This window comes from Pinus tabuliformis, chromosome 1_2 (assembly GCF_031772625.1).
Source record: "Pinus tabuliformis cultivar Carrire ecotype Pingquan chromosome 1_2, CPIR1, whole genome shotgun sequence".
In the NCBI taxonomy this organism is placed as follows: domain Eukaryota; kingdom Viridiplantae; phylum Streptophyta; class Pinopsida; order Pinales; family Pinaceae; genus Pinus; species Pinus tabuliformis.
In genome coordinates this window covers 1,268,773,034-1,268,845,122 of record NC_142298.1, presented here as the reverse complement: position 1 = coordinate 1,268,845,122, position 72,089 = coordinate 1,268,773,034, and the positions used below count along the sequence as shown (strand labels likewise).

The window sequence follows — 72,089 nt, the reverse complement described above, 5'->3', positions numbered from 1 at the left end:
GGAACCTGCGTGCATACGCTTCTGTGTTTGAATCAACCTGCGTATACGTTGTTTTTACTCACATAACCTGCGTGTATACGCGCCTTCGCCTCACTGAACCTGCGTACAGATCTATAAAGGATAATTCACACTTTCAAATATTCAGACATTAATTAACCCAAATTACCAGATTTATAGATCAAGCATGCGCCACATATAACGGATCGAAATCATACAAAGATACTATTATTCAGGCTTTAATATTATGACCCATCAATAGAACTTATCCTTCTCTTTACGCTTAGGTTCCTCCTTCATTCAGATCCAGATCTGCACCATAACCCAATCACCAATATTTCAGATCTAGCACTTTATCAGATATTCAATAATTCAGATCATGCTTTTCCAAATGATCTCCTTCCTCTTTTATAGTCTTAGGCCTTTCACAATACCACGGTCCAAAACCATAACAAAACAATACCATGGACCCAATACTTGGGATCAACACTTCTGACGAAATACCATGGCCCAAAACCATAGGTTCAATTACCAAGGACTAAATACCACAGACCAAAGTAAGTTTTCCAACATGTACGTGCTTTTCCTTGCATGAAAGTGCGTGTATACGCATACGCGTCTTTGAAACGTCTAACCCACGTATATACGCGTCTTCATCTAGATGAACCTGCGTATATATCTTTTCCTTCATTCTGAGAGCCTGAACTGAGATCTATCACCAAAGTGAGTTGCCATCAAGGACAACACCTGTGCCATAGCTCTAAACCTGTGCCATAATGCCAACGATCTCCCCCTTTGGACTTGATGGCAACCCCAAGATCTCAAAGTCATTCTCCCCCTTTGGCATCAAGGGCAAAGGGTTGTGCTACCCCTGAGTACATGCTGAAATCTCTGCTCTGTTGTGTTGACCATGCGCCCCCTGACTGTAAGCAAGATCTGCAAAAAGATGTTCTTCAAGAAGAACCATGACTTATACATCATAAAATACCTTCCTATCACCAAAAGACTCTATACATACATCCATCACCCAATCAAGTGGGGATCATCAACCCAACCAAGTGGGGATACATCATAAATTTACATATGACAACCAAGTACATTACATCATTCATCCCAAGCATAGTGGGGAACCCAAAATAGGCCGTTACATGACCTTGACACCATAAAAGAGATACATGACATAGAGACGAAATATTTAGAGCAAGACTTATGAAAGTTACCAATAACTGATATCAGCAGCATCTGTCAATCACTATTCAGATTAGCAACCATGTTTTCCTTATGTTCTCCATATGCATTTGTTCCACCTGAGATCAACAGCTGTGTACTAGAACCAAAAGCTTCTAAGATAATGCCAACAATGCATTATTAGAAGATTATCTGCTCCCCCTAAACCTGTGCCAGATGGTCTCTGTCAGACCCATATCAGACTCTCTTCAATCAGAGTCTGTCCCTACTGATTTCTTTCAAACTACCATATACGCGACTGTCTCTGCATAAACCGGCGTATGTACGCATATCCTCCTCAGGCAACTCGCGTACACCCACTTTTCTCTGAAACAGACAAGTTTCAACAGAAAGATGATGCATCAACCACTCCCAGCTTCTGTCTGAGGTATTCAAAAGTTTCCCTTGGCAGTGGTTTGGTGAGAATATCAGCAACTTGTTCCTTAGAGGGAACATATTCCAATTTGACCTTTTGTTCCAACACTTGTTCCCAGAGAAAATGATACTTGATCGGTATGTGCTTAGTCTTTTAATGCATGACAGGATTCTTTGAGATACTGATAGCACTTGTATTATCACATAAGATGTAGATAGGTGGAGTACAAGTGATTTGAAAATCCTACAAAGTTTGCATCATCCAAAGGAGTTGTGTGCAACAAGATGTGGCAGCCACATATTCTGCTTCAGCTGTGGATAAAGCAATTGAACTCTGTCTCTTGCTGAACCAAGATACTAATCTGGAACCCATAAAGAATGCACCACCACTAGTGCTTTTCCTGTCATCCACACTTCCAGCCCAATCTGCATTTGTATAAGCATGAAGAGTGAGATTTGTATCTCTAGGATACCAAAGGCCATAGTTTTGAGTTCCTTGAAGATACTTGAAAATTCTCTTTACTGCCTGAAGATGAGTTTCCTTAGGATTTTCCTGAAATCTTCCAACCATTCCCACTGCATGCATGATGTCTGGTCGGGTACCTGTTAAATAGAGCAGACTTCCAATCATGGATCTATAAGTTGGTTGATGCACTGCTGCTGATTCATCATTTTCACTGAGGCTGCATCCTATAACCATAGGGGTACATACTGGTTTTGAATCTTCCATGCCATACTTCTTCAAAATCTGCTTGAGGTACTTGGTTTGAGATAGAAAGATACCACCTTCATTTTGTTGGATTTGTAATCCAAGAAAATATGTCAGTTCTCCAAGCAAGGACATTTCAAATTCTTTCTGCATCACCAAGGCAAAGTTTTGACTATTAGCTTCTTCATTGCTGCCAAATATGATATCATCAACATACACAACAAGTATTAGAAATTTGTTATTTTCAATTTTTATATAAAGATTGCTATCTGCTGATCCTTTTGAGAAACCTTGTTGATGAAGATATTTGTCCAGACGATAGTACCAAGCCCTTGGAGCTTGTTTAAGACCATAGAGAGCCTTCTTAAGTCTGCATACAAGTTTTGGATCATTTCCAAAGATGAATCCATCTGGTTGTTCAATATACACTTATTCTTCTAAGTCTCCATTCAGAAAAGTTGATTTCACGTCCATTTGAAATACTTTGAATTTCTGAAAGCTTGAGAGAGCAAGGAACATTCGGATGGCCTCAAGTCTAGCAACGGGAGCAAAAGTTTCTTCAAAGTCTATTCCTTCTTGTTGAGCATACCCTTTACAAACAAGTCTGGCCTTGTTTCTAATAACTTGCCCATTTTCATTCATCTTGTTTTTGAATATCCATTTTGTCCCTATGACATTCTTATCTTTTGGTCTAGGAACCAACTCCCAAGTGTTATTCTTTCCAATCTGCTCAAGTTCTTCATCCATTGCCTTGACCCAGCATTCATCTTTGCATGCCTATTTTACATTTTGTGGTTCAGTGGATGAGAGCAATGCCAAATAGCTTGAGGCTTCTGCAATTGTTCTTCTTGTTTGTATACCTGCCTCTTTCTGCCCCAAGATTTGAGATTCTGGATGATTCTTTTGAACGTACCTGGATGGAGTCTTTTCTTCTATCCTTATCTGTTCTTCTGGTGTCCCATGGGTTTCTTCTTCATCATGAATCTGATTTGATGTTGATGGATAGTCCTCATCATCTTCGAAATATTCAGATCTTACCTGCCTAGGAGTGTTTTCTTCTTCATCAACCACTACATCAATACTTTCAACAATTTTTCCAAGCCTTTTATTGTAACACTTGTAAGCTTTGTTGTGGGGAGAGTAACCAAGAAGAATGCCTTCATCTGCTCTAGGTTCAAACTTGCCAAGATTTTCATCAGTATTTTTGATATAGCATTTGCTTCCAAAAATTTTGAAATATTTTACCGAAGGAGTCTCACCATACCAGAGCTCATGAGGAGTTTGAGTGATGTTCACTCGGACATTTGTCTTGTTGAGAATAACAACTGCAGCAAATGAGGCTTCACCCCAGAAGGTTGCGGGAGTTCCAGACTCATCAAACATAGCACAAGCCATTTGTTGAACCGTTCTGTTCATCCTTTCCACTACTCCATTTTGCTTAGGAGTCATGGCTGTAGAGAATTCCCTTCTTATTCCATGTTCTTCACAAAAATCAAAAAATTCATTAGAGGTAAATTCTCCTCCTCGATCAGACCTAAGGCATTTGATTCTGTGATCTGATTCGTTCTCCACCAAGGCTTTGAATGATTTGAACTTTTCAAAGGCTTCGTCTTTGTGCTTCATAAGTCCTATCCAACACATCCTGGAATAGTCATCAATGAATAATATAAAGTATTCTTCTCCTCGAGGTGACCTTTTCCTAGATGGACCACATATATCAGTACGGACAAGTTCAAGCGGCCTGCTAGCTGATCCTTCCTTCTCAGGGAAGTTAGTTCTGGTTTGCTTACCAAACTGACATGATTTGCATATTGTATTGTCTGGAATTTTGATGTCTAGAAGACCACGAACTGCCTAGTATTTGCATGCTTTCCTTATCTGTGAGAAGCTAAGATTCCCCAATCTTCTGTGCCATAGCCAGTGTTCATCATTCTTGCTTAGATAGCATTGATGTTGTCCTTCTTTGAATATGTATAAATTATTTGGGTTTCTTATGCCTTTGATCACTGTTTTTCCTATATCAAGATCACGAACACTACATCCATTTGATCGAAATATTACCTCAGTTCCTTGATCGCACATTTGACTGACACTCAGAAGATTATGCTTTAAGCCATCAACATACATAACATTTCCAGCTTTGACCCTTTCTTTCAACTGAACAGAACCTTTACCTTTTATGAACGCAGGGGTGTCATTTCCAAATGATACCTTCTTCTCCTTCTCTAAGGCACAAGATGACTAAAATTTTTCTTTATCACCCGTCATATGTTTTGAACATCCATTGTCGATGTACCATTGATTTTCCTGCCCTTCCGCATATAAAGCTATACCACATCTCTCTAGTTGTGGTTCCTTCATTCTCCATGTTTTGGCACTTGAGGCTTGCTCCTTCTAAGTTGTCTGTCGAAACCTGCTCCTGCATTCAGAATCTTCATGACCAAAATTGTTACAAATAGAACATTCCATCTCATTTTCAAGAGCTGAAAAGTTATTATAGGTTCTTTTCATGATCCCAGTCATACTCCTCTGTTTTTGAGCTTCTCTAGTCATGATTGTCTTATAGGCAACACATTGAGCTGCTTTGTGACCAAAGTTATGACAAGAGAAACATTGGCCATTGAAGAAACTCCTGTGATTATCAAATCTACCAGCCAAACGATTGTAGTTTCTATTGACATCCATTCTTGAGGCAAATTTAGAAGGTTTTCCCTGTGGCTGGTTGTAGCTTCTGTTTGTCCTTAAATTAGATTGCCCCCGATTTACCTGGTAATATTTGTTCATTCTTGAGGTAAATTGTCCCTTATTTACCTGGTGATTTCCATTGGGTCTTTGTTCACTTCTCCTTGCTGCATCAAGATAACTTTTGGAGGTAGATGGTTTCTGCGCTTGACTTGTTTCTTCATTATATCCCAAACCTGTCTTGATTAGTGGAGAACGCTGCACTTTGATAATCTCATCTAAAGTGTCAGATCCTTTAACAAATCTAAGATTAAGAGCTTTTGTTTTCTCAATCTCTTTTCTAAGTCCCACAATTTCACATTCTAACTTTTCATGATGTTTTTCCTTTTCAGCAAGTTGGAATTGAAGAGTATCTATGATCACATTCTTTTCTTCTAAACAAATTTTGAGTCTAGAAATCTCTTCATAAAGACCTTCTTCATCTATAGCATCCACAAAATCATCATCTTCAAAAACCATTAAAAGTTTATAATTATAACCTTGTTCATCTTCATCACTATTTGAAAGTCCATCACTATCTTCATGAGTGTAATAACTTTTCTTATTTACATTCTGTTTCTTGTTCCATCTAACAGGTTCCTTACCTTTGTCAAGCTTATCTTTATGAGGACACTTGGCAGCATAGTGACCGACTCTTCCACAAGCAAAGCATTTGAAAGGTAACTTACCTCTGAATCTTCCAGCACCCCGTTGAAGATTCTTGACAAAATTTGATTCTTCCTCTTCTTCTGACATATGTCCTGACTCATAGTAGTCTCCTTTGCCTGAAGCCTTGAATGCAGCTTCTCTCCTGTCTGATGGTCCTCCTTTCCTCATTTCGTAAGCAGTTAGAATTCCATGCAGCTGTGACATGGTAAGGTTCCGTAGATTCTCCTTTTCTTCTATTGCAGAAACTTTTGATTCAAACTTAGGGGACAAAGATCTTAGAACTTTTTCAACCACAACAGCCTCTTTTATTTCTTCACCCAAGTTTTTCATACAATTAACAATCTCATCTATACGTAGGAAATAGTTAGCCACACTCTCATCATTGTGCATTCTGAGATTTTCATACTGAATTCTGAGGGTTTGAAGTTTTGCTCGTTTTACCTGTTCATCTCCTTCATAGCTCAGAACAATCTTGTCCCATATTTCTTTTGCAGATTTATACTACATAACCTTGACGAATTCGGATTGAGATAGACATCCCAATAGAGTATTGACAGCTTTTGCATTTGTTTCATATTGCTTCTTACCAGCCGAATATGTAGGAGTTGTGGATGGAAAAGTGTACCCTGTATCTATGATATCCCAAACTTCTGTACCAAGAGATTGAAGATAGGTTGTGACTCTTACCTTCCAATAAACGAAGTTGGTCCCATCAAAAATTGGTGGCTTGATCGATGCTTCTCTCTCGTAGTTGCTCATGATGATGGATCTTCCTTCAAGCGATCAAGCTTCTTCAGAAGGACCCTGCTCTGATACCAATTGTTGGAAATAATACTGGGGGGTGAATCAGTATTATCAAGTCAATTATTTCCTTTTTCAAATCCAGATCATATACACTACTTCAGTTAGTGAAAACCGCGTATATACGCAACTACGTATAAGGAAACCCACGTATACAATGCAAACTTATAATTTACTTTATCTTACAGATGTTGATCATTAATCTGTGTATCAGAATCAAATAAACAGTAACCAGAAATAGCGAAACAGAGCAGAAGACAATCACACACAAGAACACAAGATATAAGGTGGAAACCCAATGTGGGTGAAAACCACCTGCTGCAATTCGTCTTTATCTTCTTTTTAATTAGAAACTTCATTTTACAATGATTTTGTACTGGTGCAGTCCTTTACCAGTACGCAGGCTGCAACCTGCAAAGAGCTACAACCCTCTCTCGTTCTCCAGCTTCTCCTGGAAGGGAGCTACAACCCCCTTAGCTCTTGCACTAGTCAATATACTAGTACGTAGGTGCTGGCCTACAGAAGGCTACAACCTTCTCTTTCTTCCAGGGACCACGTTTCATAAATTTTCAGACTGGATCCATGAACATCAATCAATCATCAAGAATTTCTGCATCAAACAATCTCCTTTTCACCAATTAGAACTGAATCAAGTAAACACTTCTCTGATAGTTGTACCCAAAACACAGTAACAGTAACCACACACCAAATTCTGAACCCAGAACACTGCAGCAATAAACAGAAGCAGCTAGAACACAACTCAAGAGATGTACGCTACTTCAATAATCAAGAACCTACGTGCATACGCTTATGTGTTTGAATCAACCTACGTATACGTTGTTTTTATTCACACAACCTGCGTGTATACGCGCCTTCGCCTCACTTAACCTGCGTACAGATCTATAAAGGATAATTCACACTTTCAAATATTCAGACATTAATTAACCCATATTACCAAATATAGATCAAGCATGCGCCACATATAGCGGATCGAAATCATACAAACATACTATTATTCAGGCTTTAAGATTATGACCCATCAATAGAACTTATCCTTCTCTTTGCGCTTAGGTTCCTCCTTCATTCAGATCCAGATCTACACCATAACCCAATCACCAATATTTCAGATCTAGCATTTTATCAGATATTCAATAATTCAAATCATGCTTTGCCAAATGATCTCCTTCCTCTTTTATAGTCTTAGGCCTTTCACAATACCACGGTCCAAAACCATAACAAAACAATACCATGGACCCAATACTTGGGATCAACACTTCTGACGAGATACCATGGCCCAAAACCATAGGTTCAATTACCAAGGACTAAATACCACGGACCAAAAGTAAGTTTTCCAACATGTACGCGCTTTTCCTTGCATGAAAGTGCGTGTATACGCATACGCGTCTTTGAAACGTCTAACCCGCGTATATACGCGTCTTCATCTAGATGAACCTGCGTATATATCTTTTCCTTCATTCTGAGAGCCTGAACTGAGATCTGTCACCAAAGTGAGTTGCCATCAAGGACAACACCTGTGCCATAGCTCCAAACCTGTGCCATAATGCCAACAGCGACCTGTTTGCACGCCATGAACTTGTTGGAAAAATTTCTCGACTTTGTTTGCCATAAATGCAAGCTTCACATTTTGCATTTTCCCTTTTGAAAGTAGGAAGTCCTTTAACCATTCCTTGTTTCTGCAATTGAGAAAGACTCTCAAAATTTAAACGTCCATATACTACATGCCATAGTCTTACAGGTGAAATACATGTAGTCACTGCCCCTGCAAAATCAGAATGCCTTGGAATAATTGTCCCTTTCATCCGTAATAGTTTTCCATCTTCATAACCTGTCATAACAGTTTTCAAGTTCTGTTTGACTGAATTAATCTTGACTAAACCATCTTCCATAATCACCTGATGTCCTGCTTGTCGAATCGTGACTAAAGAGAGCAAATTTTTCTTAAAATTTGGTACATACCATACATTGGAAATCATTTTTTCTCCAATGAGTTAAGTTGGCAATCTTGAAAATTCCAAAAAAAATCATGTCGACAAGTCATGTGCTGAGTTTCCTCGGAATCCAAGATCCAGGCATCTTCATAATCACTTCTAAGATGGGATGAAAGTTGTGATGTTGGCGAGGAAGTAAAAACATATTCTGAGTTATCATCATCTTGATCATTTGCAAATTGTGCTGAGTGTTGCTGAAACTTGGGAATTTTATTAAGAGAAGTGTGATAATCTTCAGCATAATGTCCAACTTTATTACATCTTCGACACACAATTTGACTTAAGTCTCTTCCTCTTCCTGAAGATTGTCCTCTGCCTCTGCTTTGACTTGATTGTCCTCTACCTTGATTATTATTTCCTTGTCCCTGAAAATTGCCTCTTCCTTGGTTGTTTCCTCTACCTTGAAAATTTCTCCTTCCTGAACGGTTGCCTCTATTAAAGTTGTTTCCTTTGCTTTGGCTTCGACCTCGACTTTGTGCTGCTTGATTCTGATTGCCTCTGCCTCTGCCTCTGCCTCGAGAACTGTCTACTGATGATTTACTAGTGCTGGCCTCTGTGAGAAAAACATCTTCAGCAAATTTCTTCTTCTTCCCAAAGGTTTTATCATGTTGGGTCAACATTTCACAGAGCTCATCAAACTTTAATTTCTCTAATTTCCCAGTTAATTGTAAAGTCTCCAAAAAATGCATGTAGGAAAAAGGAAGTCTAGCAATTACAAATGTTACCATAAAACTATCATCTATTGCTGGAAAACCAGCATTAATGATTTCCTACCTAATATTCTTAAGTCTTGAGATATATTCAAGATCATCACCTCATGCAGTCAATTTTTGTTGTAACAATTTTAATTGTAGATCAAATTTCTTTGATTCAGGCTAAGTATCAAAGAGGTATTTAAAAGTTTTCAAAGCAAACCATGCATCTGTAGCATTTTCTATATGGACATACATTTCATCATTCACAGAATATTTAATAAGAGCTAAGGCTTTAGCATTCTTAACTTTCCATTTTGCTAGTGCAGCTGCATCTGTGGGTTTATTCAGATTAATATCTCCATCACATATTCCCTGCCATAATTCATTATAAATGAGAGTGCTTTCAATGAGATGGGCAACACAACACACCACACAAAAAAACACGATCTATCGGGGTTTGGCCTTGACCTTCGTATAGTCGTTGAAGCAGGAGAAAAATGACTGAGCTTTGCACTTGGCTCTAGCCAATTTCTCAAAAATTACAAGGTAACTTTCAAAATTTGATTTTTACAACCATGCTCTTGCAAGACTTTGGAAGAAAAAAGTTACCCCCCTCAAAGTAAAATTACTTTGAATTACAATGTCACACTTATCTCTCGAGAAACAAATTACAAATTACAAGCTATATATAAAAAAATCTTATCTCTCCAAATTACAAACTATAAAAAAACCTTATTTCTCCAAATTACAAACTATAAAAAAAAAAAACTTTATGATTCACCTTATCCCTCCATCTTTTCTTTAAAACTCCCATTAAAAAAACATAAATGAATTTTTACGTGAACTTCAAAGCATATATCATGCTTTTTCTTAAAAAACCACATCCTTTTTTTTTTAAACTACATCAACATCATTTTGCTGAAATGCTTTGCTTTGACACTTCTCTCTGGCCGACTGTCTTTTTGTTTATCCACGCAAGTAATCTTCACTAATTCAACTTTAAACTTCCAAATAAAAAAATTTAAGCCGCTGAATATTTTTAGGTTGTCCTCCATGCTGGTAATACAGAGTGTTGGATGGTTTCTCTGATCTCTTTGCTTGAGGCAGCGAATTTCAATTTCGAAAAATAATCCATCATATCATGAATCTGTGTACGATTGAGAGAACCGTGATAGATTGTTGACAAATATGTTGACAGATATGTAGTCGCGGGACTTTGACAGATAAATTCAAGCCTTCTACTCACGCGAAATCCTTCTAGAAATGAAGTCTGTAGAGTCGGGATTCTTGCCAGAAATGAATTATATTAGAGAAAATAACAATATACAATTGTTCCCAATTCCTTTTTGACAAATCGTAATATGGCTACCATTTCTTTGGATGTATTGACATTTGCTAAGGAAAGAATAGACAACTCAGAAAAAAAAAAAAAAAAAAGGCAGCAAAACAATAGTCAGTCATGCCAACATAAGGCGTGAATATGTTGAAGAATTGAAACCTATGCAACATACACAGCATACGCAGCTAATTTCTTGTCGGTCAACTAACTAAATGGCACAGGGAATGTTTCATGGAATTTGCCCTGCGAAATTTGCTTGTTTGGCAAGCCATCTGAACTCAAAACTCTTCCAATTATAAACCGAAATGATTAGAAAGACCTCAAATGCATTGGATCCTTGATTTGATAGGCTTGTTTTTGTTGGGTTCTCAAGATACTAAGCAAGCCCATAGCCACAAGGCTCAAAACACAAGCCGCTCACCATCCTCAGCTCCGGACTCTGATCATCAATATGGCTTAGACTAATCATAAATTCAGTACACATTTGCAAAGGCGTATATATGGACATGCCACTAATGTAGCGATCCTCCCGTTAGATGAGGAGAAAGTTGTTCAAGCTTTTACAGATCTTCTTGGAGAGGTTTTTATATTTTTTGTTCGGGGATGAATGTGGATAAAGGTTTGAGCTATATTATGGATTGTCAGTCATATGATGTTGGCTTTGGGTTGACCCTTGGTGTAGAAGCTCAATGCAAATGGGAGACGTTTTTAGATGAAATGGCGGTAATGATGAATGAGTATAGGATGGCAGGTGAGTAATACGATGGCTTTGTTGTCCAAAATAGCCAGGCACGGCCTCGTCCTCTCAAATATTACATATTTAGCTAGCTACACAATAATACAAATCCAGGACACAATAATTCAAAAAATTGATTTTCCGATTTAGAAAATCTAAAATCAATAAAATAATAAAATTTCTTGTCTTTTGAACAAAAACTTGAAAATTTTCATACCAATCATTCGCTGATCAATTCAATGGAGTTTTCCAAAAACTTGTAGAGTTGGAATCTCCTCCTCACATCCACTGCAATATTACTGGAGCTCTGATACCACAATAATGGCAGAAGTGTTCTCCGACACGTAATTTTATTAAAAATAAATAAATAAATTAAAATATATATATATATATATATATATATATAATTAGATAATTGATTTTGCAAGAGTTTACACCCGAACAACCAAATACTCTTGCAATGAGCTATTTATAAGCTCAATTTCCTAACTACCTCTAATTATGGATCACTTATTAAATAACAAGTGTCCATTTACAATAAATGCTATTCAAACCATCTAGCTAACAAATCTCCTAAAATAGAGCCTAAGATACGACACATTTGGAGAGTCATATTTTGTTACAACAATATACTAATTCTAAATGTCTCCATAAAATAATTAAACATTCTGGAATAATAATTATTAATTTAATATCTTAAATTAATAATTATTTTATTCTAATTTTAAAACCTATGATAAGATTGTATTTTTGGATCATCTAACATAAGTAAAACAGTTGCACAGCTGCAAAGGTTCTGTTATTGACCAAAAACGCATGAAACAGTTTCTAGATATATTAAAGGGTGTACCATGTGTGCTAAAAGCAAGCCAAGCAATAGAAAATTAGGCTTGTACACTCCACTTCCAGTTCCTTCTCATCCTTGGGAAAGTGTTTCCATGGACTTTGTTGGGGGATTGCCAAAATCTGGAAAAGGTCGTGACTATTTATATGTTGTTGTGGACAGGTTCAGCAAATTGTGTATTTTAATACCTTGTAACAAGAAGAGTATAGCTGAACAAATAGCGAAGTTGTTCTTTCAGCATGTCTGGGTGCATTTTGGGTTACCCACTTCCATTGTATCTTATCGAGATTCCCGATTTGTTGGGAAGTTTTGGTCAAGTATATGGGAGTTAATAGACACCAGACTAAAGAAGAGCACATCCTTTCATCCACACACAGATGGCCAAACAGAGGTGGTCAACAGGACAGTGATCCAGTTGCTTAGAGGCTATTGTAACAAACATCCCAAGCTTTGGGATGAACATTTGTATTATATGCAACATGCTTATAACCATGCTAAACATTCTTCTACACAAAGATCTCCTTTTGTGACTTGTTTTGGTTTTACACGAAAGTCTCCCTTGGATTTTGTCTTTAGTAAAGACATAGCAGTTGATGGACACAGTGATGTAGACAAAGCAACCAAGTTCATTGAACATATCCAAGAAATTCACCAGGCAGTGCAAGAACAGTTGGAACAGAGCCAAGCCAAGTACAAGGCAAGGCATGATAAGCATCAAATTGAACATAGCTTGCAAGTTGGTGATCAAGTCTTGTTGTACATCAGCAAAGACAAAATGCAAGGTGAGGGAAAGAAGCTGAAGTCAATAAGGTATGGGCCTTTCAGGATACTTGAGAAAATTGGTGAGAACGCTTTTCGCCTTGATTTGTCAGCTTACATGCACATCTATTCAGTGGTTAATGCAGAAAATTTGAGATTGTTTGAACTTTCATTAATTGAAGATCCCGAAGAGAAAAGTCAATTGCCTTCTATTGATGATCTGTTACCTAAATATCTCAATGAGTTGCAGGAAGATACAGTTCTGGACAGGAAGGTGAGAACTACGCGTAGAGGGGATATTGAGTACCTCAGAATTGGACTCAAAGGTTCAAAACCCAGCAGTGCACGATGGATGGAAATTCGATAAGTGAGGAAGTTGTATCCTCACTTTATCAATGCTTGAAAACCAACTTTTGGTGGTCCAAAAGCTTTTTCAGTGGGAAGGCGTGATCCAAAAAACCCTCTAAGTCTTCAAAATCCTCAAAAAAAATCAAAACAATCGCAAAAGAAGAAGTTTTAGAAATATCGGATTACACTATCTGAAGGTAAAAATATGAAGAAATAGTGAAAAAACAGGGTTATCGGCGGACAAAGGAGCAATGCACAGGAGCCATCAGATCTAGCCGATCAACGGCCCAGATTCAATCGGCATATCTCAAATCGGTGGAGACTATCGGAGGCGGTCACATAAATGTTGCGATAGCGATCAACGGGGTCAACGAGGACCGTCAATCAAGCACGCAGATCGATGGCCCACGTTAACCCGCCATATTGCGTCGGCAAATTTCAACAGAAGCACTTACAATGGTCCGGGGCTCATGCCACATGCGATTGCGACAAGTCGCATTGCAAAATCGCATCGGAGCTACACAGAGGAGCGGGGCTATATACATATATATATATATATATATATATATATATATATATATATGCGCGACGCGATAGCCAGACCTGATAAGAACTATAAACGATATTCCATAAAATTTCAGATCCGTCAAACGACAATTTCTATGTGTTTTCGCATATTTTGTTTATTAAACAAAATACGAAGGGAAGTGCCAATGCAATGAAAACCGGACCCGAAAGCGTTTGCGAATGAAAATATATAATATTCGAAATCCGCATAAAGCCATTCTTGCGATATTTTAAGTATTTTAACATATTTTCCAAATACAAAGGGGAAACCATGAGACATGGGCAGTTGCAATATGCGATAGCGATTAAGGGCAGACCCGATAGGAATATAGTGCGGATTTACAAATATTTGAAGTCCGATGAACAGTGTTTTGGTGGATTTTTTTCTGTGTTTGAATGTATTTCTCTGTGTAAACAGAGAATGGCTATGTCAAGGATTTCAAAGCCCAGATGGACTCTTTCGTTGCGGAACATGTGGCCACCTCCCCTAAAGACGTTATGTTATGATTACTAAAGCTCAAAAGGGGGATTTGAGCAAACAGAGGTCGGGAAGCCAAAGAGCCCGAGAAGAGGAAACGAACAGACAATGTAGATTGGCTTTAAAGCCACAGACTGCCAGAAACATAGACAAGTAGTACTGAGACAATGAGCAAGCAGAGACAGAGAATCAGTGAGGAGAGTCTGTGTACTCATGGAGACTTGGGGGATCCAAGTAAAGCCTTATTGTTTTGTATCTGTTATGTGAGGCTCAAATTGAGCTCACTGTTGTAAAACTCTGTTTTTGAAGACATAATAGAGAGGTCACCACCGAAGGCTGGACCAGGAGACGTAGCCCAGGGGTGTTGGGTGAACTCCTTATTAAACTTCTTGTGTTAATGTGTGTTGTTTATTATGATATTTAACTGCTTCATTGTCTATGTATTTCACAATCTTATCAATCCATTACACAAAGTAACATAGGCATATCCATGCACAAGTCTATAATACCTTAATAATTGTCTAAGATCTTATTCTCATATTAATGGGGGTCATATTCTTACCATGTAATGTCGTTCGGGTTGAAGAACGCACCTGTTGTCTTCTCAATGATTGTTATAGTTGCATTCTGAGACTATATTCATAGGCCCCTAAAAGTGTACATGGATGACTGGACAGTATACAGTCTGTTGAAGAAACACACAAGCTTACTAAGGGTCATGTTTGAAAGATGTCGACAGTTGCAAATTTCCTTGAATCTAAAGAAGTGAATTTTTGCGATTCCATTTGGAATGTTGTTGGGCCACATTGTTTGCAAAGACAGAGTGTGTGTAGACCCCGCAAAGGTTGCAGAAATCGTTAACATGGAACCACCACACAATGTAAAGCAACTGCAGTCCACTCTGGGCCACACAGGGTATTACCAGTGGTTCATCAGAAACTATGCATCAATTACAGCCCCGATGGAGAAGTTACTGAAAAGGACAGAAGCATTCACTTGGTCGGAGGACTGTCAAGCAGCATTGAATAAGTTGAAAGAGAAACTGGTAAGTGCTCCTATCCTTGTGTACCCATATTGGAACAAGACATTTCATGTACATATTGATGCATCAGGGATCACGCTAGGAGCAGTATTGGCGCAACTAGGCGAAAGAAATATGGATCACCCAGTGTACTATGCTAGCAGGAAACTATCAACTGCAGAAAGGAACTATACGACAATAGAGAGGGAGGCACTGGCCATGGTTTACTCTCTGCAAAAATTCAGGCATTACTTGTTGGGAGCGCCATTTAAATTTTTCACAGATCATTCAGCACTAAAGTATTTAGTGAACAAACTAGTGTTAGAAGGCAGAATATGTCGTTGGTTATTACTCTTCCAAGAATTCACTTTCGAGGTAGTCATCAAACCCAGAAGGCTGAATGTGGGGCCGGATCATCTATCACGACTAGAGACTGGAGAGAATGAAGGGTCATTAGATGATCAGCTACTTGATGCCGACTTATTTAGAATAGAGGAAGTTCCGGACTACTTAGAAGAAATTTTTGGTCTATTAACAACAGGGCACTGCTCAGAGGGGTGTACACCAACGCAGAAGCGGCATCTAATAGTGAGGGCAGTAGACTATCAATAATCATAGGACATCTCTATATGATGGGCCTATATCAAGTCTTGATACATTGCATACATCAACACGAAAGAGAATATTTTCTTTGGGAATGTCACACTAGGGTCACGGGAGGCCATGTAAGAGGAAAAGCCACCGCAAGGAAGATACTGTGTGCAGGATTATGGTGGCTAACCATTCACAAATATTCTAAGGAATATGATTTCTGTCAAAGGGTTGGAAAGCCTTCCATCAATATGAACTCCCTTTAAACCCAGTTCATACAGGGCAGATCTTTGAGAAATGGGCAATAGACTTCATCGGACCCATAACACCACTAGTGCGACATTCAACATAAGATACATAATAATGGCTACATAATATCTCACCCGATGGGCAGAAGCAACACTATTCAAGGACTGTACAGCTGACACTGCCACAAGATTCATTTTTTAAAATATAATTTCAAGATTTGGATGCCCAGAAAGCCTGACAAGTGATCAAGGAACACATTTCATTAATGAAATTGTTGAGTCTCTTCTCAATAACTTTATGATTCATCATCATAAAAGTATCCCATATCATCCACAGGCCAACAGGAATCACAAAAATTGTATCAGCTAACAGGGACGACTGGGACGAACGTGTACCAACAACTTTATGGGCATACAGAACAATAGTGAAAAGACTTCATAAACAAACACCATTTCAGCTGGTATATGGAAAAGAAGTAGTAGTCCCAGTGGAGTTCATAGTGCCCAACATGTTTATTTCTCAAGCAACAAAAATGACAGATGATGTAGCATTAAAAGAAAGATTGAATCAACTGATGGAACTTGATGAATCCAAATTCTTGGCCAAATTTCACCAGTCAGTAGAGAAAAGAAGGAAAAAATTTGACATGACAGGCATATCAAAAAGAAGACATTCCAAGTTGGAGATCATGCATTATTATACGACAACAAGTTCCAAAAGTTCCCGGGTAAGTTGCAGATGCACTAGCTGGGCCCGTTTATAGTTGCGGAAATCAAAGATTCTAGAGCGGTAAGGTTGGCGCAACTGGACGGAGAAATGCTACACGGATGGGTAAATGGCGCACACCTGAAACCCTTCCACATGCCAAAAGCCACACGATCAAGTTAAGGGGGTCTCGAAAACGAGCCCGCAAGTAGGTAGTAGTCAATAAAAGTTAGCCAAGTCATTCCAATGTTCATTTGAAGTTTATGTCTTTTGTAGTCTTTTAGCAATAATAAGCAAAAGTGTCAATAAGGTTGCGGCGAAAATGTCATGATACCGCAACCCATTTGTGGTCGGGGGGGAATAGGTAGACTTAATAGTCACACATAGGCAGACGTTTTTTCAGTCTTTAGTCGCATGTAGGCAGACGCTTTTTTAGTCTTAATAGTTGCACGCTTTGTCCGTCATTTCTGCCGTACGAGTAGTCATTTCCATAATAAATAACTAATAATGCAACTATCAAGTGGAAGCCATAAAATATTTTCCCGTTAGGAACAAATTTAGCTAATAAATACCCTCCATTACGGCAAAATTATTAGCCATGCGATTCACTCTATCCTTCCCCAATCGACGTCAGAGATGTCAGGGTCAGGTCAGCCGATGGCGGCAAAGCACGGTTAGGATACATGGGGAAAGTTGTCGTAGTAATTAGTTTCCAAAGTCCAGTCAGGAAATGTCGTGTCAAGTCTGGCTACTTAGTTTGCATGACAATGCAAGAAGCTACAGAAATTCAAGTGCAGGTAGCAGAGAAGCTCTAACTCCGCTCTGAAGAACAGCAACAGCAAAAGTGCAGAATTTTGAAGCCTCCAGTGACGATTGTCTATCAGAGATGAAGAGAAATGGAAAAGGGAATTCTTTCAGTCCCATAAGACAAACTTGATGAGAGGATTGTCCTGCTAGAAAATCCATATGGAAAATATGACAAATCTACCTTGGTTGACAACGATCTTACCGATTATTTCCAGTTTCCAATACTGAAGAGGGAGGTCTATACAGAGGAAATTCAGAAGGAATATGGCACAAGAACAACCAAAGTCAAAGAATATTTCATAGGTTTACAGAGGTCTACACTGATCAATTTGAGAAGTTTACCGGTCTTCGGCACTCAACTGGCTACAATGCAGTGTACAAAGCTACTAGCCAGCAGAATGCATGGGGGATCCCTGTGGCTCGACAAGGAGTATCCAATTCACGTAGACGATATCCATCGTCTCACAGGGCTATCAACAGGAGGAAATGCAGTGAACATAGCATTCCAAGCAGGAACGAAAAGAGAAAAGAAGCAGGGAGAAGATGATTATTATGGAAAATATGGAATGAAGCGCGGGGGAAGGGGAGCCAAGATTGACCTGATTAGCAAAATTGAGATAAGGTTCGCCTGCTACATCATAGTAGGAAAAACAATGAGACACTTCGCAAGAAATGAGTGCACTCTAGACACAATTTCGGTTGTGGAGCACTGCTGTAATGGAGAAGTGCTCAACTGGTCCTCTTTCGTACTAAATGAGCTCTTCGAGGCCTATGAAGATATCTACAAGCGGAGTACCAATTTCTTGTTTGGATACATATTGATGACTCTGGAAATGTGGAAGTGGCAGCCACCAAGGGGGAGGGAGATGATGCAGATTACTGAAGGACAACCGTTAGCGCTCCAGTATGAGCCATGGAGAGCTTCGGGAGACCCAAGCAGCAAAGAAATTAATGAGGTAGCTTTCACCGAATGGTATGAGCTGATGCTGGATACAATCAGGTTGATAAAGAGAATACCCAAACCACTTCTAGATGAGTTCTCCGAGGAAATCTGGTTTGGAGCCTCACATGGGCACACTTATCTTAGACCCCGATGTGTCCACCCTAACACCTTCAAGATGAGGCCACAAAAATTTGTTTTAACTGAAGCAGCACTCCATAGCAAGATTGGGTCATGGTTGGGGGTCACATGTGAGATTACAGAGGGAAAGTACTGATATCTATTTGGCGGATTAAAGCCACAGTCGCAAGCAGGAAAAGCAGCAGAAAGAGGCCAGCTGAGGAAGATATACACCCAATGGTGCTGCAAATGGAACAACAAATGTTTGCGATAAGGAAAACAATCGCAAGCTTTGATGAACACTCAGGTGAGGCTAATCAGCCCATGCATTTTCAAGGTTCTACTATGTTTACGCCTATAATTACAACTCCGTTGGTTGTGGCAATTCCTACTGGTGGCACTGGAACCCAATCTCAGCCAACAGTCCCGAAACCCAGAAAGAAAAGAGTAGTTAGGAACCCGGCAGCTAAGAAGCCCAGGAATACCCCAATGATTCACATTGTCAACCTTACTGATGAGGTCAGACAATCAGTATCCACATCCCTGATTATTGAATAAATTCCCCCAAATCCCTCTACCATTCCACCTTAGTCGCGGGAACCTTCTCCCCACATGGCCTCCACCTCCGCAACCCTGTCGAAAACCATCCCCTCTGGCACACGACTAGCGACTGAAGACATGGAGGTCGATTCAACAAAGCAGCCTAGAGGGGCCACCTCTAGTAGTGGCACCCAACGGCCCTCGCTAGTATCTTTACTTTTTGAGTTGGGCCCACTCCAGGAGAAAAAACAAATCACAACGCTTCCAAAGTTAGGGGGGAGTGAACCGTACCAGCAATTATTCCCTATAAGTTTCCTGGTGGTCCCCAACCCTAATATCATTCCTTCCACTCCCCAGTTCACCCCACAATCATATCCAATTCATTCTCCCACCTCCCATTCTGAAAAATCCATTTCCAGCAACCTACCAATTCATAAAAAATTTCTAGAGCCAAGCACAATGCAGACTGACACACTACAGCACTGGTCATCAATACAACTATTTGCATTTATCCAGCAAGCTGCACAAAGAGCCGAAAGAATACACGCTGACTTGGTCCGGGAGCATGAGCAACAAAAGAAGCAGATACAAGAATTGATAGAGGAAAGAGATCATCATTCAAGCAGCATGTTCAAATATTGTGGCAACAAACGCTGATATGAAGAAGAAGTTGGAAACAGGAAGATCAGCGTTGCCAGACCTGGTCGAAATATATGCTAGAACAATAGATGGAAAGATTAGCGAAGTGGCAGCCAAGAAACAAGCACTTGTTGAAGCACTAGAAGACAGGTACGCCCTAATGGATAGAGTTCACGACTGGTCGGGAAGCCTCGCGCTAAAGAATCAGTCAGTGTATCCTATGAGAGAGCAACTACAAATATTGTTTGCCAGCAGCAGAGAATGCATGGACTCCAACCAACTCCAGAAGATTGACGAGCAGATCGTCGCCATTCAAGCACAGGTTGATCAGATCAAAGAAGAATCGGTGAAAACCAAAAAGTTGATAAGAGACTTGCATCCACCAATCCGACTACAGGTTTTGGCTCTAAAGGAATTTTGTAACAACAATGAAGAACAGTGATATTGTCTACAAAGTAAAAGGCTAACCAAACTAAAGTCCAACACAGCCAAAGACTTCACCCAATAGGTTGACTCAATCATTGTTGCATGGAAAGTTTCCCTCCAAAAATACAATGAAATCCGGTAGAGAACAACCATTGTTGTTCTCAAGTTGGGACCTTCGTTTGGAAAAGAAGGACAGCAAGCGGAAGAAGGAACGATGGGAGCAGAAACCACCTAGCAAATGACAGAGGAGACAACAGGAGCATTAGATTATCAGCTGGCAGAACCAGCGCAGCCACCAACAGGAGTATCTATAGAGACACCAACAGGACCCACAGAGCTCGAAATAAATTGACTCAGGGACGAGTCAAAGAACTGTGGTCGGGGCCTGTTGGGGCCTTCGTTTCGATTTTGAAAGATTCTGAAGATACAAAGAGAGGAAACGAGTGGCGTCAGCAACGGTCAGGTTGCAGACAAGACAGTGGAGGAGGAAGACAGGGACAGGCAGTTGCGGGATGGTCACGACAAGATGTCAGCAAAAAGCAAGGGCAGCCAAGCGAAAAAGGTAGACGAGAGGCAGCCAAGGAAAGAAACAGTCGAGTGAGAACTAGCAGTGCAAGCGGAAGAAGGAATACAAAAGGAGAAAGTCTTAAGGAGAAAGGGTTTGGTTGTGGTTTGATGTGGGCTGGTTGAAGAGTTCTATTCACAGACGAGCAGCGAAGAGGATACGAGCTCTAAAAGCATCCAACCTGAAGACTAGACCAGTCACTGGGAAGCAGGGTAAGTCTGTTGTAGTTATTCGGGTCATGTAATCGGGTATTTCATACAGCTATTTGTGGTTGAGGCCAATGTATCATGTAATGTTATCCTGTTGAATTAAGATGAATGAAGAGTTAGACTAGTTTCTTGGTATGATGTGTGTATTTGATTATGTTATATGGACCCACTAAAAATTTGAATGCGTTGCAAGTCTATGCTCATGGTAGATTGATCTTAATGGTTGATATAATGTTAGTCTAAGTATATGCACAGGGCCACTCATAGAATAATGGTTAATATATCCCTAACCATATATTGAACCCTTCTTACTTCCGGTCGCGGAACGCCTCGAGTGAGACTCCTTATCCCTTGGGGTAAGATGAAAATGTCAGTGTTGTCATAGACTTCAACGAACCATTGTTGACCCTCCATGCCTGAACCCATGGTCTTTCCTTGATGACACTTTTGTGCCAATAGAAGTTGAGGTCACTTTGTTTTCTCCTTGAAACATGACTCTTAGATTATGTTTCCGCAACATGCACCCTCCATACACATCGAGGAGTTTGTTGATTTTTAATGTACCTTGGACAAGTGGTTTCCCATGGGTTAGTCTCTACCTAAGGAAAAGTGTCCAAAATGATTCTTTTCCTAAGTGTGAATTTATAAAATGAAAGTGACTTGATACTTGGTAAATTCAATGTTAAATTATAAAATGAAAAGTGACTTTAGACATAAAGTACAATGTGGGTACTTTATTTAATGGGTGAGTTAAAAAATAGAAAGTGAGAATTAAATACACATTTATTCTCATCCCTTGATCTAAATGAATCTAAGCCATTAGATCTTAGGGTTGCCCAAAAGTCATTTAGAGAAACAAAAGGGGTAAAAGAAAAGAAACATTGTTTTCATTCTTCATAAGCATATTGGAAAAAGGAGGTTGAGAGTTGGAGAAAAGTTCTGAAGGAGAAATTTGTTGCAGCAAGCTGAAGGAGTGATTTTTGAGCAAAGCTGGGCACAAAAATCAAGGCATAGAAGACATCAGAAGGTACAGTATGAACAACATTTAATGTTGTGAACCGCATGTTGTTCGAAAGAAGTTTTTGAAAAAAAATGAAAAATCCATGCAGTCTGTATCTGTACAGTACATATTTTCAGCTTCAAATGGGCATGGAAATCAAGGCAAAGTGGGCATGTTTTCAAGGAGTTTTGGGTTCAACATATAAGTTGTATATTGTTGTTTTTTTTTGTCTGCAAATGTATTTTTCCTGAACTTGGAAGATAAATAAATTTGAAGTGCTATCTAACAGGTTTTCCTCGGAGAGGATTCAAGGGGTTTTTCCTAGGTCTAAATTGACCAAAAATCTGTGTTTTTATTTGTGTTTTTGGTCTGTTTATGTCCATATTTATTTTCAACATGTGTTAATAGTCCCATGTGTTTTAATCTAAAAATTTTATTTCCAGAATTCTATATGTTGAATGTATGTTTATGGGAAAGGGCATTTAACTGAATGGGAGTGATAAGGTGAAATTAGAACCGGGTTGGGATTGCAAGAAAAATTTTAGTCGTCAAATTTCAACATGGTATCAGACGTACAGGCTGAAAATTGCAATTTGAACAAAAGACAGTGGTTTAGGACAACAAACAGTGGTTTACACAACAAACCGAATTTTTTGACAGAAAACTGATATTTTGGGACAACAAAGTGAAATTTCACACAGTCTAAACTTTTGGGATAGCAAGGTGAAATTTCACATAGACTGAACTTTTGAGATAGCAAGGTCTGCTGGAAATTTCATTTCTCCATTTTCTTGGTTTTGTAAATTTCGGACAGCAATCATGTCCATGTTCTTAAGGATAGAGGACAGACTAGATGGGATATCCAACTATGTCGTTTGGAAGGACAGAATTCAAACAGTGTTTGAGGAGGCAGAAGTTTGGGACATAGTGCGACAAGTGGTTGTATCTCCTACTGTTGCAGATGAACTTGTTGAATGCACAAAAAATAATGCAAAGGAGAAAAAGATTTTGATGGACAATCTGAAGGATCATGTGGTTCCTCAGGTGAGAGGAAACACATATGCATATTAGATGTGGACAACTCTAACCACTCTCTATCAGAGTACTAATGAGAGCGAGAAGATGGTACTCAAAAAACAAATGAAGAACATCAGGATGACAAAGGTTAAAAGTGTAGTTCATTATCTTGGCAAGGTCAAATAGGTACGTGATGATTTGATTGTTATTGGTGAGGCAGTTGCACCCACAAAGTTAGTCAAGATAGTTGTAGCAGGACTTCCTAAGTCTTGGGAGGTCTTTGGAGATGTTACCTCTAGGGAGAATCTTCCCAATTGCGACACGTTTTGGGATGATTGTGTGTAGTGTGAGCTATGGAAGACTGGCAGTGGTGGGGTGAAGATAGCAGATGAGGAGAATGTAGCATTGGCAGTCAAGGAGAAGAACAAAGGGAAGGCCAAGAAAGGGACCTCATCAAATGGGGCTAAGGGAAATGAGAAGAAGAATAAGAAAGCTACGGATATGTCCAAAGTCAAATGTTGGGCATGTCATAATATGGGACACTATGCTGCTACGTGTCCTCGGAAAAAGAACAAGGGGAAGAAGGACATTGCAGCTTCAGCAGAGGTGGAGTAGTTTGCTTCACAGTTTGACAAAGACTTTGCATTTATTACTTTTATATCGAGTAGGAGTACATCATTTGATGTGTGGTACATAGATAGCGAAGCTTCCCACCATATGACAGGTGCACGAAAATTCTTTTCAGAGCTTGCAGAGGGGGCACTTAATATTAAGATTGTAGTAGGAGATGATCGTATTGTGAGAGTTGTTGGTGTGGGCACTGTGACTTTTGAGAGGGATTCTTTGCCTCCTTTGAAGGTCATGGATGTTTTGTATGTTCCAAGGATGAAGAAGAACTTGATTTCAGTGTCTGCTATGGAGGAGAAGGGATTTGACGTCACTTTCTCAGGAGGGCGAGTATTGATGCATCATATGGGATCTTCCATTGCTTCGGCCAAAGTGATTGGAGTCTGCTTTGGGAAACTATACAACTTCAGTTTTCAGTCGGCAGGAGCATTGATGAGTAGCACTCACACTAGTACCACCAGCAGTAGAGACTTGTGCGACTGATGGCACCGGAGGATGGCGCATATGCATCATGGAGCTTGAGAGTACTGAGGGAGATAACTACTGGAGTTCCTGATTTCAGTGTCGAGCGAGCAATAGCGGATCTACAGGTATACTAGATTTGATTCATATTGATGTTAGTGGTCGTATGGCTCATGTGTCTTTGGGTGGTTATGAGTATTTTGTTATATTCATTGATGACTACTCTAGGAGGACTTGGATATATTTCCTGAAGACCAAGGATGAGGTCTTCAATCGCTTTAAAGAGTTCAAAGCTCTTGTGGAAAAGCAGACAAGTAGGAAGATTTGGGTCTTGAAGTCAGACAATGGTGGTGAGTACACCGATGGTGGGTTTTCTAACTTCATTGCACAGGAGGGCATTAAGAGAGTTCATGGTTCCTTACAACCCCAAGGAGAATGGGGTGTCTGAAAGGAAGAACAAAAATATTGTTGGGGTTGCTAGAGCAACGATTCATGATTAGGGGTTGCCTTTGTTTTTGCAAGCTGAGGCATGCAATACTGTTGTTTATCTTCAAAACAGGATTCCTCACAGAGTATTGGGGAATATGACTCCAGAGGAGGCTTTCACTAGAGAGAAGCCTCATGTGGGACATATTTGTATCTTTGGATGTCTCACATATTCTTATATCCCCAAGGAGCAGAGGATGAAGCTGAAACCCATGGAAAAAAATGGTATCTTTATGGGTTACAGCGAGACTTTGAAGGCCTATCAAATCTTCATTCCTTCTAAACAGAGAGTGGTGATTAGGAGGGATGTGAAGTTCGAGGAGGAAAGGTCCTATCGGAGATCACGGGAGTATGATGAGAGATAGTCACATACTTCTCATCAACAAGGAGGTTAGGTACAGGGAGCAAGACCTCAGGGTTCTAGATCGACTGGTACAAGAGGTACTTCAGTGTCAGTGACATCTGAGGTATCAATGGTGAGTTCATTGAGCACTTCTTTAGGGAGTCCACTGGTGCAGAGTTCACATAGCACTTCAGCTGACACAGGCACAGGTGTCGGTATAGGTTCTTCGAGGACAGGTGTCACGCCCCTACCCCTGAGGTAGTCTTTCAACCGCTTATAGCGAGGTGCGGCACCACCGAACACTTTCTTTTCACCAATACTTATGTTCGTGGACTACGCCTAACATTCACTTTCTTCTACTTAGTTTGTGTTTCGCAACCAAGTATTATTATGTTTATCCTTTATACCAATGAACACCCATACTCATTCATTATCAACAGCAATTATAAACGAAGAAGACAATTGCACAATATAAAGGGAGGGGCAACTCCCTGCAATATGACTCTGCCCGAATCAATATATAATATAAACTTCACTTTTACAATGTACAAGCTAAATCTTGGGAAACCCCAAATTTACACTTAGTCAATTTTCACAACTTCGGCAAACTCGGTTGCCCAGCTTATCGGCACCTTCGCACGGTCGTCGCACAACTCACGAACCCGTCGTTCGCCTCATCGCACATCTTCGCCGGTTCGCTCTTCATTTGGTCGCAAATGCCCAAACCGTGTATACCTACCCACACGCAGTCCCGCTTGCCAACTCTTGACAAACGCCCAAATCGTATGAACAACACGTAGTACCGTCTGCCCAACTCTACGACCTCCGGTTCCAACCTTCGTTCACCTTCGTGCACACTTGCACGATGGGCGGGCGCTCACCCGAGTCGCCAAGACACCCACACCAAGTCGTCGCACAATCCGGGCGCCACACGTTCACCGTGCACGTCTCACCCGGTCACCGGGCGCACCTTGCCCGCACCTTCACCCAACACCGAGTTCAACGCTTTCCCCTTGTGCGACTAGCCCAAGAATGGGCGCATGTGTATCTGCGCCTTTCCTCCTTGCCTTTGCGCACTTTAGAACTGCGCACTACTCCTTTGTAGCGAAGATGTATGATGATCGAATGATGTTGGAATGCTCCAACGCCTTCACATATATATAGCCATCGTAGGTGGGGTGGGGCTCGCCCAGCGGACCACCCAACGCCCACACGCTATCATAAAAATCCACTTTAACTTGTCGGCTTTCCTTCCCATCGTAGGTCGGCCTCCTCATATTGTTCCATGCTCCAACCGTGCGTATAAACATATGCCAAGCTCTTATTATCGTCGCACTATGTCGCATAACCAAGAGACTTCGCATATCTCTTTCGTTGCATATGTGTCGCACATCGGTCGGTCGCTCCTCCGTTTGGTCGTGCACGCCTTTCCCGTCGCACCTCCAACATGCGCCCGTCGTGCGCACGCCCCCGCTCGCCTAGCGCTCAACCGTCGCACAACTCGAAGGCCTTACAACAGGTGTCGGTACAGGTTCTTCGAGGACAGGTGCTGGTACAGGCACACCAAGGTCAGTTGGCAGACCTTCAAGTTCACCAGAATGGGGGGCAGAGGATGAGGTTCTCGATGGGGAATCTTCTTCGGGGAAGAGGAGGCCCAAGTGGCTTCAAGACACCTTGAAGGAAACAGAGTCCGTTGGTCCTCCGAAGAGAGTGAATAGGGAGAGTGTGCCACCTAAGCGGATTTACATTTATGTAGCCAAGGCTACCAGCGTTATTGACCTAAGCCTACTAGCTATGAGGAGGCTACCAGCCAGGAGGTATGGAGAGAGGCTATGGTGGAGGAGTATGCCTCTATTAAGAACAATGTCTAGGAAGTGGTGCCTATACCTGAGGACAAGTAAGTGGTGACTTCCAGGTGGCTCTACAAGATTAAGCATGTTGCGGATGGCAGCATTGAGAAGTTCAAGGAGAGGTTTGTGGCTAGAGGTTTCTCACAGATAGAGGGAGTTGACTATGATGAGACCTTCGCTCCAGTAGCTCGGTACACTTCTATCTAGTCCCTTATTTCTATTGCTGCAGAAATGGGTTGGCAGATCCATCAGATGGATGTGAAGGCCGCATTTCTGAACAGAGTTATAGAGGAGGTGTATGTCGAGCAGCCACAGGGCTTTGAGGTACTTGGGCGGGAGACCCATGTATGTTGGTTGAGGCGAGCACTCTACGGACTTAAGCAAGCTCCGAGAGCTTGGTATTCAAGGATTGATACTTGCAGCAGATGGGTTTCACGAAGAGTGACGTAGATCTGAACATATACTACATTGTTGTAAGGGATGATCCGCTCATTCTTGTGTTGTATGGTTGATGACTTGTTCATTAATGGGGCAGAGAGACTAATTAATGGTTGCAAGGAGGATCTTGCTATGGAGTTCAAAATGAAGGACATTGCGTGATGCATTACTTGTTGGAGCTTGAGGTGTGGCAGGAGGAGGGGCATATCTTTCTGGGGCAGGAGCAGTATGATGTGGATGTGTTGAGCAGATTTCACATGGTAGACTGTAGACCCATTTCTACACCTATGATCACCAACTAGAAGAAGCTTCATGCTTCATATTCTAGTTTAGTGGATCCCACATTGTATAGACGACTTATTGGGTCCTTGATGTATTTGGTCAACACTAGGCCAGATATATGCTTTGCAATGAACACACTTAGCCAGTTCATGGTTGAGCCCAAGAGGGTGCACTGGGTAGCTATAAAGCACATTCTTTGCTACTTGCAAGGGGGTTGTTGATTATGGTCTGGACTATAAGCGAGGAGATGGAGTGAGGTTGGCAGGTTACACAAATTCAGATTGGAAATGGTGTGCTTCTAACAGGAAAAGCACTTCAGGGTGTTGCTTCGGATTGGGTTCGGCAGTTGTGCCGTGGTTCAATCGAAAGCAAAAGTCAGTTGCTTTGAGCTCTTCTAACGCTGAATATATGGTGGATAGCCAGGCTAGTTGTGAGGTCATTTGGCTTCGCAAGTTGTTGTATGGCCTATTTGATCAGAAGTTGAGACCGACGATTATTCATTGCGATAACCAAAGTTGCATTAAACTCACGGAGAATCCAGTGTTTCATGACAGGTCAAAACACATTGAAATCAAATATCATTTCATCAGGGACTATGTTTAGAAGGGGGCAGTTAAGCTGGAGTATATATTGACAGACAAGCATGTGGCCTATGTTCTCATGAAGTCCTTGCCAAGAGGCAAACATGTCCATTTCAAGGACATGATGGGTGTGGTGAAAAACATTTCCCTCGGTAAGAGGGAGTGTTGATTTTTAATGTACCTTGGATAAATGGTTTCCCATGGGTTATACTCTCCTTAGGAAAAAGTGTCCAAAATAATTATTTTCCTAAGTGTGACTTTATAAAGTGAAAGTGACTTTATAAATGGTAAAGTCAATGCTAAATTATAAAGTGAAAAGTGACTTTAAACATAAAGTACAATGTGGGTACTTTATTTAATGGTTGAGTTAAAAAATAGAAAGTGAGAATTAAATGCACATTTATTCTCATCCCTTGATCTAAATGAATCTGAGTCATTAGACCTTAGGGTTGCCCAAAAGTCATTGAGGGAAACAAAAGGGGAAAAAGAAAAGAGAAACTGCGTTCATTCTTCATGAACAGATTGGAAAAAAGAGGCTGAGCGCTGAAAAAAAACAAAAAAAAAAACAAACAAACTTTGAAGGAGAAATTTGTTGCAGCGAGTTGAAGGAGTGATTTCTGGGCAAAGTTGGGCACGAAAATCAAGGCATAGAAAACAAAGGAAGGTACAATACGCACAACATTTAATGCTATGAGTTGCACGTCATTCAAAAGAAATTTTTGAAAAAAAATGAAAAATTTGTACAATTCATACAACAGTACGGAAATCCGTGCAATATAGTGCGTAATACATATTTTCAGCTTCAAGTGGACATAGAAATCGAGGCAAAGTGGGCACGGTTTTCAAGGAATTTTGGGCTGAAGAGATAAGTTGTATTTTGTTGTTTTGTTTTGTCTGCAAATGTATTTTCCCTGAACTTGAAAAATAAATAAATTTGAAGAGGTCTCTAATAGGTTTTCCCCGGAGAAATTGAAGGGGTTTTGCCTGAGTCTAAGTTGACTAAAAATCTGTGTATTTTTATGTGTGTTGTTGGTCTGTTTATGTTCATATTTATTTTCAGAATGTGTTAATAATCACATGTGTTTTAATCTGAAAATTTCATTTCCAAAATTCTATATGTTGAATGTATGTTTATAGGAAAGGGCATTTAATTGAATGGGAGCGATAAAGTGAAATTAAAGCCGGATTAAGATAGCATGAAACTTTTTAGTCATCAAATCTCAACATAGTTCAATCTATGGAAGGTCATTAATGATATGTAATTAACTCATGTCATAAACATCCAAAGAGCTTTGTAAAATTGGTATGCCCTAGACTTGAAGCCATGGCGTGATGGTGCCATTGACATTCACTACCATAATAGTGAATTCATTTTATGTTGGGGGAGGAGTCTTTTGTAGTGTATAGATATGCTTTCATTCATCACAATATTTTGTGACAACCACCTTAAACCATTGTTCATATCCTTTGCAATGGGTCATTCTCCAACAAAAATACCACATTTTTATTCGCAAGTATGATGTGGTGAGATAGAAAGAAGATTTGGTTCAATTGCTCATATCCTTTGCAATAGGGCATCAATCCAACAAAAAATCCACCAAAATTCCAACAAAATTTTTACCACTGTGTGTCATGTAGTAAGAGAAGATTTGGTAAAATTCCTTGATGGAGGATATCTTCAAAATTCAATGTATGATGTGGTAAGATAGAAAGAATATTTGTTATAAATTAACTGGTTAAACAAAACACAAGCATGTTCGAACTTAATGGTTGTTCCCCTTTTGGAAGAAATTTTTATGCTCGAAGGCTCTTTTAATAGTGTCTCATGTTCTCACATATACAATCAGAGGAATCAACTAGCCAATCAACTATCAAAAGCTATTTTGGAGATGGCCCAAGGCTTATGGCAAATAGAAGAATAGAGGGGAGGCAACACTTGTGTCTTTTTATCACGAGCCCTATATAGATCAAAATATCTAAGAAGAAAATCATTAATTTTCCATTGAAAAGTTTTCTTTTAATAGTTTGCTTTCTAAGATATTAATCTACTAAATAGGATAACACTACAAGGTGAAAACAACTATTTTTTTCACCAATTTTTTGATATAATATTTACAAATCTATGTATATGACTCCTACGGAGGAAAAGTTAGAAAATATGCACCTATCAAAGCACATTGAAGACAAGTCTAAAACAATATGGAATACACACAAGGTGTGTATATGCAAAATGTGTTTTTAAATCATTTTTACAAATTAAATAAAATTTACTTTCTTTTTCTAGTGGATTAAAAAAAGAAAAAGATCGAAGATTGGGTTCACTTGCTCATATCCTTCGCAATAGACCGTCAATCCAACAAAAATTCCACGTTTTTATTCGTGTGCATAATCTAGTAAGATAGAAAATTTGGTTTGATTCCTTCATTGAGAACATCTCCAAATTTCACTCTCTATAACAATTTGAAATTGGTAAAAGGTTGAGTTATCATTGGATTCAAAATAGGAAAAAAACGCTCAATAATCCTGAAAACTAATCTATTATATAAAATGAAATTAGGTATAACAAATGTATAGCTTCCTATACGATGTCGGATTTTGATGACACAAAAAGAATGTCTATTCCAAATGTTAGGCTTTGAGGAAAAAGGATTTAACCCAAATTGACAAAATTTGACTATCCCATATTGAGGTGAATAGTGGCAGCCATTGTCATTTGATCTTGGGTCATAATATCCAAAACAGTTCTCTGAAGTTACCATAAAAATAGAAAATGTTTTAAATTTAAACAAATTTGATATGAAAAATTATAAGGTATCAAAAGCATAATATAGGGCTTAGTCATAATAACAAAAGATTTTTCAATTTAAGATGTTAAAATGTTGTTTAATGAAAATTTAAAATATGTCCCCTAATCATCTTGTCAAAATGGAATTTAATTGTCATATTTTAAGAATGGAAATATTTTTAATCACATTGTAAATTGTAAGATCAAGATTCAAAAAGTATGTTTTATAATGATAATCACTATTAAATTATTAATTGTAATATTTAAGAATAATTTTTCAGTTTTTAGTAAATTTATTTTATAAATAAATTAACTATATATATTTATTTCTTTATCAATATATTAATTAAAAAAGTTTATATGATATAAAAAACACCTTCACAATAAATGCAATACATATTTATAACTTCAATATATTAATTAATTAAAAAATTATATGATATAAAAAACACTTCCACAATATAAATGATACAAGGAAAGATGATCTCTCTATCAAATACTCTCTTATAATGAAAAAAATCTAAAGGCTTCTCTCTTATAATGAAAAAAATCTAAATTCCAACGCCTTTAGCATCCAATTTTCCAAACTTCGTTCTATAGTTGTCTTAGTGAGTATTTTGACTTTTTTTATTGTTGTCTTAGTGAGTATTTTGACTTTTTTTAGTATGCAATTTTCCAAACTTTTAATCATGTTCTATTGCTACCTTGGTGAGTTTTAACGTTGTCCACACTCAGTTATACTATATTGCTATTATTAACATGGCCAGTTCTCGAGTGCAATTTCCAAAACTTTAACTAATGCTATATTGCCACTACGACCATGGGTTGCTATTATTAACATGGCCAGTTCTCGAGTGCAATTTCCAAAACTTTAACTAATGCTATATTGCCACTACGACCATGGGGGTGTTTTTAGAATGCAAGTTTCTAGAACTTTTAACTCCTTTTAATACATATGCTCAGAGACATACAATCGAGTGCAATTTCAAAAGCTTTTACTCATGCTATATTACCACTCTTGCCATGGGGCTTTTTGAATGCAAGTTCTAGAACTTTTAACATGATATAATGGTAAATCAATGTGAGCAGCCATACCTTGGTGAATGCAAGGGGCTCTCCTCACCAAACGATATTTTGGTGAATGCAGGGGGGCCTCCTCAAGAAACGATATTTTTGTGAAACAAATGTTGTGACTTGTTCCGACCCTCTCCCGTCGTTCATTGTTTTAACGAAAAGTGGAAAGTAGAGTTGGTTCGAGAAAAGAGACCTGCAAATTCTTTTATACAATGGAAAGTAGCTTTGGATGGAGGAAAGAAACCCGAAGGTTATTTTGCAAATTCTTTTATACAATGGAAAGTAGATTTGGATGGAGGAAAGAGACCCGAAGATTATTTTGCAGAGATCTCAGCACGGGCCTTTGTGTGTCCATGATTCTAGTTTTCCCGATGCTCGGTGGCAACATTTTGCAATGCGATTTAGGATCAGGTTGGTTGGTGGAAGTGTCTAGAGTTTTCATTTTAGAGACAGACAACACTGTCTCGTTGTTAATTCTGTTGTACGCTGGAGCTTTCCACTCTTTTTTTTTTACCAGAAAGGAAAAAACCGATTTTTCTATTAATATAGAACAGAACAGTCAAAATACATGTTTAACTTTATATCAAAATTGTCTACACGTCACAGTGTTGAAGGATTGCAGCACATGGTTGGCAGCATAAACATCAGAATTTCTACAGCCCATCATTACAGTGAAATAATTTGACTGTGGTATTATTTGTTCCAAAAAAGATGCAGAAAAAAGTTGTTGGGCACGTAACATCACTAAACTATGAGACTACAGGAAACTATCTGGCTGCAGCATATGATGGACACAAATGGACAGCCAAAGTGTTTACAGCTGAGCAAACAAAGGGAACATATAGTTGTCTGTGATCCAAATGCCAGCGACAATGCCCAGATGAGAAGCATGAGAACACCAGAAAGTTGAAGCCCGGTCAATAGAGAGATGTCCACTGTTTATAATCTGTGAATTTCTGATCTCTTCAAAAAAGATGAAGCCCTCTTCAACCCCCAGGGCCCTTTTTGAGAGCAGGTCTGCCTTATGGTTCCACGTCATATGAATGTGCTGGAATTTGAGGACAAGGAATTTAGCTTTTCAAGATGAAATCCTGTCTATCCAGTGACTTAAACACATACCTTGTAGATGTGATTTGCCCAAGATCAAGTCTGTGATGCACTTTGAATCTCCAAAAACCCGCAGGGAGGGAAGAGGCAAAAAATAAAAGCACCCAGACAACACAGATTTCAGCTTTTGTATTGGAGCCAATCCCAAAGTTGACCCAAATATGAAAGGAGGAGGACCCAATGATATGTACAAGTGCCCCAGCTCCACACTGAGAGTTTTGGCCTGCTCCATCAAAGAATCTGAAGTGTAGCGCTGGACAGGGAAGGGAAACCGAAAGGTCTAATGGGTTTGGGCAGAGGCGGCCTCCAAAAGTCCCTGAAAAAACCAATGATCTGAAGCAGAATGTAGGAAGAAGAGATAGGGCAGTTTTCAAAAATGAACTTGTTTCTGACCTTCCATATGCCCCAGGCTATGAAGACAGGCAAGGATTTAAAGAGGCCCGTCGTTTGGGGATCAAACGAAGGTTCAGATAGGGAGGAAGAGGGACTCGGCTCCAGCAAATGGAAAAAGGATAGCACCTCAGACCATAACAGCTTGGAGAAAGAGCACTGGAAAAATAGATGATTGACGGTCTCAGAGCCATGGGAACAGAGGCAACATATGTTGGGCCCACAGAAACCTCTGCGTAAGAGATTGTCCCAGGTGAGAACTCTGTTCTCCAGGGAAGCCAAACAAAACACTTGAGCTTGAAGGGAATTGGCCAGTGCCAAAGTTTTGTGTTCCACCAATTTGAATGGGTGAGGGTGTTCTGCTGAAGATGTAATCATATGCCAATTTTGCTGAAGGATGATTTGAAGATCTGTTTCCACACCACACGATGGAGTCATCAGCATCAAATAAAAAAATTCCGTTGGAAATGAGGACCTTGATGAAAGCATTCCACTCCAAGGCTAGGGAACCCTGTAAGTCTAAATCAGCAACTGATTTCCAGTTCCCTGACAGCATATCTTCAAACCTGAGCGGTTATGAGATCCGGGGAGAGTAGATGGCACGGAGGCCCTCCCAAGAACGAGTTTTTTCCAAGAATGATATTCTGACCATTGCCAACCTTCCATATTAATCCTGCAGTTAGCCATGGAAGAGCCATTTGTAAGAAGGAGGACCCTGAATGAGATTTGCAAGTAAAACTTGGTTGGATCCACTCCTTAAGGGGTCTGTTTTGTAGATATTTGGTACATATTAATTTGCTCCAAAGGCCAAAGTCAGTAGCAGCCCTCCAGAGACTTTTCATTGCAAGGGCACAGCCAAAAAAATTGAGGTTTTTAAGGCTTCCCATTTTGCCAGATGAATGCCGTCCTTTAATTTCTGTCCTGTCCAGAGGAGTTGAAGTTATCCTGCCTGATTTTGTTAATAATGGATTTGGGAATTTCAGAAAGGGTTAACCAGTAAACAGGCATGCCCTCAAGGACAGTTTTCAAGAGAACCATTCTGCCACCAAGAGATAGCCAGCGGTAGCACCAGAGGCTGATTCTTTTTTCAACATGTTTGACAAGCCAAAGCCAGTCATGGACTTCATAAAAATTTGGCTTTAATGGATAGCCCAAGTAAGTGAATCCCTCTGCCAGGGATCCCACCTTAAATGGGAGAAAATTTACCACGTCTGAGATGACCTGTTGCTGAGTGTTGAAGTGATAAAAAGAAGACTTATTTCTGCTGATTTCCATGCCTATGGCAAAGCAGAAAAGTCTGAAAATATGTGAGTAAGCTTCCCATTCAGTGACTGAGCCTTCCCCAAAAATGAGAACATCATTAACAAAAGAGGGGATGGGAAACAATGATAGACTTTGCTATCTTGACCCCTCTGATATTTCCATCTCTCTTTGCCTGGTTGATCATCAAGTTGAGACTTTCAATAATAAGAAGGAACAGCAAAGGGGATAATGGGCATCCCTGCCTCAGACCCCTGGAGCTAGGGAAGAATCAAGTAGGAGATCTATTGATAAGAACTGCGAAATTTGCAGAAGATACACATCCCATAATCCAGTTGATCATCAAATCATTCAGTCCAATTTTTTATAGTAACAGTCTGAGGAAGTTCCAATTCACACGGTCATAGGCTTTGACTAAGTCCAATTTGAGAACCACCGTGTTTAGCGTTTTTTACTTAATTGAATGAACTGCTTCTTGAGCAACACCAATGGCATCAGGGAGTAGCCTGTTGGGAATAAAACCAAATTGCTCAGGGGAAACCAGATTAGCAAGCATTTACTTGAGCCTGTTGGAAATGACCTTGGAAATAATTTTGTACATCGTGTTGCACAAGGATATAGGATGGAAATCCTGAAAGGTGGTTGGCTTGGAGCATTTGGGAATAAGGGCAATGAAAGTGGCATTAATAGCCCCAAAAACCATCCCCCTGGTTCTGGATTCTTCAACAACACAAAGTATGTCACCCCACATAAGGTCAAAGAAAGTAACGAAAAGTTTCACTGTCCAACCATCTGGACCTGGACATTTATCCTTTGCAAAGGAGGTGAGAACAGATTTGAGTTCATCCATTGAGACCGGACAACAAAGTTGTTCAACATCATCATCCGAAAAAAAATGGGGGAAGTGTTGAATGACCTTAAGCTGATCCTGCAATTTTGAGTTAGCGGGTTCCTTGAATAGGTTGTGAAAGTGGCCTATAGCCACAGCTTTCACCTGATTCTGAGAGCAGTAAGAGGTACCTGAGCTATCTTGTATTTCCCATATAGAATTCTTAATTCTTCAGTGATTTGCAAAATTATGGAAAAACTTAGTGTTACCGTCCCCTTCTTTTATCCAAAGGGCCCTGCTTTTTAGCCTCCATCGAACTTCATCTTCTTTTCACTTACAAACAGGGAACACTTGGACCATCAAAAAACACACTGGGATTTTTTGTTAATAGTCCTGTCAAGCTTGTAGAGAGCTCGTAGATAGCTCTCAGCTACTCTTTTTTAATCTAATTCAGAGTTCTTCGTAGGGATACTTTACTGGAAAAAGACATTTTCAAAGTTTCCCAGTTCAGCTAGGGATACTTTACTGAAAAAAGACAGTTTCAAAGTTTCCCAATTGAGCTAGTGATCCCGCTCAAGGCTGATTGAGAAAGCATATCATTAAAGGTCTTCCACAACTTTATTATTCAGGAATCAGAGTATCATGAATCAAGAAGATTAAGTGATGCCAATTGGACTTGGCTCGCATTCCGGGAAGTGCCATGTTATGGTTAAGTATAAGAGAACCTGGGTGGAAACAATGACTTGGACATTGAACAGGATGAATATGGATTATAAAAATTATCTAAACTGAAATTTGGATATATTGGAGGGTTCTCTGCCTGTGATGAAAGATTTAACCAAAATCAAAGGGTTGCCATGTCAGAAAATGAACCAAATTGACCATTGATTGATCTGATCCTAAAATTGATTCCGATGATAAAAGTGTGTAAAAGATTTAACCAAAATCAAAGGGGTGTTATGTCAGAAAATTAACCAAATTGACCACTGATTGAACTGATCCTAAAATTGATTCCGATGATAAAAGTGTGTAGGAGCACTGTTATGGCAATACACCAGAGACAACATTTCAAGGAGGGGTCATCTTATAATTCGGGAGGCCATCTTCATGATTTGACCAGGGAACTTGGAAAATTTGATATATCTTGGATGTTAAGGAAACTGAGGGAAACCTTAAGTAAAAACAAATTCACTCCCAGCATATTTGCAAAACCTTGCATCATGCAAGTACTGATACATGGCCAGCCTTTCGAAGGTTAGTCAAATGGCCATTATATTGGCATCCTTGAATGAAAGGGGGCAGGGAGCATGTGATGAAAAATTTAACATATTTGCAAAACCTTGCATCATGCAAGTACTGATACATGGCCAGCCTGTCGAAGGTTAATCAAAATGGCCATTATATTGGCATCCTTGAATGAATGGGAGCAGGGAGCATGTGAAAAATTTAACAATGCCTGATCTAATTTGAAAATAACTTTCAATAATATATTAATAAATTATGACTTAGCAAGAGCCGAGACTTTAGCTAGTGGGGGAACCCGCTCCTTTAGCTAGTGGGGGAACCTGCTCCTTGAACGTTTCACCCAGAGCCAAACTTGTCCACTCAGAATTGAACCTGGATGGGTAAGAGAACAAACAATGCTCCCAACCACTCAAACTAGTACCAATATTATTGTGTAAAATAGTACCAGTATTATTGTTACCACGTTTCAAATTTAAGTCATCTTATAGTTGGGGAGGGCATCTTCATGATTTGACCTTAGACCTTAGAGAAGTTAGACCGAGGGAAGTCTTTCTTTTTTCAAGTAAAAACAAATTCACTCCCAACATATTTGCAAAACCTTGCATGTAGCAACTCCCAACAAATTTGCAAAGCATTGCATCTAGCAAGTACCGATGAGCAATGCTTTTAACAATCCTTTATGGCATACTAGAACAAAATGGCCATAACAAGCCTTTGTAACATAAAAACTGATCATTATATTTACATCGTTGTACTGGTTGTGAAAGAAAACTTGTATATATTCAATGATCAGAGCCCAAACTAGGGCATCAATCGTGATGAAATTCAAAAACCATGGAGATTAGATTCTCTTTTGTGTGCCAAAAATGCAACCATCAAGCGTCAATAGAAAGCATGATCTAAGGAGAAATTGTGACATTTAAATAATTTTGAAGCAATTAGACATGGTATGAAAGAATCGAGGGCAAAACATGGTCATACCAAAAACTCTATTATTTAACTTTTAAAACTGGAATTTTTTTCCTATAGGTGAAATTTTGTTCCTGAAACTCCCCCTGTGCATAAAATGCTGAAACATAAACCAAATCAATTTTCTACATGAACTGAACTTAACTAAATGTGATCAACTGTTTAACATGAAAAGATGGAGGTGATTAATGGTAACAAATTAATAAAGATCAATATCCAGTTGTACTCTACATTCAAAGAAAGGATGCATAGCTTGCACCATATTTTCCCAAGACGGTGGCAAAACCCATATAATACATAAATCCAGTCAATATCAGTATTCTGATCTCCATAATTTGCACGATATGGGTTGTGCAACGTACCCAACAAGGCATGCTACAGTATAATACAACATTCTACAATAGTATACAAATGTGCACGAAGTGCATAACTCTATAAGCCCAGGCATAAAGACTGATACAATAACTCAAGTATTTCAACTCCTTTAAGTCGAACACTAAAAGGGCACACTAAAAGGGCAGGTAAGCTCACAGATTACAAATTTAAAAAGAAAATTGCACGCTTTTGTAAATTTCCCAGTGCAAGAACTCTTTCAAATCTAGTTTTGTTGCGGATATTTTCAGCGGATCTCAAGTCTAGTTTTGATGCTGATATACTCAGCAGATCCGGCATGTCAATCGCATCACACAGACATCTGTGAACCTGAACCCTTGAATGTCCTGCATGCCAATCAGTTAAAAACCTTTAATCTCTTGAATGTCTGATTGTTCAATATAATTTAATCATTAGAACCAATATAGATTGTATGAACAGGTGTGTCTGTGTTTGAAGATAATAATTTTGGTTTCTCAAGATATAGAACGACCTGAATTTGTCTATTTGCAATAAATTGGTCTTTGACCATTTAAGAATAGGGATTGTATACTAAGAGGCAGTGAGTATTATCTCAAAATGTCATAATCCTAATAGAGATTTGCCCATGTGAAGATAAATTGAATACCAAGAGGCAGTGCAAGCGATATCCCAAAATGTTATAACCCTAATTGACACGAAATTGGTCTTTGGCCATGTTTTATACTAAGATGCAGTGCTCTGTATCCCAAAATGTTATGACCCTTCATTTTTTCTTTAGTTCGTATTGCCACACAGTAAGGTATTCGTGATTTACTAAAGGTAGAGTCATTAAATTTCCACTACAGACCTATATTACATACACATCTCAATAAACAATTGGCTTTTGAACAAATACGATCAGAGCATGATTGGAGTGTTAGCAATCACCTTAAAATTCCATGTTGAAGTGAGTGCAGCACAGGATGGAGTGAGTGCAGCACAGGATGGAAGCTTTTATTTGAGCACAGCACATGATGGAGGCTTCCACTATCAACTCCGTTGCTTCCTTAAGCTGTTCGGCATTACAGTCAATTCCTCTCCCTTGGTAGAAAGGGTTTCGAATCTCTCCAGGATATACGGGACTGCCAAAATGCAAAAGATAGCCATGGGCAGTCCTGATACCCTGTAGGAGACTAAAAACCACTTTGTTTCCTTTTATGACAATAATACCTCCCTAAATACCACAATAAAAACAAACAAAAATTAGATCTAACACGTTTCACATTCAGGATATGGACATAGACGTCACTGTTTTGAAGAAAACGACAATCACTGATTGTGATATTAATCAAAAAAGGGGTCGCTTAATACTCACAGCCACATTTAAGCGCCAGGATAGCGAATCCTTTAATTTCAGGAAGCTTAATGAAAGTTGAGCCGCATTTGGATGTGATGATTTTTTCAGTTCCTAAAACAAAGAAACCCAAAATTCATTTTGAAGGTTGTTTTTAAAATAATAGTACTCTGTCATCTACAGTCCTTATAGATATACCCACCTTGTTAATAGGGTCCAAAAGCTGAGATACTTGCTTGATAAGGCCATCTCCACCAAAAGCAACAGCACTCTGTATGTTGTTAGAAAGATCTGACACCATTGGAACGCTGGAGGGAGAGGACATCCTTTGAAGGATGATGGTCAACATTATTTTGAGAGTTCAAGAAATCGTCTTCCCAACAATATCATTATCAGCTGATGCGAGTGTAAAAGCAATGGCTTGAGAAGAGGAAGGGAGGGCCGATGATGCAGTATTGGGTTTCTCTGGTGACCCCTGTGGGAAAGGGATTGGCATTAACAGAGGCGGAAGATGGGCATTCTCACAAAAACCAGTAGTGGGTTGCATCAGTTGACGATGAAAAAGGTGCAGAGACTGCTGATATCCATTGTTGCGCATCCTGGATCAATGACTCGCTGGAAGTCCTCTGTAACACCGGAATTCACAGATAAATAGGGTCTTCTGGTGCACTTTCAGTTGATTAGGCATTAGGTTACATCAACACAGCTGTTTCTCACTGTATCCCACCGACCGAATCTGTACGTTACACCCAGACAGCTGTAGGGATGCAGCTTCGTTGCCCTCAACGCTCCAGGTAGAGGCAGCGGTAGGAATGTCCCATCGACTAGAGAATATTGATAAAGTAAAAGTGATGAGCGCAGGGTTCATTTTGGGAAAGATTTTGCGAGGTATTCGATATGCATTTGCTTGTCGAGAATTTATTAATTTATTTGAAAAGTATAATGTTTTGTATATTGATTTATAATTTATTTAAATGAATTTTTTTTATATTGATTTATGATTTATTTAAATGAATTTTTAGTTTTGGTTGGAATTTGTTAAAATGGTAAGTTGAATTATGTTAATGGTAGGAATTTAAATATTAAAATGGTAAGTTGAATTATGTTAATGGTAGGCATTTTAAATATTCGCAATTGTATTGGGAGGTGTGAAGGAATGTTTATAAGAGAAGTTCGAATATGGAATGCAATAATTAAGTGAAATATGTCGAGAGTGAAATATAATCAAAATTTGAGTTTTTATTTGTTTTCTAAAGAGTGTAGTATGAGATTAAACTTAAGAAGAAATTTACACTAATATAAATGTCTCAAAGTAATGGCAATCCTTGTAGGCAAAAGGTACATAACAGAGGAGTTAAATTTTTGTGGGGTTTTTTAAAATGGCATGAAATAAGTTATGAAGATGGAAATTATGAGGTATCTATCAACTAAAGTTATCAATGGCACTTGGGAGAAACAACTTTTATTAGTAAGTTGTTGTGAAGATGAGCAAACATGGATTTCAAATGGAATTGTTGTATCAATGAATGATGTGAAAGTACTTGTGAAAAGCTTTGTGATTGGGGTCGCGTGCCTTTTAACAAATCTTAGTTTAGCATCTTTGAGAAAAAGTAGTTAGATGGATATGTCATTTATATACAATAGTCTTTTGCAAAATAATTGAAATATTGGTTGAGATATCTCTCTTGAAATCGACAAATGATTCATCATCTTGAACAGGTACTAATTGTTATTTTCAGTAAAAAAAATTATTTGTATTTTGATTGTATTTTTTTCAATAAAAATTGTTATTTGTTATGTTGTGATAGTATAATTTATTTTTCTATCTTTTATTTAAAAGATATTTGACTCATTGTAACAGTAAAAGTGTAAACAAACATAAATAAGGTTATACTTAATAACATTCCAACACTCCAATAGAGTCTAGATATTAGCTATAGTTAAAGTGAAAGTGAAAAAAAAAATGCCATTTTTCATATTTCCTCTCTTATTATACGTTATCATATGGGTGGATGGCATGGTCAATTGCAATGAGATCTAGAGGCATTGTCAATTGCAATGAGATTGTTCTAGTTCTGACCATCCACTACGTCCCAGTTGACCAGTTTTGTTTTTCCCTTAGATCTAAAGTTTAGAAACAAATCATTATATATAAATTAGTTGTAATATATTTTTCTAGAAACTGAATAGATAGTAAAATTAAATCCTTATTTCTGGGAACCTCATGCATTAAATTGGTCTATAATATTATTTTCTATAATGTCAGTACAATTTCTATGGTAATTAGAGTCCTAACATGTCGCGTAAAGTCTTGCAAGTGTCACGACATTCCAAGATGCCCTCTCTGCTATTTAGCATGGATCACCTCTTACTAATCATTTGTAAAGATGCATGTGTTCCACTTGTTGTTGGAGAGGACTTACCTCCTATACTTTCACTTTGTAACTTTTTGACATGTATACCAAAAATGTCTAACTACGTCATCATACTAAATGATCTAATACTCGTCATACTAAATGATATAATACTTATTCAATGTATTTTGAACGTTGATGATCTAATACTTGATATACTAAATGATATAATACTCGTTCAATGTATTTTGAACGTTGATTCCTTGTATAGACAAAGGCCAAAGGCACAGGAAGCTTGCAGTGGGCTTTCACATGCAAATCATTTAGTTGCAAATTCAGAGCTACATGTAGATGAATTTGAACAGGTGCCATGTTGTATTGATCATGTAACAAATTTTGCAGGCTCAAATCAATATTAAGTCACTATGTTTGAACAAGAGAGGGCAAGAGGACGAAAAACTTAATACACAAGTGGAACTCATTTAAACTTGTGAGTGGGACTGGAAATTAGAGTAGGAGGTCTGGTATACTCAAATGTGTATATATCATGTACTTTGCAGGTTGCAACATCTCATCATAAATACACTTTTATTGATCGTGAGGTTAACTTTGTTCCTTTTGCCAAATGTTGCTCTACATTCTCTTTACAACTGAGATTTATGGAATATAAATTGTGTTTTCTCGGTACCTTGTAGATGAATCAATATCTAACCTAAATACATGTATACAGTCAGAATTCCAACATTGTTTATACCACTGAATCTAACGTGATTTAGGTAGGTGGCTATCTTGAGGACAATTATCGTTGTCTTTTTTTAATGTTTTTGTTATGATGATTGATTTTTATACATGGTTTCTATTGTTGCAGTAAGAATATTATCATATGATTTACAACAACAATAAATCATTTTTAATGTTCTTGTTTATGATCATTGAGTGTTATACATAATTTTTATTGTTGCCATTATGCAATAGAAATATTACCATAAAATAATAAAGACTAGAAATATCTATTATAATTTTGGTTTCTGTATTTCTACTTGTTGTTTACAAAGAAAATACATGGCACTAGTATGCTTCTTTTGTTGTTTAGCAAGAAAATAAATGGCAATAGAATGCCATTTTTTCTTTTAAGGAATTTTATGGTAATAGAATGCTACTTCAATGTGTGTTAGAGACGAGCAGGCAATTGCCCAAGGTTGTGTTTCTATTTTTTGGAGAATTTAGAGTAAACCTATTAGCGAACTTTCTTATTCTCGTCTATTTGTGGAAAAAATTAAAGTTTTGTAGCATTTTTATAATAAATTTACTTTGTAGGTTAGTCATGTATACTCGTAATCTCATATAAAGATTTAATTTCAATTAGTGTAGATTAGTATCTAAAGTTTGATTAGAAGGATTTTAAGTAATAGTTTTTTTTTAGCTTGAGCTTAATTAGACTATAGATGCAAATTATCTCAGAGTTCAGTCATAAAGTCAACGAATGACTCTGAAAATATAATCATGAATATGTTAAATTATGGTGAATTTACAGAAGAGGTAACTGCACTTATGGAGTCCGAAGAAGCATTATCAGAGAACCTGGAGATATGTCAAGCCGATCTCTTAGATTATCGCAGCGTTTTTGGCAACATCAATGGTTTCTCTGAAGTTTTCCACATCCCCGCGCCCTATGATCATCTTGATGGATTGCAGGGGTATCTAATATGAATTAGTTTATGAATTTAAGGTTTCTCGGACATTTTATGGCGAAATCAAGGGTTTCATAATGTTTTAATGGGTGTTGTAGTCTGACAGCATAGACTACGAGCTTCGAAGCCCATTAAATGTGGTGAAAGCTTGCTCTGCTGCAATGATTGTGAAGTGTTTGGTGTTCACTTCCTCTGTATTAGGCATTGTTTGCGGGAGGAGGATTGGAAATCTTGGTGATGGTGAAATTATGGACAAGAAGTGTTGGACCAATCTTAAATTATGTCATGAAAGGAAGCAAAGTTCATTAACTTTCATATTTTTGTAAATCTAATTTGTCATTAATTTTGTAAATCTAATTTGTCCTAAATTTTCGAAAACTCATGGTCAAATACATGGTGTGTTTGTGTAGTTTTGATCTCCATTGGCAAAGACTCAAGAAAGTTGTATGGGCCCTCTCAAATGATAGGGGCCTTAATCTAGTAGTTGAAAGGGTCTCTATTTCTGGGTTAAAACGATTTGATATTCATGGTACAAGGACATCATAATAATGTATCTTTGTTTAATCCTTTAATTGATTTCTATAACTACCACTTCCTGCCATACTCCACTTGTATTTGACTGCCACAGACGCAAAACACCATCACTTCCTGATGTTACTAATGTCATGCCACCCATATCCCAATCCAATTGCCATACCTCTCCATGATGCCCTGGTAGCAAAGCAACCATGTTCAATAAAGGCTTTTCATTTGCGTTTGAATCAAGCTCAATGTGTGTGTTGTGCCCTACAACAACCCCCCATTTCATAACATTTTTATCACAAACAATTTACATATGAAATGGGTCCCTTTTAAAAATTTTAATTGGCATTAATAAACTTGTTCAAATAAGGTATGATAATCAAATGAATTTATGCAAAAAACCCTTGTTGAGCAAATGATAAGCAATTTTTGGTTAAGTCCAAAAAAGTAATCGCAAGTTCGGTTGCCATCTTGGTTTTTCCCGATGCGATATCGCTATCGGCCATCGGCAATAGCCAATGCACACACAAAAGGGCACATACCTTTTCCCCGATGCGACGCGATATCGACGATCGGCTATCGGCATGGCACTATGTCTTGTGAAAAATGTTTTAACACTCCGGCCCGATGCGATATCGCATATCGGCAATCGGTACAATCCTACGCATTTTCATAAGACGTTTATATCCTTTCCCCGATGCGATATCGCTATCGGCATTCGCTAAAAGCAATTGATACACATTTGGGGGTTATGTTCGCGCGCCGAATGCGATATCGCAATCGGCGTTCGCTAAAGAACTTTCCCAAGTGATAACGCCACACACACACTTCCGATGCGATATGATGACGCTTAATGATGACCTCAGTTCCAAAAGGTGATTATTTCAAAGCATTAAAGTTATATTTAAAATCGATTTGACAAAATCACAGATTTCAAAATGCCGTTAAGTAAAGGGATAAGGTAATGCATGCGTATTTAAAGCTTTGCCCCTTCGAATTAACGAGCAATTACGATTAGACCTTTGAAAAAATCTATTACACGCTTTAAGGGGTCATTCGGTTTAATAACTTAAGTAATGGTCATTTATGAAGCTGCAGGCCGTAAAATCACCATCATTACATCTACGATGCCTTCTCAAATCATTAGATCCGCAGCCTCTTTTAGGAATAATCTCGCCACGCTTCAAATCATATATTTATCCCGTTATGGATTGTCATTGTTATTTCTTTGTTACGATTTCTCTTGCACTTGTGTAGAATTCGACTAACGAGAGAAGTCTGAATATGATGGGAAAAAAGTTCAAGAAGATGGCAGGTTCTACTGCGACACCCGCCTCAGGCCAAGCTGCTACACCTTCAAGGAAAGGCTTAATCTCAGATACTACATGCACTGGTCTTACTGGTACTACATGGCAAGGGACATACAATTTGCTAGAAGGAGAACAACCAGAAGTGACAGTAACGGAGGCAAGTGTGGATGAATTAAGAAAGTCTGAGGCAACTCTTAAAGATTTGGCTGACTCTTTTCTGCACAGAATAGCAGCCAGGGAACAAGTCTTGCCTTATACTGATGTGGTACGTTGGGCAATTGAAGAAGTTCCTCTCACTAATAGAACCTTCATTTCTAAGGATGGAAGGATTTTCGGCTCCTTCAAGCCTGACGACTTAAGACGAATGTATCATTTGCCCAATCCCGAGCAAGTCTATAACAGAGCATTTGTGGAAAAATTTGCCAGAGAGAATGAATCACCAGCCGAACCTCTCCGAGATTGGAGGCAAAATCCAGCAAAACACAAACAGGATATGTCGGGTAAGTACTCCAATGCCTCTCTGGCTTCACCTTACTGCTATGCTGGAATTATGATGTGTAGATTGTGGGGATTTCATGATTCTGCAAATATCCATGTTGATATGGTTCCCTTAATGGAAGCGGCCGTTAATAGTATAATTATGGATTGGGCCACTATCCTGTCTGATAAGTTGGTCTTAGCTATTCGTGAGTTTAGGGCCAAAACCAGAGTCACTGAGAGAAAAATCCCACCTTTTTATTACTCTGCATACATTATGGATGCCCTTTGTTTTAATTCTGAGTTTCCTGTCCTTGGTTGGAGATGGACAACCCACGACCCAACACCTATTCATTTGTATCATCGTAAATTGTGGAAACCTTCTCACAAAGACCATTTGTACCAAATTTGCAATGGTTTTATGGTTCCCGTTCACTATTCTATTTTTGACAGACCTATCCCTAGGATTTCCTATGAAGCCTCTTTTGACCTGCCAGCCGTAGCCCATTGGTTCGGCGAAGAATGTTTTTCTTATATCAGAGTTTTTGGAAGCAAGGCCAGGCCACATGTTCTTCCCGTATACATGCCAGACAAACTGTTAGCCCGAGAAATCTCTTATCAGATAATGTCTGAAGGTGTTACCCAAACTCTCAAAGAGGAGAAGAAGAGAGGATGGCCATCGTTTCCTTTAAGAATTGGAGTTTATACGCTGCTAAATTATAAACATGCAGAAAAGGAAGCAGCAAAACTCCAAATGCTATCTCTAGTTTCTATTCCCAACAGACTCTATGACCCGAACAAGGCTGCTTTCATTGCCTTGGAACAGGCTAAGCTGACAAAGGTTGTTCACCAAGAAGACCAGTTTGACGACCTGTTCATGGGTGCTGATTCAATAAGCCAAGTCAAACAACTTGCTGCGATGAGATATGAAGATATGGAATTAACTGAATTTAATAAACTTAGAAAGCAAAGGTTGCAAACTTTGCCTCTAAAGTTATTATCTACAACCCCAACTTCATCCTCAAGCGAGCCTGATCAGCCAGAAATAAATTCACCTCCCGTTACAATTAGAGAACAGGAGGAAAGTCAAAGAAAGCTGCAGGCAGAAAGTCATAGAAGAGAACAAATAGAAAGGCAGCAAAAAGCACAAATTGAACAAGAGCAGAGAAGGCAAAGGGAGATAGAAGAACAGAGGAAACGAGAGGAAGAAGAAAAAATAAGGAAAGAACTGGAAGATAGGCAGAAAAAGGAATTGGAGGAACAGCAACGGAGAGTACAAGAGGAGCAACAGCGGAAGGCATTCGAAGAACAGCAGAGAATTGAAAAAGAAAAAGAACAGAGTAAGCAAATCTCTGTCGATACTGAATTGATTAAGGAATGGAACCAATTTGATTCCATTATAAGTGGTAAAGAAGCCTCCAAAGACTCAGATGCCTTAAAGACTCCCGATATTACTGTTTCTCCGGTTCTTGAAGGAACCAGCGGCCCACCCACAGTACAGAACGTTGAAGAAGTTACTCAGAATCCATCTGATCAAGTTGATCTTCAGGTAGAGGAAATTCCTCCTCTAGACATTTTCTACAGCCCTAAGCATAAAGCCGTTGTAAGACGCTCAAGGAAGAGGCGAAGGCTTGATCAACCTTCTGTTTCAAATGAGCAAACAGTCACGGGCAATGTCGTCTGGAAGGGAGAATTAAGTCCCTCCGAAGATTTAACAAAGCTGTCGCAATTTGCGGGAGCTTATTCAGCAGCAACCATTGACAAAGCATCCGAAGTGAGTCTTCTTTTGAAGACTAAAGAGCATGAGGTATATGCATTGCAAGCAGAAGTGATAGAGGCAAAGAATAAAACGACACAGGCGGAAGAACAATTGCTGTCTCAACAACAAGAGAATCATTTGTTAACCCAGCAAATTGAAAAACTAAGGATAGACCGAAGTGACATTAAAGCACGTGAATTAGCAGAGGCATTATCACAGTTGGAAGCATCAAATGAGCTGTTAATGAAATCTAAAGAGGATCAAATAGTTCAGCTCTCAGCACAGCTTGAAGGTATTAAAGGTGCCAAGAGTATTGAAGATTTCAGAACAGAGGCAACTCTGATAAACGGCGCTTTAATATCTCAGATTAGACTTTTGTGCCAACAGCTAGTTGAGGCTGAGTCACTTTGTGATATATCTACAGCAGTATGTAAGCAAATCGAGAAAGCCAGGACTAACTTGGATCAGGCCGAAGATGAAATAATAGAATATATTGAATGGCAAGATACTCCAGAAGGGCAAGCTGCTAATTTAGCCCGAATTAGTGAAACATACAAGAACATACTTTTCATGGAATGGGAAACACAGGTAATGAAGGCAGAGAGGGCAGCATCCAGATGCAAAACAATTTCCAAAAACATGATCAATATAGTCAATGATACATTGTATCTGGCTAACATGATTTCACAATGCACACCTGGAAACATAACAACCGCGAATATGCTGGAGCATAAGAATTATCTTAAGCTGGAAGAACAAGGGCGGTTAATTACTGGAGTGAATACCTTGACCTCCGATGCATACTGGCTTTTCTTGATTAAACCGCATTCTCAAAGGTCGGCTCTTAACTGTCTAACCGACGCTCTCCAATACCTGATTGCCGATTTCCAAGATGCCACATATGATGCACAGCTGACTTCTCGCCTCAATACTCCACCTGAAGTAGAGCCAATGCTGGCGATATGTCAGCGAAAGAGTAAAGGCAAAGAGACAGCTGACTGAAGCATCGCCGCCGACTGCCGAATCACCCAAATGCAAAATGATATTTGTTGATGCCGATTTCTTAGTTTTCAGTTTTTAGATATTCAGTAGTTAGATTAGAATAGTATTTATAGACCCTTTCATTGTTTTGGAAAGGGTCGTAAAATTTTGTAAAAGACTAAAAGGCTGAAGTTTGCACTATTGTGCTTCGGTCTATATTCTTTTTGAAACTCGACCACTGGTCCTTAATTTTACTTGGAATGCTGTTTAAGTAAATTGTGCACTATTGTCGTTTGCTTGGAATGCTTTCTGGTTGGAAGGAAGGACTGCTACATAGCGATTAATACATTGGATTGATCAAACAGCTTGCATGGTACTATTATCTGTATCTGTTCTCTTTTCAGTTATATGAATTGCTGTGTTATTACTTTGCTATTATTGAATACATGTATGCAATACAACAACAAGTCTTCATTTCATATCACTATTGAATGTTTTGAGATTTGTTATCTTTCACCCATGTATGTATCAATAATATAAATGACTGAGTACAGTAATTCGCTATTATAGCTCTGCGTAACTACTTACGCAGAGCAATCTCAAATGATTAAACATCTATGCTTGTTGTTAGTGTCATCTATATGCCTGTCATTAAGCATAGTTTATTAAACGCTGTACTGTCTGAATTGATAAGTCCCGGGATTAGCTTATAGTTTTTGTATTTCTTTTATAGTTTAGTTATTTTGTTTATTATCATTTCATATCTTAAATCATCCATCCATCCCGTTCACTTATAATCTTTGGGAAACTGGTCCCGTTATCCCCAGTCGGAGCCACTATTCCAAACGGAAAAGGAGCTGCACTAAGTTCCGGACCGGGTGGTTTCCCCGATGTTGTTGCAACGAATTTCGAGGCATCAACATTTTTGGCGCTAGAAGGAGGGCAATCAACTGTGAATGGCAAGTAGGTCCAACTCCACAAACCATTCTAAGAGTAATTCCCCCTCCAAACCATCTTCTCCTTCTCAATCACATGCTGGTTTACCAGCACATGATCAAAGAAAGGAAGAATCAACCACCACTGCTCACACCCATAATATTTCAGAACAACTAAGTCTTGAATCTCCTGAAGTCCAGTCTCTAATCCAGAAACTTCGGAGCTTCTCCATCTCACCACAGAAATCTGAGATATCAGAAAGCAGTGCGACTTCGCAGTTCAACCTCACTCATCCTCTCACCAGACTTCAGAGCGAAAAACTTGGTATTGAACCCACTGAGTTTCCTTTACCCAAAAGGAAAAGGCCAAAGAAAAATACTGAAGGATCTGATAGTGGAGATTTTTCTTCCACATCCTCCATTTCATCTCCGCATCTGCAAAGTCGACCATCCACTCCTCCATTACATATTGTTGTTCATCAGGGAATAGGAGCCTCAATATCCCAACCTATTCACTCTTCATTTTTTATACCTCCTCAAACATCTGGAACCCCGAAAGTAGTGTCAACCACTGTTGCTAGCACAATGGCAGATCCATGGACTAGGCCAGGTGCAGTCAACATGCCTGGACCATTACATGATCTACCAGACACTCCCGAAAAATGGTTGCCTAAATTTAATCCAGATAACGGAACCCAAGCTGAAGAACATATTAACAATTTTATGTTAGCAGTTAACTTGAAAGGAGTGACAGAGCAAGATGTTGTTGTCAGACTTTTTCCCTACACTTTACAAGGATCGGCAGGATCCTGGTATTTTTCCTTACCTTCTGGTTTAATTACCAGTTGGAACACATGCCAAGAGGAGTTTCTTACCAAGTATGGAGATGATAGGTCCTTAGCTACTTTAATAAATGATCTCTCCAACTTGAGAATAGAGCATAGGGAACCAATAAAAGAGTTTAATGCCAGATTTAATAAACTCCTGAATAAAATCCCTACCGCCTCTAAACCAAGTGAACAAATCAGAAGCGAATGGTATATTACCGCCTTACCTGCCAACATAGCTATTTTTGTAGACAGGGCTGGCAAACCTACCTTAGCTGAAAACATGAAAGAAGCACTTGCTGTTGAAAAGCGCATTAATGCTCTTGAGAAGAAAGCTGCTCTTGAAGACCGAAAAGCTAAAAAAGTCTCGTTTAAAGAAGATTCCAAGAAGAAAACCCCAAAGGACCCCTATGATATGGAAGGTTTACAAAAGGTCCTTAAAACATTGTCTAATGAAATGGTTGATATCAAGAAACAGGTGGCCGAAACCTCAAATAAAAGACCATTTAGAACTTACAAGAAAACTGAGTCAAAGCCACCCAATGTTATATCCAATGCAGACTCAGACCAAGAAGAAGAGGAAGGTGAAACAACTGAACAGACCAATGATGAAGAAGAAGTAGCTGAATGCCATGGAATGTGGGATTTTATACTCCCAAACTCTGATACTGAGAATGAAGAAGAAGCCTTTCCGGTTACTACAAGAAGTAGAAGCGCTTCTGAACCTACTCAAACAAAAAAGAGGAGTGCAGGTGCTGCCACACCAAAAGAAAAAGTTCTTCCGAAGAAATCTCCGGTAGCAGCCCCTCAAAACCAGCCTCCAATTTCTAATTCTCCTTCAACATCCAAAACGCTAGTGGTATCTGACCATATGGAGTATAATATTGTCGATGACATGAAAAAGACCAAGGCAAACATAACTATGTTTGAACTAGGTAAATTAAAACATCAGCAAAAACTGCTCCTAAGGGAATTTAACGCTATTCCCTCTTCCCCTCTTCCCAGTTCAAAAGCTGCTAATGATTCAGGACAACCCCCTCCAGATATGGTCGAGGCTACCGATTCGGTTCTGATTGGAGATAGATCCAATTCTCATACCCCACCTTTTTTGCTCACCTATGAAATCTATAATCGAAATCTGCATAACTGTTTAATTGATTCAGGGGCTTCATCCAATATTATGCCAGCTTCAGTTTGTTCTAAGCTGAACATAGAACCTCAGAAGTCAGCCATCCACATTGTACAGTTAGACAGAACCAAAGTACAGGTCATAGGAGAAATTAATTCCGTGACTATCAGGTTGTCTGCTGATCCCAGAATAGTACAGAGAATAGACATTTTGATAGCCGACATACCTGAATTTTACGGTTTAATTTTGAGCAGAGACTGGTCTGAGAAACTACATGGATACATTTCCACCGATTGGTCACATATGTGGCTCCCCTACAAGGGTAAGCCAAATCAAATAAGGATCGACCGTGAGAAGCATATGACTCATACAGTAACCGATTTCGAACAAGAAAACCAGCCGGTGGCTTTCAACAATAACATTTTGGGAAATTATTCTTCACAATCATTCTTTGGCAATTTTGTTGCCCAATCTTCCCCTTTTCAAGTTAATCATTGTACATCTCAAGTAGAAAATTTTTCACAATCAAATTTATCCAAATGCTTTAATGTAGATCAAAAGGATGTAAATATTTCTGATTCTCCTTTATTTTGGTCTTTGTATTTTGATGGCTCTAAGTCCAGCGAGGGCTCAGGAGCAGGTTGCATTTTGATTAGTCCAAAAGGCGAAAAGACAATGCTTTCTTGTAGATTAGAATTTGAATGCACCAACAATACAGCCGAATACGAAGCACTACTTCAGGGATTATATAAGGCAATTGACCTTAAAGTCCAATATTTAAAAGTATTCGGCGATAGTGAGATCATTGTTAAACAGGTAAGGAATACAATCCATTGCCTCTCAAGCCACCTTAAGCATTATCAAACGCTAGTGCAAGATCTCACTTCGCATTTCTCAGCATTCAATATTTTATCAATCCCAAGATCGCAAAATTCAGCAGCTGATTTACTAGCCAACGTAGCTTCCAAGCTTCTCCCTTCCGAAGACTATAGTCTTGATAGATTTTCTGTAGAGTTAATTTTTAGACCTTCAGTTCCTGATAACATCACTAGCTGGAGGGTTTTCAACCATGACGAGGATATTTTGCAATTTTTGACCTCTGAAAAGTCCTATGACAATCAAGTCATTGAAGAGGATGAGCATGATTCTCAAATGAAGCAAACATCTCAAGATAACGTTATTCCTAAACCTGTGGTAAAGCTTGAAGACCTTTATGACATCAAAGATAGGTTTAAACCTGTAATTAATGCTAAACTCCAGAGCTCTACTCTTAGGTTTGAATTGATTAATTTAGGAACGGCTCAAACTCCTCAGAATATAAATTTAGGATTAGGACTTTCTACAATAGAAAAGGAAGCATTTATCAAACTTTTAAGAAAAAACAAACAAGTTTTTGCTTGGAAGTATGATGACCTTAAAACATATGATACATCTATCATACAACACACTATTCCTATGCTTCCCGATCAAAAACCAATCCAGCAGAAGTTAAGAAAAATCCATCCAAATTTGGAGAGCCAGATAAAGTCGGAACTTAATAAGCTTTTAAAAGCTAAGATTATCTTTCCTGTCCGACACTCAAACTGGGTCTCCAATATGGTACCCGTCAGGAAGAAAAACGGCGACATCAGAATCTGTATTGATTTCAGAAATTTAAATAAGGCAAGCTTAAAAGATAACTTCCCTCTGCCTACCATGGAGCAAATCCTTCAATCGGTAGCAGGATCTGAATTGATGTCTTTTCTTGATGGTTTCTCAGGATACAATCAAGTGCTGGTCCACCCTGATGACCAATTAAAAACTACATTCAGAACAAAATGGGGAACTTACGCATACCAAAAGATGCCTTTCGGACTCATAAATGCAGGAGCGACATTTCAAAGAGCTATGGATACAGCCTTTAGAGGGTTAATTAACCGAACAGTAGTTGTCTACCTCGATGACATTACTGTATATTCTAAAAAGAGATATAATCACTTGCATGATTTAAATCAGATTTTTCAACGATGCAAAACATATGGTATCTCTCTTAACCCGAAAAAGTCTTTTTTCGCTCTCAACCAAGGCAAGCTCTTAGGGTTTATTGTATCTAAGGATGGCATTTATGTAGATCCTGAGCGAATTAAAGAAATTTCTGAAATTCCTTTTCCACACAATAAAAAATCGATGCAGTCGTTTTTAGGACAAATTAATTTCGTTAAGCGATTTGTTCCAGATTTTTCACAGATTGTACTACCACTGCAAAAGATGATTAAAAAGAATTCAACCTTCAGATGGGGACTAGAAGAAAAGCAAGCTTTTCATGATATTAAACAATCCATAATCAATGTCCCAGCCCTGAATACTCCAAATCTTTCTAATCATTTTACATTATATACTATTGCATCCGACTTATCTTACGCAGCAGTACTAACTCAGTTGAATGATGACAATTTGGAAGCGCCCATTTCGTTCTTCAGTTCTAACTTCCAAGGCGCCGAATTGAATTATTCCGAAATTGAGAAACAAGCTTTTGCTGTCTTTAAAGCAGTCAAACATTATCGACCCTTTCTTCTTAAAACCCATACTAAAGTAATAGTTCCTTTCTCCGCAGTTAGGCAACTATTAATTCAAAAGGAATTGGGAGAAAAGAGGGCAAACTGGGTCGCAGCCCTCCAAGAATATGATCTAGAAATAAAGCCAGCAAAATTTGTTAAAGGTCAAGGTTTTTGCAGGATCTTAGCAGGAGCATCAAACATTCCTGAATCAGGTGATACAGAGCAAAACCAAGAAGTCAATCAGCTAAGTATACCGGATTCCGAATCTCAATATTCAGATCTAATCTTTTATTTAAAGAATGGTTATGCACCTACCAATTTGTCCTACAAGAATAAGAGAGCCATTAGATTGAAAGCTAAGAGTTTTTCTCTTATTAACGATGTGCTCTTCAGGAGAAACTATGATTCTGTATTACTAAGATGCCTTGAGAAACCTGAAGCTCAAAAGGTTTTGCAGGAGCTACACGACGGACCGGTAGGAGGACATTTTGGAGCTGATACAACAGCTCATAAAGTAATTCATGCCGGATATTACTGGCCTACTTTGTTTAAGGATGCTCATGAATATGTAAGGAAATGCATTAAGTGCCAAACTGCCAGTGGAAGACAACGAAAGCCAGCTTTCCCTTTACAACCAATCAACATTGAACAACCTTTTGAACAATGGGGATTGGACATCATTGGAGAAATAAATCCTTCATCTTCCAAGCAACACAAGTATATCCTTACAGCAACTGATTACTTTACAAAGTGGGTAGAAGCAGTTCCATTAAAGACAACAAACTCGGAAGCAATCATCGAATTTATAGATCAGTTCATCGTAACCAGGTTTGGTGTTCCAAACGCTCTTGTCTTTGATAATGCTTCTTACTTCTCAGGCAATGCAATGATTGATTTCGCTATCAAAAGAGGATTCAAATTAAAGTATTCTGCCAACTATTACCCCCAGGGTAACGACCTAGCAGAATCAACTAATAAAAATCTAATCAAAATCATTAAGCGAACAATTGAAGAAAATCATAAGAACTGGCATAAATCCTTGGTATTTGCATTATGGGCCGATAGAATTACACAGAAAGCTTCCATAGGGACCTCTCCTTTTAATCTTGTTTATGGAAAAGAAGCAGTCGTACCAACCAATCTTCTTCTCCCATCTTTAGCCCTAGTGCAATTTATAGACGAAACTCCTTCTTCTTCTATACAGTTTAGACATGATCAAATACTCAAACTTGAAGAAGAAAGGGATAAAGCCAAGGTTACACATGCAAGACATCAGCAAGTCATTAAAGCAGCTTTCGATCTAGCCTCATCCAGCCCTAGACAATTTGAAGTCGGAGATCTAGTCCTGAAATGGGACAAAGCCCATGAAGACAAAGGTAAACATTCCAAATTCCAAAAACTGTGGCTAGGACCATTTCAAATCTGTGAAAAAGTAGGCCATTCCACATTCATACTTCAAAATCTATCAGGGGTGAGAGATTCTCTCCCTGTCAATGGTCTAATTCTGAAGAAATTCTTTAACTGAGGAGGTAACCCCTTCTCTTTCTAGCTTATTAGTTTTTCATAGTTTGTAGGATTTGTAGGAATAAGAATGTGGGACATTCCCATTGACCTTTCGCTGTAAACAAAAGCTGTCTCGCCATAGTAATATTAATATTTACTTTTTAAAAAATAGCATCCTGAACCAAGAGAGATCATTTCTAGGAAATTAGATATCTTTTTATTCTAAGCATTACAGACTCACCTTTGTAAATTTCACTCTAAACAAAGATCTATGAATCATCTTGAGTGGTTGAAATTAGTCCCCAAAGGTTATCTATACGAAAATAGGAGCTAATTCATCTTCAGCATCTTCAACTCTTAAACCTGTCATCCATTTATTCTTAATAAGATAATTGTTCATCCCATTCACCAACAGTTTTTGATTACTCAGAGTGTAATTCTAAAATATAAAAGATTAAAGATAAGAGGTCTTATCACAAGCCTGCTTACCATGTTCATAGGAAAATAATTTAACTGACATTACCAAAACTGCATACCAAACAGGGTAATGGCTTGAAATCTCAAGACAAGGGGTCTCATCACGAGCCAGCTTGTTCAGTTTAATTACTACCCGTGAATGGCATTGTCACCTATCTGGCCACCAAACCAGGACAATGGCTTTTATCTTAAACGAAAAAAGAAATTGAAATTCAAAAAATACGAGAATATCTTTTGAATTCATTATGTTTAGTCACACTCTAAGGTGAATGGAACAATGGACAAGAACATGGTTAAAAGGTAACCCTGCCGAGACTATGAACGTTTGCTGGCAGCAGAGGCTCTACCTGTGACAGAGGAGTTTATTTCAAAAGCTGATATGGAAAAGTTTTCTATTTTTACTTTTACAAACCAATAAGGACTTATTTTAATACTCGAAGTGCATTTATAAAAAGAGGAAGTTTAATGAAGAAACCTGTTTTATTTAGAATCAATAGATATCTAGTTATATTAGAAATTTCCTTTCTTTTATAAAGATTCTATTTGAGAAAATGTAAATATAATTGTTAGTTCAGAGATAACTGGTTCTGCCAGCGAATCGCCAATTGTTGTGCCCTACAACAACCCCCCATTTCATAACATTTTTATCACAAACAATTTACATATGAAATGGGTCCCTTTTAAAATTTTTAATTGGCATTAATAAACTTGTTCAAATAAGGTATGATAATCAAATGAATTTATGCAAAAAACCCTTGTTGAGCAAATGATAAGCAATTTTTGGTTAAGTCCAAAAAAGTAATCGCAAGTTCGGTTGCCATCTTGGTTTTTCCCGATGCGATATCGCTATCGGCCATCGGCAATAGCCAATGCACACACAAAAGGGCACATACCTTTTCCCCGATGCGACGCGATATCGGCGATCGGCTATCGGCATGGCACTATGTCTTGTGAAAAATGTTTTAACACTCCGGCCCGATGCGATATCGCATATCGGCAATCGGTACAATCCTACGCATTTTCATAAGACGTTTATATCCTTTCCCCGATGCGATATCGCTATCGGCATTCGCTAAAAGCAATTGATACACATTTGGGGGTTATGTTCGCGCGCCGAATGCGATATCGCAATCGGCGTTCGCTAAAGAACTTTCCCAAGTGATAACGCCACACACACACTTCCGATGCGATATGATGACGCTTAATGATGACCTCAGTTCCAAAAGGTGATTATTTCAAAGCATTAAAGTTATATTTAAAATCGATTTGACAAAATCACAGATTTCAAAATGCCGTTAAGTAAAGGGATAAGGTAATGCATGCGTATTTAAAGCTTTGCCCCTTCGAATTAACGAGCAATTACGATTAGACCTTTGAAAAAATCTATTACACGCTTTAAGGGGTCATTCGGTTTAATAACTTAAGTAATGGTCATTTATGAAGCTGCAGGCCGTAAAATCACCATCATTACATCTACGGTGCCTTCTCAAATCATTAGATCCGCAGCCTCTTTTAGGAATAATCTCGCCACGCTTCAAATCATATATTTATCCCGTTATGGATTGTCATTGTTATTTCTTTGTTACGATTTCTCTTGCACTTGTGTAGAATTCGACTAACGAGAGAAGTCTGAATATGATGGGAAAAAAGTTCAAGAAGATGGCAGGTTCTACTACGACACCCGCCTCAGGCCAAGCTGCTACACCTTCAAGGAAAGGCTTAATCTCAGATACTACATGCACTGGTCTTACTGGTACTACATGGCAAGGGACATATAATTTGCTAGAAGGAGAACACCCAGAAGTGACAGTAACGGAGGCAAGTGTGGATGAATTAAGAAAGTCTGAGGCAACTCTTAAAGATTTGGCTGACTCTTTTCTGCACAGAATAGCAGCCAGGGAACAAGTCTTGCCTTATACTGATGTGGTACGTTGGGCAATTGAAGAAGTTCCTCTCACTAATAGAACCTTCATTTCTAAGGATGGAAGGATTTTCGGCTCCTTCAAGCCTGACGACTTAAGACGAATGTATCATTTGCCCAATCCCGAGCAAGTCTATAACAGAGCATTTGTGGAAAAATTTGCCAGAGAGAATGAATCACCAGCCGAACCTCTCCGAGATTGGAGGCAAAATCCAGCAAAACACAAACAGGATATGTCGGGTAAGTACTCCAATGCCTCTCTGGCTTCACCTTACTGCTATGCTGGAATTATGATGTGTAGATTGTGGGGATTTCATGATTCTGCAAATATCCATGTTGATATGGTTCCCTTAATGGAAGCGGCCGTTAATAGTATAATTATGGATTGGGCCACTATCCTGTCTGATAAGTTGGTCTTAGCTATTCGTGAGTTTAGGGCCAAAACCAGAGTCACTGAGAGAAAAATCCCACCTTTTTATTACTCTGCATACATTATGGATGCCCTTTGTTTTAATTCTGAGTTTCCTGTCCTTGGTTGGAGATGGACAACCCACGACCCAACACCTATTCATTTGTATCATCGTAAATTGTGGAAACCTTCTCACAAAGACCATTTGTACCAAATTTGCAATGGTTTTATGGTTCCCGTTCGCTATTCTATTTTTGACAGACCTATCCCTAGGATTTCCTATGAAGCCTCTTTTGACCTGCCAGCCGTAGCCCATTGGTTCGGCGAAGAATGTTTTTCTTATATCAGAGTTTTTGGAAGCAAGGCCAGGCCACATGTTCTTCCCGTATACATGCCAGACAAACTGTTAGCCCGAGAAATCTCTTATCAGATAATGTCTGAAGGTGTTACCCAAACTCTCAAAGAGGAGAAGAAGAGAGGATGGCCATCGTTTCCTTTAAGAATTGGAGTTTATACGCTGCTAAATTATAAGCATGCAGAAAAGGAAGCAGCAAAACTCCAAATGCTATCTCTAGTTTCTATTCCCAACAGACTCTATGACCCGAACAAGGCTGCTTTCATTGCCTTGGAACAGGCTAAGCTGACAAAGGTTGTTCACCAAGAAGACCAGTTTGACGACCTGTTCATGGGTGCTGATTCAATAAGCCAAGTCAAACAACTTGCTGCGATGAGATATGAAGATATGGAATTAACTGAATTTAATAAACTTAGAAAGCAAAGGTTGCAAACTTTGCCTCTAAAGTTATTATCTACAACCCCAACTTCATCCTCAAGCGAGCCTGATCAGCCAGAAATAAATTCACCTCCCGTTACAATTAGAGAACAGGAGGAAAGTCAAAGAAAGCTGCAGGCAGAAAGTCATAGAAGAGAACAAATAGAAAGGCAGCAAAAAGCACAAATTGAACAAGAGCAGAGAAGGCAAAGGGAGATAGAAGAACAGAGGAAACGAGAGGAAGAAGAAAAAATAAGGAAAGAACTGGAAGATAGGCAGAAAAAGGAATTGGAGGAACAGCAACGGAGAGTACAAGAGGAGCAACAGCGGAAGGCATTCGAAGAATAGCAGAGAATTGAAAAAGAAAAAGAACAGAGTAAGCAAATCTCTGTCGATACTGAATTGATTAAGGAATGGAACCAATTTGATTCCATTATAAGTGGTAAAGAAGCCTCCAAAGACTCAGATGCCTTAAAGACTCCCGATATTACTGTTTCTCCGGTTCTTGAAGGAACCAGCGGCCCACCCACATTACAGAACGTTGAAGAAGTTACTCAGAATCCATCTGATCAAGTTGATCTTCAGGTAGAGGAAATTCCTCCTCTAGACATTTTCTACAGCCCTAAGCATAAAGCCGTTGTAAGACGCTCAAGGAAGAGGCGAAGGCTTGATCAACCTTCTGTTTCAAATGAGCAAACAGTCACGGGCAATGTCGTCTGGAAGGGAGAATTAAGTCCCTCCGAAGATTTAACAAAGCTGTCGCAATTTGCGGGAGCTTATTCAGCAGCAACCATTGACAAAGCATCCGAAGTGAGTCTTCTTTTGAAGACTAAAGAGCATGAGGTATATGCATTGCAAGCAGAAGTGATAGAGGCAAAGAATAAAATGACACAGGCATAAGAACAATTGCTGGCTCAACAACAAGAGAATCATTTGTTAACCCAGCAAATTGAAAAACTAAGGATAGACCAAAGTGACATTAAAGCACGTGAATTAGCAGAGGCATTATCACAGTTGGAAGCATCAAATGAGCTGTTAATGAAATCTAAAGAGGATCAAATAGTTCAGCTCTCAGCACAGCTTGAAGGTATTAAAGGTGCCAAGAGTATTGAAGATTTCAGAACAGAGGCAACTCTGATAAACGGCGCTTTAATATCTCAGATTAGACTTTTGTGCCAACAGCTAGTTGAGGCTGAGTCACTTTGTGATATATCTACAGCAGTATGTAAGCAAATCGAGAAAGCCAGGACTAACTTGGATCAGGCCGAAGATGAAATAATAGAATATATTGAATGGCAAGATACTCCAGAAGGGCAAGCTGCTAATTTAGCCCGAATTAGTGAAACATACAAGAACATACTTTTCATGGAATGGGAAACACAGGTAATGAAGGCAGAGAGGGCAGCATCCAGATGCAAAACAATTTCCAAAAACATGATCAATATAGTCAATGATACATTGTATCTGGCTAACATGATTTCACAATGCACACCTGGAAACATAACAACCGCGAATATGCTGGAGCATAAGAATTATCTTAAGCTGGAAGAACAAGGGCGGTTAATTACTGGAGTGAATACCTTGACCTCCGATGCATACTGGCTTTTCTTGATTAAACCGCATTCTCAAAGGTCGGCTCTTAACTGTCTAACCGACGCTCTCCAATACCTGATTGCCGATTTCCAAGATGCCACATATGATGCACAGCTGACTTCTCGCCTCAATACTCCACCTGAAGTAGAGCCAATGCTGGCGATATGTCAGCGAAAGAGTAAAGGCAAAGAGACAGCTGACTGAAGCATCGCCGCCGACTGCCGAATCACCCAAATGCAAAATGATATTTGTTGATGCCGATTTCTTAGTTTTCAGTTTTTAGATATTCAGTAGTTAGATTAGAATAGTATTTATAGACCCTTTCATTGTTTTGGAAAGGGTCGTAAAATTTTGTAAAAGACTAAAAGGCTGAAGTTTGCACTATTGTGCTTCGGTCTATATTCTTTTTGAAACTCGACCACTGGTCCTTAATTTTACTTGGAATGCTGTTTAAGTAAATTGTGCACTATTGTCGTTTGCTTGGAATGCTTTCTGGTTGGAAGGAAGGACTGCTACATAGCGATTAATACATTGGATTGATCAAACAGCTTGCATGGTACTATTATCTGTATCTGTTCTCTTTTCAGTTATATGAATTGCTGTGTTATTACTTTGCTATTATTGAATACATGTATGCAATACAACAACAAGTCTTCATTTCATATCACTATTGAATGTTTTGAGATTTGTTATCTTTCACCCATGTATGTATCAATAATATAAATGACTGAGTACAGTAATTCGCTATTATAGCTCTGCGTAACTACTTACGCAGAGCAATCTCAAATGATTAAACATCTATGCTTGTTGTTAGTGTCATCTATATGCCTGTCATTAAGCATAGTTTATTAAACGCTGTACTGTCTGAATTGATAAGTCCCGGGATTAGCTTATAGTTTTTGTATTTCTTTTATAGTTTAGTTATTTTGTTTATTATCATTTCATATCTTAAATCATCCATCCATCCCGTTCACTTATAATCTTTGGGAAACTGGTCCCGTTATCCCCAGTCGGAGCCACTATTCCAAACGGAAAAGGAGCTGCACTAAGTTCCGGACCGGGTGGTTTCCCCGATGTTGTTGCAACGAATTTCAAGGCATCAACAGTGTGATATAGAGACTCCTTTGTTATTAGCAATGGCTATTATTTCTTATGGCCTGCCAATATTAGGTTCCCATGAAATATCATATACTTGGTCTGCATCTTCACCAGGGGCTACTAACTCTGCAATTGGATGCCAACGCTGATGAACCTCTATAAACTCCTAGATCTTTGCAACATTGAATTGTGGTATATTCGAGTTGAAGCCTAAAATAAATGTGGGTTGTTGAATAGCACTGGCATGGGACTTCTAAGTAATGGAGGTTGTCAAACATGAACATTTTCCAAAATCTCTCAACCACTCTACTTACGTTTTGAAATTCAGCCTGAAGTTGCCATTGCTTTAACTTCAATGTGTCAAGTGATTCATAGATCTTTACATGGCCATCAACATATGCAACCACCAATTTCAATCCCAACACATAATTACCAAATTGAATATCCAATGTCGCTACTAGTCCATCTTGAAACTAATAACACAACCTCCATCTACATTATTTAGAATTTGCTTTCACTTCCCCCAGAGTGAAATAGTCCAATCCATACTACAAGAATCAATTACATCTCCATACTTAGGAGGAACCCATACTATCTTTACCATGCTACTAATGTGTGCCTTCCATCTACAGGTGCAAGTAAATTGTGAATCTATAGCCTTGTGAGAGTCGAAGATGTGGAAGGAACTGTCTATGTGGCCCCCTGCAATTCTTTCTTCGTTGTAATTCCATGCATTGCGGTGAATTCCTTCCTCCATTGACACTATTGTTTTCTCCATTTCTGTGCTCTGTTTAGATAGATTACCTCGAAATAGTTGAATGTTTAGAATTCGATATACTTACTGCCAACGTGGGATCAAAATAGCATGGGCATTTTGGAAGAGCCAATTTATATTTGGAATAATAGGTCGTTTAGACTTTTCTCCACTCAAAGAGCCAAATGACACCTAAATTTTTATTAGTCGAAAGGGTTTATATGTGAGTGATGAGTGTATACTAGGATGTTCTGGCTCGACAAGACTCGATTATGCCACAAATCATCGGGAGAAAGAGAGGCACATGTTAAATTTTGATTGCATCTAGGAGGATTAAAATGAATGCTTGCCATTGGTTGGGGTGAACAATATGTGCTCACCCCAAGCTGCAGAGGAAACAACTTTCGGCTTAATTAAGAGTTTTTTTAAGATATTAAAATTATTTAAATATCGAAAATGTATTTTAAATAATAATAATTTATAATTTTATTAAAATTTATATTATTTGTTTCCCCAAGAAAAATCATAATTTTCATTAAAGATAGTGAAAATTACATCTTGTAGATGCTTAAGAGCATTAAAAAAAATGAGGATTTGTTGTGACAAATACTGGCAGAAGTTCATATCATTAGTCCATATCAACATAATACAGTATCCATATGTCATGTTACCTAAAGAGCATCAGATTTTGTGATAACCAAAATACATTGATTACATATCTGCATATGCTAATATAGAAAAATCATGTATAAACTGTAATAAAAAGGAAACACTGTGATATTAAAAAACTGGTAGAATCAATCCCAGACAGTTGCATCCTATAACCCCTCAGAAAAGGGTCTATGGTAGTACTCGAAATGATCTATGCCAACTTGCTCTGAGATCTTCCAAGACCCCCAAGCTTGTTGCATGCTCACCTTCGAAAGCTCATCAGATATAACATTTTGTTCCCTGTAAATGTGATTACAAATAATGTGATAAAAAAGTCCTTTAATTCTCAAAACCTCCTCAAGAATGGGCCTAAGTGTGTGCATGTGACATACTGAAATTTCATTGAACCAATTTATGACCACCTTGGAATCCCCAAAAACTTGCAGTTGTCAACATCCTTTTTCTAGAGCAAAGATGAGAAGAAGTTTCAAACTAAAAAGTTTCGCATAGTTATTTGAGCCCTGCCCTAAACCACTTTTGAGCTTAAAGAAATGATGCTCATTTAAATACAAAATGGCTCCTCCTCCACATTGATTTCCAGCTTGCAAGGACCCATCAAAATAGGCCCATGGCTTGGATTTGTCCACCTATTCCTCATGAAACTGTCGAGATATGTTGATGATAGGATCATCTAGGATGAGATCATATATGGAAATAATCTGACCTGTCAACCTATCACAACACAACGACTTATCTTGAAATATAATATTGTTTCGACCAAGCCATAAGCCCCAACTGATAATAAGGGGGAGGTTTCGCAGTTTGTGGGGATTAACCTCGTGCCACTAGATGTTCCAAACATCCCCAAATGATTCTCCATGCCATTGATATCTTACTACCTTCATACCTGGGAGGATATAGGACAATGAAGAAATAGGTGATCTACTGATTCCTCAACATTTTTGCAGAAGGGACACCAACTTGGGTGACAAACAAAGCAACGTTTTTAAAGATTGTCACCCGTAGGAATTATGTTTGCAAGAAGGCACCATTGAAATAATCTAGCCTTTGTCGGGTGCTTCAACTTCCATAAAGGCTTCCACCACCAAGAAGGTTTCTCAGGAGCCTTGTCTGCATAAATGTAAATATAGCCTTCCTTTGGAGTATAAACTCCATGAGGTGAGTGGATCCATTGCAATTCATCCTCCCGATCCTGGATCTTGACATGAGATCTAATGAGCGCATTGATATAGATAGACCATTGATGATGCCAAACAACCGACAGATTAAGATCTTGGGAATTCATCCACCCTTGAGCCTAGATGGTAGAAGTGTCTGGGTTAGCAATATGGTTTAAAGTTCTTCTTTCTTGAGCTGCCAGGAAAGCTATAAGCTCAGGAGGTAATTGAAAATGGCCCCACAACCAGACCAGGGATCTTGGTCAATCCTAACCTGATCCCCCATCCTAACCTTCCATGCCAAAGCTCATTCTGTGATTATGAAAGGCTCAATCGCAACCTTCCACACAACTGACACATTTAAACGAATCTTGTTAGGAATCCTAATCCAATCTTCTAGGGAGCTCAGAAAAATGTATTTCTTATATACCACCTATGTCCATAAACTTTTAATCAAAATCAAATGCCAACCAACCTCGATAGCAAAAGCATTAGAGAATCAGAAGAGGTTTTTCAGCCCCCGGTCTTCCCATTTCTTTGGAATAGCTATTATGTTCCAATTCACCCAGGAAAACGTCCTGCCTTCTTTTGCCCCCACCCATAACAATCTGCAACAACATTTCCAAATTGAGTTATTGATCCCTATGGGGATCCAAGACAACTACATCTAGAAAACAGGGATTGCTTCCAAAACAAACTTTATGAGCACAAGCCTACCAGCGCTAGATAACCATGTAAAGCTCCAGGACTTTAGATGCTTCTCTATTTTTTCTAGTAACCACCCCTAATCTGTTTTTTTGTAATTTTTAGGCTTAAGGTGGAACCCAAGATATTTTAGTCCCTCGTCAAAAGGTAGTTCATGAAATGGAAAGAGAGAAAAATCATATGAAGAATCATCTCTAGAGCAGCCTTGAGCAGAAAATGACGATTTCAAAGAGTTTACTTCCATCCCTGTAGCCTTTTAGAAAAGGGATAAATATTCTTTTATAGATATCGAGTCATGTTTAGAACCATCACTAAACAACAACATGTCATCCACAAAAAGGAGATGAGATATCAATAATCCCTCAGCCACAACCATCCCTTTAAAGTCAACCCTTCTTTTTTCCTCCCTGATGATTCTGCTCAAACCTTCAACAATAAGGAGAAATAACAGAGGGGAGAGGGGACACCCTTGACGTAAACCCCTTTTAGCGTGGAAAAAATCCATAGCAACACCATTAATTAGAACAACAAAAGAAACAATAGATATACAATACATAATCCCATTTATAAAACTGACTTCAAAACCCAAATGAGTTAGCAGTGTTCTGATATAGAGTTGACTAGCCCTATCATACGCCTTTGAAAGATCTATTTTGAATATCATACCTTTGAGATTTTTCGTCTTCAGACTATGGAGACCTTCCTGCGCAACACCTGTCTTCCTTCCAAAAAAGAAAATTTATCTTTTGAGATATGTTGGGATAAAATCGACTTTAATGTGTTTGTTATGACCTTCACAATGATTATAAATATTGTTACACAGAGAGATAGGCTTGAAATCATCGAAGGTAATTGGGAAGTCCTTTGGAATAAGGGCTATAACATTAGAATTAAAAGCATCATACATGCTTTCATATTCTTTACTTTCCTCAACTACCTTAAGAAGGTAAATCCCAATCTGTTCATAATAATCGACAAAAAATTGACTAGCCACTCATATGACCTAGGACTTTTATCCCTTTTAAAACCATGCAAAACCTTTCCAAGTTCGTCTGACGTAACAGGCTTCACTAGATCCCTATTATCCTCTTCGTCTACGAAGCGGGGGAAAAGTCGAGCAACATTTATAACTTTGGCTACATAAGCAGCCTGAGGGGCTCTAAAAAGAGATCTAAAATGATTTGTAGCCAATTCTGCCAAATCCCTGAAATTTGACACCCAACCCCATCAGGGGAAACAAGTACCCAAATGGTATTAATGGATTTTCTTCCTTTGGTGAAATTCTAGAAAAAATTCATATTTTCATCTCCAACCTGTAACCAAATGGCTCTACTTTTTTGTCTCCAGACTTCCTCCCACTCTTCCAGAATCCTGTTCTTTTGCGTCTCGAAAAAATTTATATTATTATACTTTTAAAATAAAAATAAAAAATCATATAATTAAACTGAGCTAATTGAAATACTATCTTATGCTAATAATATAACTTTTAAAAAATTAAAGAATTATTATAATTAATGTAAGGTAAGTTAAATTAAAACAAAACAAACTATTCATACAATTTAAATGAGTTTATTTTTTACCAATGTATCATCCCAAAAAACAAAAAGCACAGGGTGTGAAAGGTGTGAAAAGGAACAGGGATTGAAAATGGAAAACTTTTAAAAAATTAAAGTGTGAAAAGGAACAGGGATTGAAAATTGAAAACTTTTAAAAAATTAAAGAATTATTATAATTAACGTAAGGTAAGTTAAATTAAAAACAAACAAACTATTCATATAATTTAAATGAGTTCATTTTTTACCAATGTATCGTCCCAAAAAACAAAAAGCAAAGGGTGTGAAAGGGAAAAGGTATTGAAAACTGAAAACTTTTTAAAGGATGTTTTGGGCAGATTTAAATATATATATAAATTTTAAAATGTTTTAGGTTTTTATGTTATTATATTATGATAATTCTTGGTTAGTTATTATGTTTTAGATTAGTGTAAGATTTATATTTATATTTTATGGATTAATTTATTCCTAGTTTAGAAGTTTTGGTAATTTTAGCCATTCATATTTTTATTGGATGTGAAATGTCTATGCGACTTGGATTATTAATTGAATTGTCTTTTTTTTTTCCTTTAGGTTGATGTCTCTATGTTCTTTATCTTGATATTTATGTTTTGAATCTTCTTCTTGTTTCATTAGTTGAGGTTTTTTCTTTATTTTTATATTTATGCAACATTTATTTAATATTTAAGATTATATAATGAATATTTGTTAGGCTAAGAGGTAGCTTTTCAAAATGAACTGTGTTTATTCATTTAGATCGTTTATAGTTATATACATGAGGGAGTGACTCTTGGGTTTCACCTCCCGATGACTCTTTCTTTTCCATTATTTATTATTTACATTATTTACAAGTGTTCCCCCAATCCCCATGATTAGGTGTCAACATTCCCCCCTTAATCTGAAGGGATGTTGGTGAGTCCAAGCATCGTTCTGAATCTTTCAAGATTTTCTCTTCCAAGTGCTTTGGTGAAGATGTCTGCAATCTGCTCATTAGTGGAACAATGGCGTAGATGGATTGTCTTGGCCTCAACATGATGTCAAATCAGATGGTATTTTGTATTGATGTGTTTCATTCGATCATGGAACTTTGGGTTCGTGGCCAACTTTATTGCAGAGGTGTTGTTAATCATGAGTGGAGTTGAATGTTCTTGTTTTACCTGCAAATCTTCCAAAATTTTCTTGAGCCACATAATTTCTTTTGTTGCCTCGGCTGCTGCCACATATTATGCCTCTGTTGTGGAATCTGTTGGAACTAATTGTTTGCGTGATCTCCAGGAGACATCTCCTAATCTAAGACTCATAGAATAACCAAACGTAGATACCCTAGTTTCTTTGTCTCCATTGAAGTCTGAATCAGAATATCCAATCAAGCTGAAGTCGCCCACCTGTGTATACTTGAGTCCAAAGTCTTGAGTTCACTTTTGGTACTTTAGAAATCTTTTTGAAGCAGACCAATGTCCCTCACAAAGCTTTTGCATAAACCTGGAGATGATTCCAACAACAAATGAAATGTCTGGTCTGGTAGTAGTCAGGTAGTTGAGACTTCCTACAAGCTATCTATACTTTGTTGCATCCTCAAATTGTTTTCCTTCAACGGATGTGAGCTTTAAGTTTTGTTCCATTGGAGTAGTTAGAGGATTGCACTCAACCATGCCAAACCTGTTCAACAGATCTCCAATGTACTTCTTTTGAGAAAGGAATATAGACTTTAGATGTTGAGTTACTTCAATACCAATATAGTAATGAACATAGCCCAAATCAATCATTTCAAAACCTTTCCTCGATTCCTTCTTTATGGATGCAATGTAGCTCTCATTGTTCCCTGTCATCAAAATATCATCTACATATACCACAAGATATGCAACAGTTTTTCCAACTTTCTTGACAAACAAATTTGCATCATCAAGATCATAAAATGTTTGAAAATGAGTTTCAGAAGATGCTCAGTTAACTTTTCATACCAGGCTCGAGGTGTTTTCTTGAAGCCTAATCCAGGTGGATGTTAGTGGCCACCCACCTATTCCATTTGGACCCCCACAGTTGTCTCTTTCAGTTTTTCAGTTTTTGTGATTGTAGCACAATTTACTATTTTTAGCAGTTTTTCGGGTCCTGAACTTCCGAAACCGTTTTGAGGTCCTAAACGACGTTTTTTTTTTGGGAAATCTGGGAGCAACATGGACCCATGGACTAATGTTGCTCTTCCCAAAGTTTTAGTGCTTGGATAGATCTTTCTAACGAGCTATTGTACGTGTCAAATGGAGATCGGGTACCAAAGTTACGACCCAGGGAAGTTGATGTACCAACTTACCCAAAACGGGGCCCACAATTTGGTGTTTCATCTTCTAGGGTTAGGTTTTGGGATGTGATGGGTTTTCCATTGTTTCTCAACAATAAATAGGCCTTCGAGCCTCATTGTAACACAATTCAGAGGCATGTAGCCACCATATCTCTTCTCAGAGATAAGCTACCATAGCCTTAGCTGGTTTATTTCCATTGTTGTTTGTAAGCATATTTCAGTATTTTACATCAATGAGATGAAGTATTATTTCCATTGCATCTCTTTGTTTATGGTTATCTCTGTAATTTGTTGCGTTCTTGTTTAAATCTGGATCAGTGGTATCAGAGCGGTCTGCTTTTTCCTCTGCTTTTCTTTGCATGTCCCCAACGAGGTCGGGATATAAAGAGTTAGGGCTTGAACTGGTCGAACCTTTGCAAGACCAGCCTCGAAAATCTTGATGGCCTCCCATGGCGGATGAAAAGAAAGATGAGGGGGCAGGAGATCCTATCAAATCTTGCTCGAAGAAGCCCTCGAGCGACAAAGGAACGCGATGATGGACAAATTTGTCGAGATCCTTCAACGGCTACCCAGGGGCGACGCATCGGCTTCCAGTAGCTACTCTAGAAATGCCACACCATTTGAGGTATAAGTTAATTTTGAAATCCCCATATTTGAGGGTCAGATAGACGTTGATACCGTTGATAAATGGTTAAATCTGCTAGAGGGTTATTTTTCTGTTCATGATTTTTCCAGTCGGGAAAATATTACTTTTGCTCTTCTCAAAGCAGCCCCCCACGTCAAGGACTGGTGGGAAACCTATTGTGAGCTGAAGGATGAAAGTACAATCTCACTATTTTCAGCCGCACCCACTTGGGATTCATTCTGGGATGCCATCAAGGAGCAGTACTACCCTGTGAGAAGCTATGAGGATCAATACATAAAGTGGACCACGTTGCGGTAGGGAAGGGACCAAGACGTGCCAGAGTTTACCAATATTTTTCATACCCTTCGCACAAATTTGGGTATCAAGGATTCTGAGCAGCATTTGGTGCTCAAATTCCGCGGTTTCCTGCACAAGTACATCCAAGAAGAAATAGAATTCCTGAACATCCCCTCGCTCGATACGGCATATTGATATGCCGTTAGGGTCGAGCAAAAGTTTAAACAGAAGAAGTGAGACTTTGGATCTGCGAATCCGAAGCAAGGGAAAGGTGACCCAAAACCGCAAAACAAAGGACAAAGCTAAGGCAGGACGGCCTAAGACAACCCGCCAAAGCTGCAAGCAAAGAACAACGCTGTGAAGTCGAAAAAGGACATAGGAAAGTGGTGTGAGTTCCATAAGAGCTCCACTCACAAGACAAGTGAGTGTCGGGCCAAGCAGTCACTAGTGGCCGAGCTAAAGGTTTTAGAATTAGATGCATGTTCCGACTCTGAGTCAGAACCTGACAAGGGGAATGACAGAGGGAAGCAGATTATCGATGCAGATCCCAACGCCACTATTGCCACCATGAAGGTATAGAAGGAGGAACCCGAAGATCCAGAGGAGGAGGAGCGTCTCTTCCACTCCTAGATGTGGGTAAAGGGCTCCTCGCTACAGTTCATTGTCGACAGCGGGAGCCAAAAGAACCTCATTTCGGCAAAGGTCATGAAGCGGTTGGGCTTACCGACCACAACACATCCACAATCGTACACCATCGGGTGGCTTCACCAAGGACGGGATCTTCGCGTGAGCTAGCAGTGTCGACTTCCATACAACATCAAGCCCTTCACGGATGAGGTACTGTGTGACATTGCTCCCCTTGAAGTTTGTGATGTATTATTAGGACAACCATACTTGTGGAAGCGACATGCTGTGTATGAATCAAGGCCCCGTGTTGTTATTGTTACATTGGGAAATAAGTTGTACAGGATACCATAGGTAGCACTGCCTACCACCATCTCTTTGGTTACTGCACAACAATGCAGTAAGCTCATTTCCAAAACTAGGAAATTTGTTTTCTTGATGATATACCATCAAGGAAAGAAGAAGACGGTGGCCACGACCTCTAGACAAGGCCCCTCCGCATGACAACTACAAATGGACAAGGTCATGGAGGAGTACGGGGACATCTTCACCTCCCCCGCAGGGGTTCCTCTTCACTGTCAGGTCAAGCACTCCATCAATCTGACCCCAGGTGCGCCGCTGCCTAATGGACCAATCTATCGGTGCTCCGTCCTGGAGAATGATGAAATCAAGAGGCAGATTCAGGAGCTACTACAGAAAGGTCACATCCGTCTGAGTTCATCACACTGTGGGAGCCCGATCGTGTTGGTACAGAAGAAGGATGGGACTTGGAGACTCTGTATTGACTATCGGGCGCTGAACAAGATCACTGTCCATAATAGGTACCCAATCCCATGGATTGATGACCTCCTAGACCAACTGAAGGGGACAAAAGATTTCAACAAGATCGATCTGAAGTCACGATATCACCAGGTACCAATCAAACCCTCTGATGTGTGGAAGACTGCCTTCAAAGCCAAGGAGAGCCTTTTTGAATGGTTGGTTATGCCTTTTGGATTGACAAATGCTCCTGCAACCTTCATGAGGCTAATGGATGACATCTTGCGGCCATTCACCAACTCATTTGTAGTGGTATACTTGGATGACATCCTGATCTTCAGCCATAGTTGGGAAGAGCACCTCCACCACATCCGACAGGTTCTCCAAACACTGCGGCAACACAAGTTATGTGCCAATTTGGAGAAATGCACTTTTGGCATGACCCAGGTTCAGTATCTGGGATACATTATTGATGAACAGGGGGGTGCATGTGGATCTAGCCAAGATCCAAGTCATTCAGGATTGGCCATCTCCAACCACTCTGACAGAGCTCCGCAACTTTCTAGGTCTTGCCAACTTCTACCGCAGGTTCGTGTTGGGATTTTCTCATATCACTTGGCCCTTGAGTCAAGTCACCAAGGGAGGAGTGAAAGAAAAATTCTTTTGGTCTGAATCTCAACAGAAGTCATTCACATAGTTGAAAGATCACCTATGCACGACACCAGTGCTCGCATTACCAAATTTGCAACAACCATTTGAGGTTGAGACAGATGCCTCTGACTATGCTATTGGGGTAGTCCTTACTCAACACGTGCATCCAGTGGCATATCACAG

At 38.9% G+C, this 72,089-nt stretch overlaps 1 protein-coding gene and 1 pseudogene across 1 annotated transcript; both read right to left on the bottom strand.

Moving 5' to 3' along the window:
• Window positions 1-32,608: 32,608 nt before the first annotated feature.
• Window positions 32,609-40,380, bottom strand: LOC149210848 (uncharacterized). The gene is made up of 4 exons (XM_089396810.1): window positions 39,721-40,380; window positions 39,540-39,632; window positions 39,113-39,398; window positions 32,609-38,550 (listed from the first exon to the last, which is right to left on the bottom strand). Exons 1-3 carry the CDS (start codon window positions 39,865-39,867, stop codon window positions 39,114-39,116), a joined length of 525 nt encoding a protein of 174 aa, XP_089252936.1. The 5' UTR covers window positions 39,868-40,380; the 3' UTR covers window positions 32,609-38,550; window position 39,113.
• A 3,751-nt stretch (window positions 40,381-44,131) lies between these two features.
• On the bottom strand, window positions 44,132-62,591 carry LOC149210847 (protein SEH1-like; annotated as a pseudogene).
• Between the last annotated feature and the right edge of the window lie 9,498 nt (window positions 62,592-72,089).

Bases quoted from the DNA above. Each gene is read 5' to 3' on its own strand.
- LOC149210848 (XM_089396810.1), bottom strand. From the start codon at position 39,867: ATGTTGACCATCATCCTTCAAAGGATGTCCTCTCCCTCCAGCGTTCCA. The intron at 39,633-39,720 runs GTGGGTATATCT...TCTTTGTTTTAG, and splicing joins TTTTGGACCCTATTAACAAG to GAACTGAAAAAATCATCACA. The intron at 39,399-39,539 runs GTGAGTATTAAG...TGTGGTATTTAG, and splicing joins CCTGGCGCTTAAATGTGGCT to GGAGGTATTATTGTCATAAA.